We start from the raw sequence: 72,089 nt of genomic DNA, 5'->3' as shown, positions 1-72,089 counted from the left end.
ACATTTATTTTAGTATTAGTTTGTTCTATCTCCAAAACAAAACTTGTGAAGATTTACGTCATACTTTTGTAGATATAGCGTCTGTATTTTGTTCTATGTCCAATGGAAAGCTTTGCTGTTAGCCTTTTTTCGTCGTATCTCCAACACATGTAACACTTTTAGGCTAATCTTTCGTGCCAGCCAATCAAGTTGAAAAATATATGTCATGTGACCTGAAGGGGCCTGACAATAAAATTGTTCTAACTCCAGTGATAACAAACAACAATCGTATCTAAAATCAGCCAGCTAACTAGGAAAGTAACAGTTAAAAAATGATTTCTGAAGCATGTAAGTAATATATTTTAGCTTTTATACGTTTTATAAGTGAATTTATATTTTGTATTAGTATTTGTTTCATAGTATTATCATTAATTTATATATATTTCTCAAAGTTTCACAATCACATAGTTTCGGATAACTATATTCGGATATTCGTATGAACTATTTGGAACTATTTGGAGTATCGAACATTGTTGTTGTTTAATTGTTAATGATAATATTGTGTCCATTTCAGGTCAGACTTACTTACATTATCAGACGTTGTCCTTTCAGAAATGTTGTCTCTTAGAACTTGTGACTGCAGTTAGCAGAACTTCCACAAAACTATGGAATTTTATATCAACAACATCAAGTCTGTGGGGAAGTTTTGACTTGCCATCAGTTTCAGATAAATCATTGTTTTAAGTCTTAAAATATTCACAAAATAAATAGATATTTAACATTCCAATGGGATCGGAATACCACTGTCTTGTCAAAACATAGATTTTAAGTTTGCTTGCGAGTTTCAGTATTCTCCGGGTCATCAATGATTATATTTATTAGATAATAGCAGAATTCTTAAAGCACAATACGACATGATCTAAAATGTTGCCGGCTCGGTTTGATTTAGCCTGTTCATGGAATGTCCAGTATCTACGTTGTGCGACAAAAACCAATATGGGAGATCGCAAAATTCACTGGATGTAAAATCTTGAAAACGACGATTTTGCAATCTTGAAAGATTGTTAAGAACTTGAGCAGATATTTTTTCATACGTTGATATTAAACCACAAACACTACTTGAGACTTTGAATGCATGTGGTATTGACTTTAATTGTGTGAATTAAAAAGAATTATTGGTAACATTTTAACATTGATAGAAACGATGGCAAATGTAAACTATGTATATATAACTCTATTGAATCAGAATACCACTTCCTTTTATGTTGTCCAATTTTACTGTTATAAGATCCAAATATTTAGGAAACATTTCATGGCCTACTATACAAAAATTTTCGACTATATTGTCCACTAATAACAAAAAGCTTATTCTTAAATGTGCTCACTATGTTCATAATGCATTTAAGCTGTGGCAACAGTCTCTTGAAGATGTAACTGCTTCTTAATTAGTTTCATTCTTGTTCTCTTTTGTTATATATTGTATGATGTAAATGTTTGTAACTATTTAACTTTTGGCCATATTTTCATGATACTCTGTTAATGGCCAAAGGTAATGTTTATTTGCCGATTTGCCAATAAAAATGAAATGAAATGAAATGGTAATATAATTTATATCTGTATCATTTAATTACAATATTAGAGATGGTTACAATCATTTCATTTTTCATAATGGTTCAAAATATGTCAGTTTGTTTTAGCAAGTTCATTGATTAAAAATTTTGTAAAATGTTTGTTTTTCTTTTTTTATGGCACAATTTTATATTGTTATTATTGAGAAAGGCCTATGTTGGAGATCACGTGAATGAATTTACACTTTGACATAGTAATTTACGAAGATAAAGTGATTCAGTGTCAGCGGTTCAACCACTCTGGCTGAAAATGTTCTTTAGAATGTAAAAATCTACTAATATTCTATAGTAAAATTATTACTCTTAAAAAATGCTAACTCAAAAAGTATTTACAATTTAAGCCTTACTTTGTCATATCTCCGCAAACTCATTTTTAGAGTAATTTTTTAATCTAAAAATAAACATTTTTGGTCTATCTCCAAATTTTTTTTTTAATTTTTACAATTACTGCAAAATATAAAGGTATATAACAAAGTGCTTTCATCACATGTTGACATCTATAATACCAATCCAGAAGTCCACACTGTTAGGAGTTATTAAATAAAAGTTACAACGTCTTGAACCTTTAACCCCCTTTTCCCAAAAAAGAGGAAATTGTAGATACACCATTTTTAGAATAGGGCGACGACATTTCTACGGTCAAATGTTCAATTTCATGTTTGATAAAGAAATGTTTACGAGCATAAAGAACCCAAAATTATTTGGGTAAAATTCCATTCTTTTTTAAAAAAACTTCATATTTTGTCCAATAATATGTAGGACCATAGTACAATCTGGCAGCGAATTAATATGACATTTATTGAAGGGAGGTAATAAAATTCACAAGTTAATGATTTTATGGCCACAAATTGTATGGTTATTAACAATTTTTACTGAATAAATATTGGTTAATAAACGAACAATTGGACTGAATAAAATCGCAAGCGTTTCTTTCATAATTAAAAATGAAGAAATTGTAATAAATATGATGTACTTATATATAAATACCTTGTTTAACAATTATCACCATTGGGGGCCTCCGTGGCTAAGTGGTTAAGGTCGCTGACTTGAGATCACAGGTCCCTCACCGCTGTACGTTCGATTCTCACTCGGGTCGAAATCTTTCATGTGAGGAAGCCATCCAGCTGGCTTACGGAAGGTCGGTGGTTCTACCCAGGTTCCCGCTCGTGTCTGAAATAATGCCCAGAGGGGCATCTGGGGTCTTCCTCCACCAATAAAGCTGGAAAAAAAATCGACTAAAAATCTCGGCGGGACGCTCTAGGATGGCTCGATTTGAGTGTACGGTCGCCCATATGGGCTTTCCGGCGGCGGCCTTAAATAAACGCATTAAAAAAAATTCCACTGAGCATTTAGCTGTGGTTTTAATAATTTAATTATAAGTTTTTCTTTTTCTTCTCTAAAATTGTCACTTTCGTTTAATATCTTATATAGAGGGAAAATGTTAAATTTACCTCCTGAACATTTATGTAAACATATATATGCTCATTCATCATAAATTAAGCTGGCAATTGTTGTTCGATGTCAGTTAGAAAGAAAATGTTCGGAACCCTTTCCGGGAAATACAGTTTTTGCAGCATAAGATAACACAAAATATATTTCATGTAACTTCTATAGTAAAAGAAAGTGGCATTACATTCAGTGATTAATCTTTATTGAAATATTTCATCATTTTCTAAAGTTGAAATCAGTAATTTACATTTTTTACTTTATTTGTGATAGTTCGATTCAACTATACACATCAAACAAATTGTGCTGTAAGCAAATATTTGTTCAGTATATTTCACTAACATACGCCTTTCGCATTACAGTTAAAAAACAACACAATTCACATAAGCCAGGGAGACATAGTGTCACTTCTTGAGAATAGAAGCAAGGCGTTAACCGAACTTGACGAAAAAACAGCAGAATCATTGCGTAAACTTGACGAGAAAGCATTGGCTGTTCAAAAAGAAGTTAAGAATATCGCTTTAGCTGCAAAGCGAACAGTTTCTATGAAGAAAAGGGTTGCCATATCTAAAATAAACACAGCCGAGAAACAAGCAAAACGGAAGATTGATGATGGTATATCTGAAATTGAAAAATCTGTAAAAAAGGCAAAAAAAAGAATTGTGAGAGAAAAGGTTCGTATTCAATACCTCATATCAACTGTGTTGTCAAGATCTACTAGGCAATGCTACATTACAAATATCTATGATTTTGGCAAAGCATTGCTCTACATGAAGTTTTAAATGTATTTTATTTTCTTTTATAAGTTTATATACACTAAGTACCCGAATTTAGACCAAAGATAATGTTTTATATTATTATTGTCATTGTAGTTACCAAAAAGAAGATTTAAGACTTTATATACAAGTCTATGTAAAGTTAACGACCTCTAAGACGGGGCAATTTAGAAATAAATTCAGTAGAAGTCACACACATTGCTGTTTTACTAAAGATGACACACATCTTATGTTTGTCTATATAAACTAAGTGACTTTAGAGGGACCACAGCCTTGATCAAGTTTGACAAAAGGGACATAATTTATATAACTTTTGTAAAGGACCACAAGGTAGAGCTACAGACTATCTAATCTTTTTAGATTATTGGCATTGTATCTTATGAGAGGATTTTTTTAGATTTCATTGTTATGTTCTTTTAAAAGATTTTGTGACCTTATTCAAAAAAATACATAAACAATTATCCATAATATTACATTTTTATCTCTTTTTATTTTTACAGGGGTTGCAAAGCCGAAGGAGGAAAGTTCAAGGTAAATAAATTTATCTTTTATAATTTTAAATAATAACTTGATGTTTTCTTCTTAAGTTATATCTATTAAGATAATGAGATCTAAAAGTTACTTTAATGGTTATGGCTATCACGTACTATGCTGGTACTAACAGAACTGTAAATGATTTAGCTGAGTTTGAGTATAATGTAAAAAGGAAACATCATTATTTGTATGTTGATCAGAAGCCTGTTTAAATAGTAAAATGTGACGTAACATTGTCAAGCTTGCTGAAACTGAGTGAGGTTTTATATAACAACTAGAGTCTAAAAACTCTTATTTTTATTGAAAGAGAACAATAAATATCTTAACAAATTGATAATTGCCCAAAATCAAATTCATGAATCATAGATTTAGAAAATTGTCAAAATCGATGTACTGCTGAATTAGTTTAAAAGAATACAAACAAAGAATATTAAAAGTTATATTCATTAATTATTGCAAAGTATTTTGTTTAAACATCCGCCAGAGAAAATACAAATATATTATTCATATATAAACTATCCTACTCTTCTATGAAAAATTAAGATTTTAAAGCGGGCGCCGAGATGTCCTTTCCGAAATCAAGAAAATACTTTTCTTTTACACATATGTGCAATCTTTAATAAGGCATTGTTCAGATATACTTGAAGCTTATGGTCTTAAATTCATATAAGTGTGGTTTTAAAGACGGTTATAGGGGCGTTAGGGATGTTGCATTTATTCATTATCTCTCATGTACATACTCATTCAAACCGAGCCTGTAATTTTCATGTACTTTTGTTGTGATTAATGCTTCCGAGGGATCACTTTGCTTCCAGATTTTTATACTTCACAACATCAGGTTTCAAGTGCTGTGTGGCAGCTGTACGTACAAAGTTGCCCCGTTTTTCACTTCAGTATTATAATATTTTTCTGGTCCTTCGGGATCATTGATGCCAGCATTATTAAGTGTTGAGAATTGAGTACCGCTCAAGCCGGTGCTAGAGGGCATGTTGGATGTTGCACTTATTTATTATCTCTCAAGTACAGACTCAATCAAACCGAGTCTGCAATTTCCATGTAAATAATGCTTTCGAGTAATCACTTTGTTTCCAGATTTCAGATAAAAAACTTTGAAACAAAAAATTTAATAGTTCTAGTTAAGTATTTTTTTTTTTTTTTTATTTGATAAAATAGTTATAAAAATTGATCAAGAAATAAAAAAAATAAGTAGGGGCAACGTTTTTTTTTCTGAATTTCGGAGAGTAGTTTTCAGAAGGTAACCTGACTTGGCAACGAAAAATTAAATACGTCTAATTAATTTTCATTTAATGCAACTTTCCGGTGTTAACAGTTTTATGTAAATTGGCTAACTTGTTATCCAATCGCTACACTGAGATAATACATAGTCACTGGTTGACCTGGTTTGCACAAAAGAACACGTGGTTATGTTTGTGAGCAGTTGACCTAGCAATGAATGGAAAAGGTGTGGCTAAAGGTTCACAGAAAGTTTATGAAGTAATCTTTCATGTGATACCAAAATTGATTACAAATAAAAAATGTTAGAAGGGGCGCCGTGAGTTCATTGTTTATTGAAACATAGTGGAGAGTGTCCAGAAGTTCGTAAATATTCAGTGAAAGAAATGCAGGACGTCATGCTTGACTTAAAATAGTTTAAATTTGTGAATCTACATTAATTTTGTCATTTTTTTCACTTTTAGCTCACCTGTCACTGATCTTTTGTGATGGCAATTAAAGTAAGAAAAAAAAACTTCAAAAATCAAAAACCTAATCCAAATAATGAGCTAGAGCTTAGATATGTAACACAAAATAGCTTCAAGTGGCTCTCTACAAAGTTTGTTAACAAAAAGCCCTGGGGTCAAAAGTGGCGCGCCCAAGGCTCATTGATTTTCCTTATATGCATATTATACATGTAGTATAAACAAAACAAGATGTTTTTCTTTCAAACTATAAATAAAGCTTACATGTTTTGGTATGAAAACATAGCAATCATTAACATCAATGACAACCACTAACTTGCCATAAAAATCAGTGACTTTCATAGCAACCAGCGAATTTACATAGCAACCATTAACTTTTCCATTCCAACCATCGACTTCCATAGCATCAATTGACTTTCCATAACAATATAGACGTTCATAGCAACCAGTGACTTTCTAACTGCAACCATTGACTTCTATAGCAACAAGTAACTTTCAATGGCAACAATATACTTTCAAAGAAACTAGTGACAGCCCAAAGCAACCAAAGACTCTTGTAGCAACCATTGACTTTTCATAGCAACAATACACTTCTTGAGCACCTAACGACTTTTCGTAGCATCCAGTACCTTGTCATCGCAACATTGGACTTTCCATACAAACAAGTAACATATTTTGCAACCATTTAATTTCAAAAGTAACCACTGAATTTCCATAGCAACCACTGACTTTCATAACAATCATAGTCTTCCATAGCAACCGGTGACTTTCTGCAACAACCTTGTGTTTTCATAGCAAATAGTGACTTCAAATAGCAATTAGTGATTCTCATGGCACATTAATTGTCCATAGCATCCAATAGGTTTCCATAGCAATCATTGACTTTCAATAGCAAACATTGACTTCATTAGCAACCAGACACTTTCCATAGCATCAATTGACTTTCATTAGAACCAGTGACTTCCATAGCAAACAATGAGTCACATAGCAACCATTAACTTTCAGTGGAAACTGATGACTCACATAGCAACTGTTTACTTTCCATAACAGCAGATGGCTTTCATAACAACCAGTGACTACATAGCAGTAATTATTTTTGCAATAGAAACAAGTGACTTCCATGGCAAACATTGTTTATTTTACATAGCAGCCAGTGGCCAGTGACTTTCAGACTATAACAACAAGTGTCTCTTCTATTGAATTTCATAGCTCAGTCACTTTGGAGATCACTTATTTTGTTTAGAAACCAATGACTTGTTTAGTAACTATTGTTTTCCCTTAGCAATAGCAACCAATAATGTTTTTTCACGTGCACTAATGACTAATTCAGATACAATTATGCACTTTATGTTATCATTGTAAGATTTAGATAATAGATCTATATCTGTTTTTGTTTACAATATTACTTGTGCCTTGTCATTAAAATTATTTAGGTGAGCGATATAAGGGTCATCATGGCCCTCTTGTTCATAATCCCAACTCTAACACTCCACGTTTTGTCACTATAGACAAAGAAGAAAAAAGCGGTGTTAAATTGCCAATAAACACTGGTTAGGGACTACTTGTATATGCGGCTGTAATGTTTTCATCCTCCATTATATAGTTTACATAGCCTTTTAAAGCAATTTATTTATATTTTCTCTTCATAAAATACCGAAATAATATCTCACATACACTAACACCACATATGTGATCCATATCAGTTAATAAATATTTTGACAAAACGGCGCCAATTCGTAAGCAGCGTAACATTTGACGTCATACACCTCATTCATAAACGCTGACGTCATTTCATACATACACGAATGATAAATCGGACACTGATGTAAACACAATACACGGTGGTAGGGCGTTTACAACAACTTTTCCGCGCAACGTCAAAATATCATACTTCTGCCCGTCCTGGACAAAATAGATATTGCGGGCTAATCGAATTGTAGGAAATAGCTTATAAAATATCTTACTGTTAGACAATGCAAACATTCTTCAACGTTTTAATTATTTCATCGAATTTTTGAAACATTTCATCGTTAATCTAGCACAACATAATTCGCAGAACATCACATATTTCGAAGAAATAGTGTTTACAAAAGGTCATGTCGACCTCATCAGGACTTGTACTTATGCTTTAACGACGATGTGTTTTTGCTATGACCTGACGAGCCCGTGTAATGGTTAAGCATAAAATAATGTTCCACACAAAAGAGTGTGTTTCCATTGTAAATTTTTGGGAATATGTGATGCAAAATGTCTAACTGAGATGCCGCACAACACGGAATTCTAACACCGCATTTTTATTCCGTTTGACTGAAAATATCTGGCTTTGTTTTCCTTCAAATTAAATGACACATTCGATGGAATGAATAATTCGATGATTTTACATTGTTTTAGGTAAATTATCATCTGTTTTCTTGTCGTATGCAGTCTTGACATCCGTTTTGTATGACAGAAAGATACGGTGTCTCGGTCAGAAGTATGGTATTTTGACGTTGCGCGGAAAAGTTGTGGTAAACGCCTTATCACCATGCAATACAATTCATTCTAAGACGTAAGATTTTATTGTTGAAAACTTTTTTCTTATTATTTCTTTTGTTTAATAAGTCTATATATTAGCAACAGTAGTATGCGAAAATCGAACAGCGTTATAAAAAAAATCGGCACTGGAAGCTATTTCTGCTTGAAAAAAAACAACAGTGATCTTCCTTATTTTATCGTGTTAGAATCGAAAAAAATATTGGTCTTAGCGCTGTTTAACTGCTATTTAACACCGGTTTTGTCGTTTTGATGCGAAAGAAATAACCCCTCAGGCCTACGGCCTTGGTGGTCAATGCATACGCGTCAAAACTCGAAACCGGTTTTAAATAGCCGATAAACACCGCTAAGACAGGTATTATTTCTTCATAAAACAAAGTCTGCAATTTTCATGTAGTTTTGTATCTGAACACACTGCATCAATCAATAAATAGAGGATATTGAATGGGTGTAAGTTCAATACTGAATTTATTGCACGAGTTGAATAAAATTATATTATGCGAGCCTCTGTCTCTTTGAAATTTTAAAACATCAACATATTTCAACTTTATACAAAGTAGAAATGTTATGTTTTAAACTCTACACACTAAAGGAGGCCACAATATGAATATATATTAATATATATTTAAAAAACTGGCAGGGTTTATTTTTTCTTTAAGAAAATGGAATTAAAGCTTTAAGGAGTACGATATGTATTTTATATATAGATATTTTGGACTCTGAAAATGAAAACGATGCTATATGTGGTTATATGGCAATTTGATATAATTATTTGGACTCTGAAAATGAAAATAAAAATTTGGCAACATGTTGTAAGATATAGAGGATATTTGTTTAGTTCAGTGTAAGATCGGAATATATTTCACCTAGTGAGCACCAAAAGGTGGCGCAGCCACGAGTGAAATATGAACTTTTGGTGTTCACGAGGTGAAATATATTTCGATCTTACATTAAACTAAACAAATTTTCTTTTTATTATATGCAAAGAAACGTTTAAAAAGACATTTTAACCTAGTACTAGTTGAAAATGGCGCCAAATAATAATACAACCTGACGTCATTTACGACGTCACGTCATTAAGTTGGTTTCAAGTACTGTGAACGCTTGTATTTCACTGAAACAACATAACGGGCTCAAATATTCAAAACAGTGAAATTATCAGTTTTTATGAAATTATCAGTTTTTATTTCACTGATATATTTCTATAAACCACCGAAAAGCATGTAATAAATGCATTTTATAAGCATAATTTGGACTCTGGAAACAGACACGAGAATAAATTGATAAAATTCGATCCGATAATGATTGTTTTTGATCATCTCGTGTTTCAGCTAAGTTAACAGCTATATCATATAAGGTGTGAAGTAAGTGAACATATTAATACATAACGCCTAGAAAAGACAGGGGCACTCGTTTTGTCTTTAAGAGAAAAGAACATGTACATTAGAAACAGGAAGTTTAATACATGCACTCAAAAAAGGTTAATACATGCAAGCAAAAAACAAGACTATATATATAGTTAAGAATGGATAAGTTTTGATAAGCAGATTATTCAGATAAGTGACACAATCATAAACCTTCTTATTTCTCAATATATTTCAGAATTATTGTCGTTTTCAATTATGATGAATGAGTACGTATTATAGCTGACTAAATTTAATTATTGTGTTAGACTTTTCGACAGCGATTGTCGTCCGTGATTAATTATGTGTTCAATGGATATGAATAACTGTTTGTAAGCCATTTATTTATAAACTATTTTAAGGTATATTTTGCAGATGTCGTGGTGGGTATCCATGAGATATGTCAGAGTTATTATTTCGAGAGTTTGTTTAAAACGAAAGCATTAAATTTATTTTAGGTTTATACAGAGTAAATTCAGTGTTATATCAAGCCTTCGGTTATATGTTAATAAACATTTATTTCAAGGCTATTGTAGATATAATAAATCTTTAAAAAAATCTTGTTTTAAAATTAAAGAAACAATGTCTCGAATTATATTGATTAACACTAGTGTTACAATTCTTCACCTGTAACCGGCCGTGATCCGCGTGGTAAACAACAAAGCACACCACCAGTCAAACTCCTCACACTGATTACCTCCCTTGGCAGAATTGTAATCACTGCCTTCACAGACGTCACATGATGATGAAAGTCACATGACGTAACGTCGAAATTCAAATGTAGATATCGACCGTTACATAGATAGAGGATATTGAATGAGTGTAAGTTCAGTACTGAATTTAAACGAGTTGAATAAAATTATATTATGCGAGCCTCTGGCGAGCATAATATTATTTTATTCAACGAGTGCAATAAATTCAGAAATGAACTTACACGAATTTAATATTCTATTTATCATATACCCAAAATAAAGACCGTTTTAAGTGAAATAAGAGTCATTTTTCATTGACGCGCCTATAGTATAACGCTAACATTTAGCGCGTCTTTACACTATGTTCGTATAACGCTAATGACGTCACGTCAAAATATATGCACGGCCGCGCAATACCATATTTACGGAGTCGCAAAATCGGCACGGGTGTGTGATAAAAAATCTAACGTCATTTTTCTCTTTCTGTTTTTAACTTTTTGTACCTACGTCCGTTATATTTTATCAAAAAATTATCAAAAGTATACAAATAAATGAAAAATAAATTAAAAAGCTAAAAAATATAAATATCCAAATATTGATATTTCAATGTTTGTGATGGCAGAGATCTCTGTACTGATAAGGGGAGATCACTGCGTAGGAGATTGACCACCAGCGTTACCGTTATATTATTAATATTATTGTTCAAGGTACATCATGCCTCAGAAATCCATATATTTTTAATTCTTAAGAAATGTCAAACATATGTTTAGAGCATGTTAGATGTTTTACAGCTGAACAAGCAATAATGTGTCGTAAAGGCAGAAAAGTGTAAATAAGTAGAATTTGAATTTTATACAAAATATATATTCACTATGATAATAAGCAAATTACCAACAGAGCTTGAGATACAAAAGACATTTCATGCATGTGGCAGATGAGTATGTTTTTTTTAAACTGTAACAATATGCCAAAGTTTTTGAGAAATAAACATGTTAGCACTGCTGACGCATAATGTGCCTTTAAAACAGAGGAACAATAAAAGATCAGATAATCGAAATATACACACGTCTGATCTTTTTTTACCGTGAGACAGAACCTGGACGCAAAAAACCACAGTTTTCATAACCTCAGATCCCCTTTCGAAGGTCCATTTTATTTAGTTGCGCCCATTGTTTTCTCATTTAGGGCACACGCATTCTCTACTTGGGGACCATACGCCGTTTTTCATGGAATGGCACTACTGTTTCACATTTGATGTCCATTATTATCGCCGTAAGAAAACATCTGCGGATGTTTCTATATTCAAAATTTCACCATTTTCGTGTTTAAATGTTCATTTCTGCTTAAGCCTGTGCTAGGGGCGTGGACGGTAACTTGCACTTTCCAGTACCGTCCATGAACAGGCTCAATCAAACCGAGCCTGCAACATTCAATTTTGCCGTGTTGGACTTTCTATATGGATTTTGTTTTTCTCTATTTTATATTGCAAATGTTTTCTTTGAAAAAATTCAATTTAAAAGGGGTTATAATTGGCATGATTAAAAGATGAAAACAATTTTACTTTTTCTACTCTTCGGAGCCTGGTATTATATCATGAGTCCTTGGTGTCGTTTCAAGCTGTAATATTCAATTTAATTATGTATTTCATTTTCAATAGCGAATAGATTAATTTGATAGTTTGTCTGTTTGATTGGTTGCGAAACACCACCAACATTGGTCCGAAAGCTAGCTGGTTAGCTTCCGTACATGAAATAATCCAAAGTCCCTGACGGGATTTAAACCCAGAGCGGTTAGAGGCAAGTGGTTTGACATAAACGAATGCATTAGATGGCGAAAAAGTGACGTCATAGACTTTTCTCAATATTAAAAATTTCAAATCTGAAATCTATATCCTAATATTATGCTAAAAAAGATAGAACAGTAGAATCTACTTTAATGGTTATACTTATATGCACGACATTTCTCGAAACTCGAAACAAACCCCAAGCGCACAACTTTACATGCTGTAATAAAGAAAGTTGACTCTATCTTAAGGACTTTCAGATTTACATATGAACGTAAGCACGTGCGCGTGCACGGACGAACATGCAAGGACACCTCTAAATACCTCCCTTTCAGTCCTAGAATGGAGGCACAGGTGCTTGAAACAAACTTTTTAAAGTTTTATATTGGCTATATACAATAATAATAAGATATATACATATATAGACCGGTTATGTAAAATATTTGATTATGTGACTAGCGCCTGTGGATGGAGGCATAAAATTCTTCCCTTCTAACAATGTAATTAAAATAAACTGTTCCTTTTTACATTTTTAGTTTCAAACTTTGAACAATTTCCTGTGGTTAAACTTGGCAGTGTATCAAAAGATATTTGAGCCGTGTCACGACAAAACCAACATAGTGGGTTTGCGACCAGCATGGATCCAGACCAGCCTGCGCATCCGCGCAGTCTGATCATAATCCATGCTGTTCGCTATCAGTTTCTCTACTTGTTATAGGATCTGTAAGCGAACAGCATGGATCCTGATCAGACTGCGCGGATGCGCAGGCTGGTCTGGATCCATGCTGGTCGCAAACCCATTATGTTGGTTTTGTCATGATGCGGCTCATTTCTTGTTTCTACGTCAGGTGAACTATTTTTAGATTGAGATGTTTATTACAGTTAGTCAGTGCAAGGGTTCCTTCGGTGCATTGATATAGTAAAGACAGCAGCAGGCTGCTCAAAAAATTATTTATGATTTACAAAACTTTAAGATGTAGACTGAATTGATTAAAAAATCAAGTGAGGTGCTCTGCAAATACAGCAAATAGGTATTAAAAACATGTTTTGTTTTGTTTGAGTTTAAGTTCAGTTCTAATTAGAGAATTTTGTGTTCGTCTGCTTCGTTAGTTACTGTACAGTAGCAGACGACCCGTGTGTTCTATTTATCTTACTAAGTCTACATGTTCATATTAGGGAGAACTTTATTTAATTTACAAAATGTAGATCTATCTAGATTAATGATATTTTGTCTTTTTCAGTGCATTTTAAACTGTGACACTACAAATCGCCAGTATAGTAGAGCTACAAAAAATATAAAAGCATTAAAAATTGTGTTCATATACTTTAATGACATTGTATAGTAGATCTATAGTTTATATTTATAAATTAATAATGCGAGAATTATTTCTATTTCAGAACTAAAAGATGAACTTATAACATGGTACAACACCAATCAGAGTACAGTTTATCTTTCACCACTCACAGATGCTTTCCCTACCCCTCTAGCCGGGTTCTACATTATGCCAGAAATTGACATACAGACTTATCTGCCAGGCGGTAGGAAAGAAGCAACTAGAGTCAAGTCATTACAGGACCTGTTTACATCTGGTAGAAAAGTTCCACGGGAAATATATTTATCAGCTGTCGCTGGATTTGGGAAAACAGCATTTTCAAAATATCTCGCTATAACATGGTGTCAAGCTCATAAAAAGGATGAAAATTACAAGCATTTTAAAGAAGAAGAATTAGAGGCTTTATCTGGCTTTGAGTTTTTATTTCTAGTGCTATTGAGAGATTCAGCTAAAGTCTGTGATGTTGACGACATGATTGAACAACAAGTCATACAATATCTTCCGTGCTCATCTTCATTGCCGAAAGGACTATTAAAGGACATTCTACGTGATGAAAAATGTCTTGTTATATTAGATGGACTAGATGAATGGTTACATCCTGAAAACGAGTGTACAAGACTTCCTAAAAGTATTCCACATCGATATGCACGTGAAAAGTCTGTAATTTTAACAACGACCCGGCCATGGAAGCTTGGAGTCTCAAACTTAAAGACAAGTCAAATGGACAAAATAATAGAGCTAGTTGAACTAAATGAAGATAATGCATGGCAGTTTAAGCTTAATGCACTGAAAATGTTGAATGTAAACCTTCAAGATGGTAAACTGAAAAATGAAGTGTGTACATTTGAAGAATCAATCAGTGACCATGACCTTGAAGATATGGAATACACCCCTCTCCTGTTACTCTATCTTATATGCTTATGGGTTGAAAAAATTCCAATAGGAAATTCTGCAGTAGAATTATATACAGGCATTATTCAGCTCCTTCTATCTAGAACAGAAAAATTACATGGAAAGTTTCATTCATCATATGTAACATCCCCTAGTAATGTTCCTGAATGTTTCAGAAGACATCAACATTTCTGTAGTTACTACACGTTTCTGGTGACCATTGGGAAACTAGCTTTTTATACATTGTTCAGTAAGAAAAAAGAGCACACATTAGTTTTTGATAAAAATGTTGCAGAAAAATATCTAAACCAAGAAGATTTGAAATCAAGCTGTCTATCAGGAATATTATCAGAAAGTAAAGTGAAAACATTAATAAATGAAAGTTTTAAAATATCATTTTCACATAAAACAGTGCAGGAATACTTTTCAGCAATATTTATAAGTTTTCAAAATACAAGTGAAGTTCAAAAAATCATCTTTGAAGAGTGCAACTGCTTACAAAATATTCTAGACATGTCAAAAGTGTTTGGATTTATTAGTTACATGAACCCTAAATTAATGTCTACAATATCCAGTGATTTGATGCCTGTGATAAACAATGATGAAAAAACAAGCAAATACAGAACTTTGACAGGTTATGATTACATGTACATTGATCCATTACAAGACATACAAGACATGTACATTTGTTGTTCCAAAGAAAGCCAGGAAAACAAAGACCTCAAATTGTGTTTACAAGATTTCTTCATTAATGAAAAATGTCAACAAGAAAACTACTTCAAACAATTACAACATTTGTGTCACCAAAATAAAGAAAATATAAAATCAATAATGATAGAAAATGAAGGTGTTTGTAGTCTACAAGAAATTATCAGTTTGTTAACACTCTCTGACCTTCCACATATAGAGAAATTATTCTATAGAGGTGAAATTGTAGAAGAGGAAATAATGAGCTTGTTATTGAACCCTTTAAAATGTTTAACTGTGATATCAAGTAAATGGGAAAATCATAACTTTGTAGGAAAACGTTGCCAGCTGTCTGCAGAGATAAATGGAGGACTGGTAAAATTACAACACCTGGAGTGTTTATTTATAAACTGTTTCACTATGACCCATGAGGTAATGGAGGCATTGTTAAATTTCCTCACTAGTAAAAAATCAATGAAAGAAATAACATTGAGCAATTTATACTGTAGTGATCATGATACTTCATGTAGGGGATTCAACCTTGACCTGTCTCAACATTCACAACTAAGATGTTTAGGATTGATGTATATACCTGTGTCACAATTAAACATGGATGTATCATTGTTAGAGGATTGTAAGGTAGGTGAATTATATAAACCTGGTGTTATGTCATCTTATCTCAGTCAACTACCAGCAGCCAGTAAACTACAAAAATTTCAGTGTGGTGATCTAGAATCTTCCAGTGACATAGAAACAATGTTACAAACATTATCATTGTTATATCATGTGAAAGCTGTTAGGTTGGGTAGAATCAATCTAGGTAAAAGATCATTAACACTGTCACCTCAAATGATCAATATTGAACGTGTTCACTTGGGTTATATAACAATGTCTTGTTCAGTGTTACATGATCTTATTACTGTTATAAACAAACTACCACATACAGTGACAGTATATATACAAGGTTGTGATATAAAACCAGAAACAGAATTTGAAAACTTTAAAACATTTATAAAACAATCAAACAAGTTTGTGGTCACCGGTGATGGCCCCATGAAATCTGGTGTGTATGTGTTTGCGTTTAAAACAACAACAAGTACTGAGTAACCTTAAATGAACTTGGGAGAAACAATTTATAAATAGATAATGAGACAAATGACAGGTGAAATAGACATCTTTTTTTATTTTTAATCAGAAATTTACTGCAGGGCATAGATAAGGAAACATTTTAAAATGTGTACATATAAATAGACAACTTGGATTATCTTCTGGAAGTGTTAAGGATGGACTGATGTTTCTTTATATAAAAAGTAAGTTATTTATATTATTTTATATTTTCTGAATTTCTATGGATTTTTATTTTGAACTTGGCACATTTTAATGCAACAACATTAAGTTATTTTTAGCTCACCTGTCACAAAGTGACAGGGTGAGCTTTTGTGATCGCTTTTCGTCCGGCGTCCGTCCGTCCGTCCGTCGTCCGTCCGTCCGTCCGTCCGTAAACTTTTTCTTTAAATGACATCTCCTCATAAACCACTGAGCCAATTTCATCCAAACTTCACAGGAATGTTCCTTTGGAGGTCACCTTTAAAAATTGTTCAAAGAATTTAATTCCATGCAGAACTCTGGTTGCCATGGCAACCAAAAGAAAAAACTTTAAATATCTTCTTTTAAAAAAACATAAGAGCTAGAGCTTAGATATTTGGCATGAAACATCTTCTAGTGAGTGTCTACCAAGTTTGTTCAAATAAAAGCCCTGGGGTCAAAATTGGCCCCGCCCCTGGGGGTCATTGATTTTCCCTATATGCATATAGTAAAAACTTAAAAAATCTTCTTTTAAAGAACCGTAAGAGCTAGAGCTTAGATATTTGGCATGAAACATCTTCTAGTGAATGTCTACCAAGTTTGTTCAAATAAAAGCCCTGGGGTCAAAATTGGCCCCGACCCAGGGGGTCATTGATTTTCCCTATATGCATATTGTAAAAACTTAAAAAATCTTCTTTTAAAGAACCATAAGAGCTAGAGCTTAGATATTTGGCATGAAACATCTTCTAGTGAATGTCTACCAAGTTTGTTCAAATAAAAGCCCTGGGGTTAAAATTGACTCTGCCCCAGGGGGTCATAGTTTTTTCCTATATGCATATAGTTAAAACTTAAAAAATCTTCTTTTAAAGAACCCAAAGAGCTAGAGCTAAGATATTTAGCATGAAACATCTTCTAATGAGTGTCTACCAAGTTTGTTCAAATAAAAGCTCTGGGGTCAAAATTGGCCCCGCCCCAGGGGGTCATTGATTTTCCCTGTATGCATATAGTAAAAACTTAAAAAATCTTCTTTTAAAGAACTCAAAGAGCTATCTGAGCTAAGATATTTAGCATGAAACATGTTCTAATGGGTGTCTACCAAGTATGTTCAAATAAAAGCCCTGGGGTCAAAACTGGCCCCGCCCGGGGGGGGGGGGGGCATTGATTTTCCTTATATGTGTATACATAGCAAAAACTTAAAAATCTTCTTTGGAAAAACCCAAATAGCTAGAGTTTAGATATTAAGCATGAAACATCTTTAAGTAAATATCTACAAAGTTTGTTAAAATAAACGCCCGGGGGTCAAAACTGGCCCTGCCCCAGGGGTGACATTGTTTTTAACTATATGTGTATAGTATAAACTTTAAAAATCTTCTTTTAAAAATGCCAATGAGCTAGAACTTAGATGTTTAGCATGAAACATCTTCTTATGGGTGTCTACCAAGTCTGTTCAAATAAACAAATAAAAGCCCTTGGGTAAAAATTGGCCCGGGGGCGGGGGGCCTATATACAGGTGAGCGACCTCAGGGCCATCATGGCCCTCTTGTTTAAAGTCTACTGTACAGGACTATAATATATTTTCATAATATTAAACTAAGTCATAGCTAGACTATGTATTTATTCTTCAGTTTGTTTGAATCACTGTCAAACTTTATATAAAGGAGTAATATTTTATTTAAGGTTGACCATTGTTAATGCATGCATAATACCTCAACTTTAAAGAGTAATCAAATAGGCTTGGAATTAGTTGTCAACTGCATTGAAATTGATAGATAGATTTTTTTTTTGTTAGCTCACCTTCACAAAGTGACATGGTGAGCTTTTGTGATCGCTTTTCATCAGGCGTCCATCCCTAAAATTAACTTTTATTGTGCCCCCACTTTAGTGGCAGGCATTTAGATCTACCCTTGTCTGTCCGTTCTTCCGTCCATTCACTTGTGTCACACGTAACTCAAAAAGTATTTGACCTAGAGTCATGAAACTTTACAGGAATGTAAATCAGCATGTGTAGTTGCGCACCTGGGTATTTTCGTATGGATATAATAGGGGTAAGGAAATTTAGACATGGGTCGAAAACACAGGTTTAGTGCTTTTAAATTGTGGCTAACCAACTAGGTTTAATAAGGGTTATGTTACATTCTCATGTATAGACATTACCCTGGCCTCCCCCAAAATTTCAGCTTCTTTGACAGTGGGTGTAGTTGATGATAATATGGGATTTGACCACTTCCCTTATAATATTTATTTCGCTTAACGCAAAATAATGGTGACACTTTAATTTATTTATTAAAATAATTAACTGTTACTAAGATCCCAGTAGTAGATATAACATAAAAAGTCATGACAGGTCTTTAAAGTAATATCCTACTCCTCTTCCTCTCTGACATTAATTTGTAGATTTTAATATTTGTACACCTATACCTTCTACTTAAAACATAGGTTTTTAGCTCGACTATTCGATAAGAATAAGTAGAGCTATTGTAGTCACCCGAGCGTCCGCGTTGGCGTCAGCGTAACCACTTATGTTAAAGTTTTTGTAATAGTTCAAATATTTTCAAAGTCCATTGACATATATGGCTTTGAAACTTTGCACACTTGTTCACCATCATGACCCCAACCTGTAAACAGGAGGAGGTAACTGTATCAAGCACTTTTTTTTATTATCAAGCACTAAGAATAGTCGAGCGTTGCTGTCCCACCGACAGCTCTTGTTATGGGACCCAGTTTGTATACTAAAGTCTCTGACGGCACTGGTTTTTTTTCTAGACTTATAAAATATTAATAAGCTCGAACCGTATCAGATAACTTCTTCCAATTTTGCATTTAAATATCAATTGATAACCTAAAAACACAGTATAACAACTCAGTTAATAGCTATTTCATTTTAAACACATGTATAATAATCACATCTGGTATCAAACAAATAGATATTTAAGATTCCTATGAAAATCAGTGAAATATCTATAAATTGACATAATTTGACCCAATAAAACCCTAAATAAAACTAAAATGGAAATGAAACATCTATATTATTATTTAACAACAATTAACAAACATCATTAAGGGTCTAAACAAAAAAATCCCCATCAAGTTCTGTGGTTTACTAAAATAAGTTCTAGTTATTTTCCTATATAGTATACCAACTTTAAGATAAATACATGTAGTCAATTTAACAATAAATAAGGAAAAATTACTCTAATTTAACCTCCCCCACAAGAAAATCTTCGTTATTTACAAATTTCATATAGTAATATTAATTAAGAGCAAGCTTTCACTGAATACATAAATGAAACACTATCAATTTTCATTGGAAATTAAAAAAGATATGGCCATTTCCCTATGATATATAAATCTAATATTACACATAATGGCTATGCATAGTACAAGGGAAGTAACTCAGAAATATGGACCAATACTGATTTTTCAATAGGCAAACTGAATTTACTTAATAAATAGCTCTATAAACATAATATGGTTCCAATAAGATTTATTTTGAGTATAAATTAGCTAGTTTTCATAAGTATAACATAATACCTGTTAATAATATGGAAAATAAGAAGATTTGTAGCTATTAAAGGAAAATTACTTGTAATAGTATGAGTTGTCCTCCCGCCCCCCCCCCCGCTTAAATATTTGTGGTTTGTTTGATACCACTCTGTAAACTTACTGAAACTAGATACTTATGATCATATGGAAAGTATTGCAATTGATTTGTTATGTTAATTAGTGGTAAAATGCCCTAAAATGACTATAATAAAGGAATTTCTATATATAAAACACCAATTATAATATATCAAAGGGGAAACTTACACTGATTTATATGAAAAATACTGAACTCTGCTATAAAATAATTACGAGCCTTGGTTGCCAGACCATAATTCAAACTTTAAATATCTACTAATAACCATAATTTTTCCATAAGACTTAAAAAACTTAATTATTTGTAATGCTTTATTATTCTAAATCAAAACTGTTTGGGTTTAATAATTCTACATACATATTAGAGACATGTTAAGACAGATATAACTTGTATAAAGGTACATATATTAATTTTCCACTACTCTTTTAGTATAAAAACATTAATAAACCCTGTGATAGTGTACACAGGTGTTCAATACGGCCCCTATTAGAGGAGTTTGTTAATTCAAGTTGATTTTAATCCTATATTATTCTAAATTAGAAAATGTTTTGGTCTTATAAATTAACATATTAAAGACATGTCAAGACAGATATAACATGTCACATTATAGTTACACTTACCAAATTTTTGTATGTGGTAACTTAATGCTATATATACACTGATAGCATTATAACAGTCTATGGGAGACAGCTCCATCTGATCAAGCTACATATATATAGTAGCTATATGTATTTTCACAATTAACTGCCAAGGGGTGTTGCTATTATGACTCTGTTGTTTTTTGTATAGCAATTAAGAGTACCTTTAAATATTGTAATAGTGTACAGTTCAGATACTTTTTAATGTAAATTACTCTATTGTTTCTTTAATTTATGTAATTAAATTTTAATAGTGGTCCTAAAAAGTGGCCGTGAAACTCTGAGATAACTATTTATTGTTTATTTATATACATTTTTAGCTCGACTATTTGCAGAATAATCGAGCTAATGCAGTCACCCATTTGTCGGCGTCGATGTCCCTGTGGTTAAGTTTTTGCATGCAAGCTGGTATCTCCATAACTACTGATGGGAATGGATTGAAACTTCACACACTAAGTCTTGTTCTCTGTGATTATCTCATATGATAGGCACAAGTCCCATAACTCTGATTTACTTCTTTGCATAATTATGCCCCTTTTTCGACTTAGAAATTCTTGGTAAAGTTTTTGCGTGCAAGCTGGTATCTCCATAACTACTGAAGGGAATGGATTGAAACTTCACACACTTGTTCTCTGTGATTATCTTACATGATTTGTACAAGTCCCATATCTCTGATGTGCTTTTTTGCATAATTATGCCCCTTTTTCAATTTAAAAATTCTTGGTTAAGTTTTTGCGTGCAAGCTGGTATCTCCAAAAATTACTGAAGGGAATGGATTGAAACTTCACACACTTGTTCTCTGTGATTATCTGACATGATTGGCACAAGTCCCATAACTCTGATTTGCTTTTTTGCATAATTATGCCCCTTTTTCGACTTAGAAATTCTTGGTTTAGTTTTGGCGTGCAAGCTGTCATCTCTATAACTACTGAAGGGAAAGGCTTGAAACTACTCACACTTGTTCTTTGTGATTATCTAACATGATTGGCGCAAGTCCAATAACTCTGATGTGCATTTTTTACATAATTATGCCCCTTTTTCAACTTAGAAATTCTTTGTTAAGTTTTTGCATGCAAGCTGGTATCTCCATAACTACTGAAGGTAATGGATTGAAACTTCACACACTTGTTCTCTGTGATTATCTTACATGATTAGAATAAGTCCCATAACTCTGATTTGCTTTTTGCATAATTATGCCCCTTTTTCTACTTATAAATTTTGGTTAAGCAAATATCTCCATTAAACTACTGAAGGGTTTGTGCCTTTTTTGAACAATTTTATGCATTTTATTATAATAAAGCAGTGATTAACTCGATAAAACATCTTAATAACAAGCCTTTGTACCTTTTTGGACAATTTTATGTATTCATATAGGTAAGTATTATTATACTCAATGAAATACTCTTGTGAGAACTTTTCGAATAGTCGAGCGTTACTGTCCTCCGACAGTTCTTGCTAATGTATTTTAATTTTAATACATATCTTCTTAAATGCTGACTGTCATCAAGTTTTATCATCCCTAGTACATGATCATTAACAATTGGGTTGTGGCTACATGATACCTACAATGTATATTATTAAAAGACTCCATTTTTTAGCTCACCTGTCACAAAGTGACAGGGTGAGCTTTTGTGATCGGTTTTCGTCCGGCGTCCGTCCGGCGTCCGTCAGTAAACTTTTGCTTTAAATGAAATCTCCTCATAAACCACTGAGCCAATTTCATCCAAACTTCAAAGGAATGTTCCTTTGGTGGTCACCTTTAAAAATTGTTCAAAGAATTTAATTCCATGCAGAACTCTGGTTGCCATGGCAACCGAAAGAAAAATCTTTAAATATCTTCTTTTAAACAACCCTAAGAGCTAGAGCTTAGATATTTGGTATGAAACATCTTCTAATGAGTGTCTACCAAGTTTATTCAAATAAAAGCCCTGGGGTAAAAATTGGCCCTGCCCAAGGGGGTCATTGATTTTCCCTATATGCATATAGTAAAAATTTAAAAAATCTTCTTTTAAAGAACCCAAAGAGCTAGAGCTAAGATATTTGGCATGAAACATCTTCTAGTGAGTGTCTACCAATTTTGTTCAAATAAAAGCCCTGGGGTGAAGATTGGCCCGCCCCAGGGGGTCATTTATTTTCCCTATATGCATATAGTAAAAACTTATTATTTAATTACTTAATATTATTTTAAAGAACCCAAAGAGTTAGAGCTAAGATATTTAACATGAAACATGTTCTAATAAGTGTCTATAGTGCATATAGTAAAAACTTAAAAAATCTTCTTTTAAAGAACTGTAAGAGCTAGAGCTTAGATATTTAGCATCAAACATGTTCTAATAGGTGTCTACCAAGTTTGTTCAAATGAAAGCCCTGGGGTCAAAATTGGCCCCGCCCCGGGGGTCATTGATTTCCTTATATGTGTATAGCAAAAACTTTAAAAAATCTTCTTTGAAAAAACCCAAATAGCTAGAGTTAAGATATTAAGCATGAAACATCTTTTAGTGTGTGTCTACAAAGTTTGTTCAAATAAAAGACCTGGGGTCAAAATTGGCCCCAGGGGTGTCATTGTTTTTAACTATATGTGTATAGTAAAAACTTTTTAAAAAATCTTCTTTTAAAAAGCCCAATGAGCTAGAGCTTAGATGTTTAGCATGATCTTCTTATGGGTGTCTACCAAGTTTGTGCAAATAAAAGCCCTTGGGTTAAATTGGCCCTGCAACGTTGGGGGATGGGGGTTGGGGGAGCCTATATTCAGGTGAGCGACCTCAGGGCCATCATGGCCCTCTTGTTACTCTTTCTTATATGGGGTACAATCTATAACATACCATATGTTGATATTGAGACCTTGTTTAACTAAAAATTGGAGCAATGGCTATATGGGGCTCAATCAAATATGAATTCGTCTATTATTTGTTATCAAGAGGACTTCATCACATTAAAGCTGTCTATATTTCTATAATTTAAATTAAGCATTATTATAGCATTATATATTTTTCAAGATTATGTGTAAAACACACATTCAATGATTCAATAAAATGCATTTCTTTTTTTAATGTTAGCAAAGACTCCATATCAGATTGTACCTTTATATACATTTTTAGCTCGACTTTTTTTTTTGAAAAAAAAATAGAGGTATTGCTACAGTCAGGTCGGCGTTGCCGTTGCCGTCCGAAAACTTGTACCTGGATCATAACTTTTTTATTTCTTTGTGTATTGTCTTCATACTTGGCCACAACAACCCTTGGGACAAGACCTTTCAGTAGACCACACTAACCTTGACCTTCATCCATAAATGACCTTGACCTTCAAGGTTAAAAGTCCAATTTTTGCTTGTTCATGCTGTTATTGGCTGTAACTTTGTTATTTTTGAATGGATTGTCTTCAAACTTGAACATAATAATCTTTAAGGATATCCCTTAAAAATAACCAGCCAGACCTTGACCTTCACTCATAAATGACCTTGACTTTGAAGGTCAAATTATTGAAATTTTCATTTTTTTGGCTTTTATTGGCTGTAAGTTTTGTTATTTTTGAATGGATTGTCCTGAAACTTGAACATAATAATCTTCAAAGATTACTGTTAAAGATATACCGGAAGACCTTGACCTTCACACATTAATGACATTGTCTTTGAAGGTCAAATTATTGAAATTTTCATTGTTTTGGCGGTCACTGACTGTAACTTTGCTATTATTGAAGGGATCAACTTCATATTATTAGAGAACATTCTTAAGGACCAGACCTTGTTGTTTATCAAACCCAACTTTGCTTGGGCTCTTAAATGACCTTGACCTTGAAGGTTAAATTACTGAATTTTCTCAGATTTGTGCAGTAAATGACCATATTTAAATATTTATTGGTGTGTGTGTGTCTATATATATATATTTACAACAACAACAACAATAACTAAAATTGTGTCATTGTTTCTATTTATAGAATTGCGTCATTGTTTCTATTTATAGAATTGCGTCATTGTTTCTATTTAGAGAAATTGGGTCATTGTTTTTTTGGGTTTTTTTTATAGAAATGCGTCATTGTTTCTATTTTTAGAGATTGCATCATTTTTTCTATTTTTAGAAATTGCATCATAATTTCTATTTTTAGAAATTGCATCATTTTTTTCTATTTTTAGATATTGCGTCATAATTTCTATTTTTAGTATTTTTAGAGATTGCATCATTTTTTCTATTTTTAGAAATTGGAAATGTCATAATTTCTATTTTTAGAAATTGCATCATTGGTGCTATTTTTAGAAATTGTGTCATAATTTCTATTTTTATAAATTGCGTCGTAATTTCTATTTTTAGAAATTGCGTCATTGGTTCTATTTTTAGATATTGCGTCATTTTTTCTATTTTTAGAAATTGCGTCATAATTTCTATTTTTAGTATTTTTAGAGATTGCATCATTTTTGCTATTTTTAGAAATTGCGTCATAATTTCTGTTTTTAGAAATTGCATCATTGGTGCTATTTTTAGAATTTGCGTCATTGTTGCTATTTTTAGAAAATTGTCATATTTGTCTGACATGTTTAATATTGATAGAGACATTTTTTCTGTCTTTCAGATCTTCCAGACTTCATTGTTTAACAGAAGATAAATATCCAAGATGTTACACACAAGATCTATGAGGTAATTCTGACAAACCTGAAAAAGAAGTATCATACACATTATAACCTCACAGTTTCACAAACCACAATGGGAAGAAATTTCATGTGACATTTCACTTGTCTTATGTAAAAAGTTAGATTTAGCAAAGAACACTAAGTATTGTTAAGACTGGATGGTCATTTACAAGTGTACAGTACATATTTTCAAATACCTCGCTAATTAGGAATTATATATGATTCATACCTGTTATAAATTGTTACCTACCTCAATTTTTGAAACAGTTTATGCTGTATTGTAATTTAGCTGTTAAAATGTTTGTGCAGTTGTATATTTATTATTATAAATGCTCATCACCTGAACCATATGTAAGAAAAAACACAAGCACCACTATTTCAATAATTATCTCCTCTAAAATTTCTTTTTAAAAAGTTACTTTTTACTAAAACTTCTTTTTCTTGCATAGCAGACTGGCGTTTCCGTGAGTTTTACCCATGCCGGAAATTTCATCTGGCATGGGGGTGCCAGATAAGTCGCGTGCCAAACAACGTCATTTTAGCGCACTTTATAAATGAACCGCGTTAAAATGACGTCGTTTTAGAAGGGAAATATGTGCTTAGGATGACGTCATTTCGCCGTTGTTATTTAAGTTGTAAGTTCATACGCTATTGTAAGAAAATAGTTATGGATGAAATGACTTTAATTTCCATGAACATATATCATATTGAGGTAAATCATTTAAGATATGAAATAATATGGCAGAATATGCAAGAAAAAATATCTAACATATGTTTGCGGTTCGGACCGGAATATCCGTCCCTCAGGAACCCGCCCAATGGGCGGGTCCCCTCGGGACGGATATTCCGGTCTGAACCGCAACATATGACAGATATTATTATTCTTGCATAGCAGACTGGCGTTTCCGTGAGTTTTACCCATACCGGAAATTATCTGGCATGGGGGTGCCAGATAAGTCGCATGCCAAACAACAACGTCATTTTAGCGCACTTTATGAATAAACCGCGTTAAAATGACGTTGTTTTAGAAGGGAAATATGTGCTTAGGATGACGTCATTTTGCCGTTGTTATTTAAGTTGTAAGTTCATATGCTATTGTAAGAAAATAGTTATGGATGAAATGACTAATTTCCATGAACATATATCATATTGGTGTAAATATGAAATAATATGTCAGAATATGCAAGAAAAAATATCTGACATATGTTTGCGGTTCGAAACGGAATATCCGTCCCTCAGGAACCCGCCAATGGGCGGTAACTCGGCAAGGCTCGTTACCACCCAATGGGCGGGTCCCCTGGGGACGGATATTCCGGTCCGAACCGCAACATATGACAGATATTATTATTGTGTCACCTCTGAAGAGTAAGTGGCCACATATAGGAATCATCGGCTTTTGAACGGTTCGATGGTTTTCGTCGCAGTTATAGCCCTTTAATGATTTGTATGCTCCTTAAAGGGTGGCCATATAGTCGCCGCTTCGTCCATCCGCTTTTCCTGTCCGGCACATATATCTGATATAACAAGAGGTATCGCCATGAGAATTTGTAGGTCGATAAATCTCTTTGGGTATATGTGCAGTGCACAAGAACCGTAACTTTGCCTTGCCTAATTTTTGAGTTATTGCCCTTTGTTCATTTTTACACTTTGAATTTTGTCCGAAACATAAAAATTTATTAAAAAAATAATAACAGGTATCAACATGAAACTTTGTAGGTAGATAAATATAATATTAATTAGAAGTGTAGTGCAAAAGAGCCGTAATTCTGCCTTGCCTAATGTTGGAGTTATTGCCCTTTTTATTTAAACTTACAATCTTCAAGTTAGGAAAATGTTCTTTAACGCATACATTCTTCCTCATTTAGACTATTGTTGCACTATTTGGGGTAATTGCAGTAAGAAGCTCTTAAATGACATGTATAAATTTCAAAAACGTGCAGCAAGAATAATACTTGATAAAGATTTTGATGCGCCTACTGATGAGTTATTTTCTGAATTAAACTGGATGAAATTCTCTGATAGAGTGAATTATAAAAAGGCCATTTTAGTATACAAGTCCTTCTCCCTGATTATATGCGAAATCTTTTTACAAATACAGAAAATAAATCATTAAGATCATAATTATGAACAAAGACTTCTTTTAGTCCCCAAACCAAGAATTGAATTCTGCAGAAAATTCCATTAGAATTCTATCATATTCAGGCTCAAAATTTTGGAACTCCCTCCCTTTAAACATAAGAAATTCTTCCAACATACAAACATTCAAAACTTAATATCTTAAATGGTGGTTCTCTGGTGGGCACCCAATAATCTAGCTATGTTTTAATGTCACATATATGTCTCATAAAATGTACAATTTCATACATTCAAATGTTTGTATTCATTGTCTTATTGCATTTTTCAATTACTCTACTTTTCTATGTTGTATAACTTGTATACAGTAAACTCCGCTTATAACGAACTCATTGGGACATTCATAATCTGTTCCTCATATCCGGAGTTCCTTGTAAGCATATAGCGAATTAGTTCCTTGTATCAGGAGTTTTTATAGAGAACAGATTTACATATAACGAACTGATTGTTTACCATTGTCCGCCATTTTGAAGAGCATTAATTTGATTAAGAAATATTAGTCATATATTTCTATTTTAGACACAATACCCGAGAGCGTACTTTTTGGAATTTAAATAATTGCTATTCCAGTTTAAGATTTACTCCCTATGTCAATTTCTCATAAAATATAATATTTTGTTTCTAAACTCTTTTCGTTTTCTTTCCATGATTGAGAATAAACAAGATTTTGAATATCTTCTATTATTATTTAAGGGTGACTTTTACTTATGGAAGATAATGATTTCTTTTCATTTAAATTAAGCGTACATTGCAGATTGCAAGCATGCGTAATTATGTTGAAAACCGATTATAAATTATTATAGTTATTTTACTTGAGCAAAACTATTGACGAAAAGAAATAAATAACCGCTAAAAATATCCTAAATAGAAAACTATACAAATTCATTTTAATAGATGTATTGAAGTACATACAACTATAAACGGTACATTCGGCCGAGTTTTAATCCGTGCCAATGAAAATGAAAGTCTATGTACGGATAGCCAATATTTTGGAGTTCGTTATAAAAGTGTAATTTTCTGTACTTTTAACTAGATTGGGACTAAGAAATGAGTTCATTATAAGCGATAATTCCTTATAACCGTGTTCGCTATAACCATATATTTTTATATTAAATAAAGAAGGGCAAAATTCGGGCCAAACTAAATTGTTCCCTATATGAGTTAGGTACCACAAGCCAAAATTTGAAATAAATTGGAGTAATAAGTGTTATATATCATTGGAAAGATAATTTCAATACAAACTTAAAGATATGGTCTGTTTTCAAATTTGATCGAAAAAATCAAGAGTTATCTCCCCTTGAAATTTTCAGATTTTCATATTTTTCTGCCATTTTTTGTCTAAGTTTCATACAGTTATAATTTAACTGAAATTTAAACTTTTTACTTATTTTCCACTACAGCTATACTTACAGAGTTTAATATATTCATATTGTTTGGATGTCCGGATTTTTCAGTTTAAAAACAGAGGCATTATGACCACTTTGCGGTGAATATAAACAATAGATGGTTTTATGATTTTTCAAAATGTAAACTATGTTTTTTTACATGCTCTAGTTATAAGATTACATTGATAAATATCAAATTACCTTGTACTTTTATGTTGTCTTACAAGAAAATGTGATGGCTGAAAGGTTGAATGACAATTATAAATTTGCAAAATTATGCATCCTGTTTAACTTAGTATTTTGCTTTGCTTTACCTTTCTGTTAGTCAAATTTTTCAGAAGTTATCAAAGTTATTCGCTTCAGACTTGTTCACTTTAAAAATATGTCACTATTTCAGAAGGGGTGGCAATCCTAAAATAAATTTATTTTTACAAAGTCCCTTGTTTACTTTTTTGTGTTTAGGATTGTGAAATTTCATGATTTGTTAAATTTTAAATTGGAATGCATTTTTAAGCACAATTATAAATTTTCTAATAATTATTATTAAACAAGTGACAAAATGCTCAAACAAAATTTCCATGTAATGACAGAATTAATAAATAACTTACTTCGTCTAAATTCAGATTTTTTAAAATAATGAAAAAAGAACTACAAGCATACTAAATTAATTATGCAGAATTTATTAAAAGGAAGTAAATGTGATAAGTAGTTGTTATGCAAATACTTCAGTTGTTTCCCTTCTTTTGTCATTAAACGTTTGGTTTATTTTTTTTAATAAATTTAATTATAAAAGAAATTGTGATAATGTTAGGTAAAGCTAAAGAAATTATTGAGCATCATTTATATTCAAATGCTTTAAAAGTAATTCCCTGTCTTTTTAGTCATTCTCAATTTTTGTTTCAGCTACATTTTGTTTATGTGATGATGATATGTCATTTATTTATCATATGTTGTATTTGTACATTTGTTATATGGTGATCAGATCTTTATGCTTTGTTCTGATATTATTTTTGTTTGAAACAAATGAACATGTTAAAATATTTGTTTCTGAAATTAACGCTATATATATGAATATATATATCGCTATATATATATATGAATATATATATTTTTTTTTAATTGTACAATAATTATGATAAGAACCATTTAAAAAAAATAAAATGCTATTGATAAAAGTTAGTGTTTGTTTTACTATAATGTTTGATACACCAACTCAAATACACATGCATGTGCATCCGCACACGTACACACACACACACATCGATTTGAGGTTGTGCCATAGCTCACTTGGTTAGACCAATGACTGTTACTCCTGAGGTTCCGGGTTCGATCCTATGTAACACCCTTGGGATTTTTCAGAGACACTTTCAGTGTTTTCCACCTACCTAGAGGTTAACTGGTAAGAAACCCAGGTAATCCTCACATGTATCAAGACGGACTCCGTGGTCGAGGGGTTAGAATTGATTACTTCTAATCCAGTTACCTCTCTGGCGTGGGTTCGATCACCGGGAGATGCTTTGGTAGTTAAGCATGGAGGAAAGAGGTCTAGTACTGGTGTAACTCTCCAGGAACAATGGTTAGGAAACTACCCATCTATATGACTGAAATACTGTTGGGAAAAGGCATAAAGTGAAACAAAAAAACTCGTTGGGAAAAGGCGTAAATTGAAACAAACAAACTCGCATGTATCAGTGCTATACACTGGGCATGTAAAAGAACCGAGGGATCTATTCAATAAGAGCTAAGGACTGATTCCCGGACTTATCTCATAGCTGTCTCTAGAGTCTGCTGAGTTAAGGACCCTACTGGAAATAAGTGCTTGCACTTTCATAGGTTATCGTTGACCGCCCGGTCTAAAGAAAATCAATCAATCAATTTATTGTTTGATTTTTTTTTTTCACAATTACAGGATATTGGATTTTATAGTATTTCTGAAACATGCTTTTCTGCATAATTTACCTGTAATTTAACCAATTTTGTGACTGGAATATTAAAAGAATCAACTGTTTAGCTCACCTGAGCTGGCAGGGTGAACATTTAGGATAATTGAATTTTGCTGGTCTGTCGTCTGTTGTCCGTCCACTTATAGTTCATTTACAATCTAATGTTTATATTTTTACATCAATTGTTTCTATTAACTTGGTCAAAATGTTTTTCCATGTTTCTCGCATGAAAAGCTAGGTCACTGGAGCATAAAATAGAAATCTCTTATTAACACTCTTGAGGCTACTGTTTTGGACATTCAGACAGTCATAAAAGTTGATCTTTAGTTCTAGTTCAAATATGGGCTATATTGAGTCAAAATATTTAACTACGGAATGAAGCGAATAGCTCTCATATGTAAGCTCAGATGGCGGACTGACTGAGGCCATTCCTATAATCCGCTGAGCATAATGAGTAAATTTAAGTGCAACTGTCAGACTAAATTGGAAGTAAATCTGCCAGGTGGTTTCAGAGAAGAAGATGAATGTTGACGCATGATGACAGGGCATCCCCCTTTGATACTAATAGCTCACCCTGAACCTTCGGTTTTGGTGAGCTAAAAAAAAGGTCAACATAAAAATTGAATATGTTTTCTTTAATAAATACACAAAATTATGTGTACAGCTCTACCATTACTTTTAGTAGTCTGAATCTAGTCTACCTTTCAGACTAAAACCTATTTATGATGAGTATTTTCCTATAGCGTACCTTAATGGTTCTGTACACATTTTTATAGCCAAAGCATTACACAGCAACAATATAGATTGATAAGGAACAATATTTACTCAATGTTTATTCACAAAATTTGATGCAAAACAATATGTTTCATACAATATCTTACACTTAATTCTTCAATTCTTCTTTAATTCAGGTTACTGAAAGTTTATTTGAAAATCCTCTTATATCTATATTATGTCTAAAACTGTGAAGAGGAAATTATGTCAATAAACCACATTAAAAGTTCAAAAGCAATGCATTAAAATAATAAGTGGCTTTGTTTCATAATAATCCTGTACGACATATCTTAGTAACAAGTTATTTCCCTAATTCTCTAGCCTTCACCATCTCCTGACTTCCGTACATGTCTTCCCTTTCTTTAAACTGACCTTGTGTTGGTACATAATACCATCCTGTAAATGAAATAATGAACATTAAATGTATATTAAATATCAGTTAATACACTTGGTTTCTATACAAAATGTATATTAAATATCAATTAATACACTTGGTTTCTATATAACAAAGTTGAAAACAGTTTTAACTTATTACGAGTGTCACATGACCAATATTGAGTTTGTGGCGCGGGGCCTAAAAACTCATAATCATAATCGGCCCCCTTAACAACAGAATGTGCAAAAACTGACAAAATGACGTCACATATATTAATTATTAAGTCTAACATCATTTTTTACATCATTCTCGTACAAAACTCGTAGGACTGATGAGCATGGCATAATAAAGGAATGTATACATGCCATTTGCCATCAAACAAGAGCTGTTGGTCGGTAGGACAGCAACGCTTGACTATTCTTAGTGCTTGATAGTAGAAAAAGCCTTGAATAAGGTTAAATTTTCTCAGTAAAGAAAAAGGCAAAATTTTTATTTAAATCCATATAACAATTATAGGCATTGGAGAGAGTCCTATTATGCTCTCAATGAAGAGTATTAAATTTCAACATGTTTCAAAGCCTTATGTCAATGGACTTTGAAAATATTTGAGGTATTACAAAAACTTTAACGTAAAGTCTAACTCGAAAAAGAGGCATAATTCTGTCAAAATACTTGATAGAGTTACCTCCTCCTGTATATAGGTTGGGATCATAATGGTGAACAAATGTGAAAAGTTTCAAAGCAATATGTAAATGGACTTTGAAAATATTTGAGGTATTACAAAAACTTTTACGTAAATTCTAAGTCGAAAAAGGGGCATTATTCTGTCAAAATGCTTGATAGAGTTACCTCCTTGTGTTTCCAGGTTGGGGTCATGATGGTGAATAAGTGTGCAAAAATTCAAAGCCATATGTCAATGGACTATGAAAATATTTGAGGTATTACAAAAACTTGAACATAAGTGGTTACGCTGACGCCCATGCTCGTTAACGTGACATTGACACAATAGAGGTCATATGGCGACGTTCCAGCTTTACTGGTGGAGGAAGACCTCAAATGCCCTTCCGTGCATTATTTCAGGCACGAACGGGCACCTGAGTAGAACCATCGACGTTTCGTAAGCTAGCTGGATAGCTTCCCCACATAAAACAATCCAAAGTCCCTGCCGGGATTCGAACCCACAGCTGTGATGGGCAAGTGGTTTGACGTCAACATCCTTAACCACTCGGCCACGGAAATAACTAAGCAATAGGTACATTTCTGTGATATTTTTAAGTAAGGGAAGACGCACAATTATGTCAAACTTTCAGAGTCATGATACTTGACACAAACACAGATGCAGTGTAATTTTGCACTGTTATGTCATGTTTGTCCAGATATTAAACACTTCTATATTTTTTTTCTAAAAAGTTAAGGTAAAACTGAAGTGCCTACTCTTTGTTTAATAAAGAGCCATAACAGTAGGCCTCATACTTTATTGTTACAGAATGAATTCTATTGTCCTTTTTGTGTTCTTTTCACAGTGAGATGGCTCCCTATCCCTATTCTGTCATGCGGAATGGCAGACGGTGGGAAAATTTAAAGTTCACTCCAGTAAAATCCGAAGGAACTAACTAAAAACAGTGTTAAATCTTGTAAATAAAATTAAAATCAGACAATTAAGATAGACAATTACCTTTATTTTCAGGTTTCTCTTTTTGGAGACATCTTACCTCCATTTGCAGTATACTGAATTATACAAAATATATGTATATAAACACATTTTCAATACAATTAAATCTATTTGAATATTCAGACAATATGAAAACAACCTGTCAAAAAGAAGAATATAAAGTTGATGGTTTGACTGTCCTTCATGAATGACTTTATCAAACCAAGCATGAAATTTTCATGTAATTTTTTATAAATGCTTCCGAGGGATCACTGCTTTCCCAGACTTTACATATATTGTGGATCTTTAGCTGTAGAAAATTATTGACTCTAGATACACGATTCACTTATCAAAGCCATTATTGACTCTAGACACATGATTCATTTATCAAAGCCAATATTGACTATAGATACATGATTCACTTATCAAAGCCAATATTGACTCTAGACACATGATTCACTTATCAAAGCCAATATTGACTCTAGATACATGATTCACTTATCAAAGCCAATATTGACTCTAGATGCACTATTCACTTATCAAAGCCAATATTGACTCTAGACACATGATTCACTCATCAAAGCCAATATTGACTCTAGACACATGATTCACTTATCAAAGCCAATATTGACTCTAGACACATGATTCACTTATCAAAGCCAATATTGACTCTAGACACATGATTCACTTATCAAAGCCAATATTGACTCTAGACACATGATTCACTCATCAAAGCCAATATTGACTAGATACATGATTCACTTATCAAAGCCAATATTGACTCTAGATGCACTATTCACTTATCAAAGCCAATATTGACTCTAGACACATGATTCACTCATCAAAGCCAATATTGACTCTAGACACGTGATTCACTTATCAAAGTCAATATTGACTCTAGACACATGATTCACTTATCAAAGCCAATATTGTCTCTAGACACATGATTCACTCATCAAAGCCAATATTGACTCTAGATACATGATTCACTTATCAAAGCCAATATTGACTCTAGATGCACTATTCACTTATCAAAGCCAATATTGACTCTAGACATATGATTCACTCATCAAAGCCAATATTGACTCTAGACACATGATTCACTTATCAAAGCCAATATTGACTCGAGACACATGATTCACTTATCAAAGCCAATATTGACTCCAGACACATGATTCACTTATCAAAGCCAATATTGACTCTAGATACATGATTCACTTATCAAAGCCAATATTGACTCTAGACACATGATTCACTTATCAAAGCCAATATTGACTCTAGACACATGATTCACTTATCAAAGCCAATATTGACTCTAGACACATGATTCACTTATCAAAGCCAATATTGACTAGACACATGATTCACTAATCAAAGCCAATATTGACTCTAGACACATGATTCACTTATCAAAGCCAATATTGACTCTAGACACATGATTCACTAATCAAAGACAATATTGACTCTAGACACATGATTCACTTATCAAAGCCAATATTGACTCTAGACACATGATTCACTTATCAAAGCCAATATTGACTCTAGACACATGATTCACTTATCAAAGCCATTATTGACTCGAGACACATGATTCACTTATCAAAGCCATTATTGACTCGAGACACATGATTCACTCATCAAAGCCAATATTGACTCTAGACACATGATTCACTTATCAAAGCCAATATTGACTCTAGACACATAATTCCATTATCAAAGCCAATATTGACTCTATACACATGATTCACTTATCAAAGCCACATGATTCACTTATCAAAGCCATTATTGACTCTATACACATAATTCACTTATCGAAGCCATGATTGACTCTAGACACATAATTCACTTATCAAAGCCAATATTGACTCTAGACACATAATTCACTTATCAAAGCCATTAATGACTCGAGACACATGATTCACTTATCAAAGCCAATATTGACTAGACACATGATTCACTTACCAAAGCCAATATTGACTCTAGACACATGATTCACTTATCAAAGCCAATATTGACTCTAGACACATGATTCACTCATCAAAGCCATTATTGACTTGAGACACATGATTCACTTATCAAAGCCATTAATGACTCGAGACACATGATTCACTTATCAAAGCCATTAATGACTCTAGACACATAATTCACTTATCAAAGCCATTAATGACTCGAGACACATGATTCACTTATCAAAGCCAATATTGACTCTAGACACATGATTCACTCATCAAAGCCAATATTGACTCTAGACACATGATTCACTCATCAAAGCCAATATTGATTCTATGCACATGATTCACACATCAAAGCCAATATTGATTCTATACTCAATCACTCAATCACTATATTCAATATTGGCTTTGATGTGTGAATCATGTGTCTAGAGTCAATATTGGCTTTGATAAGTGAATCATGTCTAGACACATGATTCACATTGACATCACTTATCAATTCACTTGTCAAAGCCATTATTGACTCTAGACACATGATTCACTTATCAAAGCCAATATTGACTCTAGATGCATGATTCACGTTTGTGATTTGATTTTCTATCACATCTAGACAGTAAAGGTCATATGGCGATCTCAGGGGACTTTCATGCATTGTTTCAGGCACACACAGTCACCTGAGTAGAACCAATATGTTTTAATAGCTAGCTGGAAAGCTTCCTCACATTAAAATGACATCATATTAAATTCTTATTACACTAGTGTATTATCGTGTTATTAAATGACTTTATTACCCTCCTGTGCTTTGGTTAAATGTGATGAGTATATGTACACAACTTACGTAGATTTTCTTTTTTCATCTGCTTTATGAAGATAGTATAAAGTTCTTTCATGTTTCTTCTCAATAGGTTCAACTCCATATTTAGCCAGTAACCTTGTCAGTGGCAACTGGAAAAATAAATATATATCTTTACCTTTAACCTGTTCAACTGAAATGAACTTACCCTGCTTTGAACTTTTCATTTATACTTGAAGGGATTTTAATATAAAAATACAACAGTCCATAGGAGGAATATACCACTTACTTCATTTACCTGTAACAGTGGCATATTTACATTAATTTTAATATAAATATTTTATTTTAGTTTATAAAAAAAAACATACTATATATTATTCTAGATCTGCACATGCCAGTATAAAAAAATCATTAAAGAAATATAATGTAATAACTCCTGTGTATGTGTCAAAAGAAATCCATTTGTATACTTGTGATTACTATTTCAAACAGAGGATATGGTCTGTTACAGGGTACATTTTGTGTCCAGTCATCAAACAATGTATGTGGTTAATTCACCAATGACCTTTATTTGCATTGGCCTAACTTGGCATTATACCCTGTAACAGTCTATTTTAGGCCTTGACCTCCAAGTGTGACCTTGACCTTTGAGGTAAGGGTTTAGGTGTTGCGCATCACATGTCATCTTATAATTGTTAACAATTGTGCAAAATGAACCACTCACAAAATATACCCAAGAACAGACAATGTTAAGCTTTGGCACTCAAGTGTGACCTTGACATTGAAGGTAGAAGTCTGGATGTTGCTAATGACACATGGTCCCATTATTGTGAACATATTTGCTAAGTTATTTCAAATCCATTGAACAATAAAATAATTATAGACTGCACACAAAATATACCATTTAAAAGACCATGTTAAGATTTACAACTGTAACCTTTACCTTGGAGGTAGACTACTGGTTTTGCTCATGACACCTTGTCTTATTATTGTGAACATTTGTGCAACACAATTTCAAAATTCCTTGATCTTTGAAGAAGTTATGGACCTGACACAAAATATACCCTGTAACAGACTTTGTTAATATACGACCTCTTACTGTGACCTTGACATTGGAGGTAGGCGACTGGTTTTTGCTCAAGACACATTGTCTCAATATTGTAATTATTAGTGACAAAAATGATCAAAATCCCTTCATGGAAAAGAATGTTATGGACCAGACACCACATATACCCTCAAATAGACAATGTTGATTTTGAATGAGCAAGTGCGACCTTGACTCTGGAGATATGGATCCGGTTGTTGCACGTGACACGTTGTCTTATTAAAACAAGTTATTTCAAACGAAAAACATAAGTCTCCCAAAACTATGTATGGTCACTCATGTGAAATTTCATTAAAATCACACCAGTAGCTTGACCTGTGAAAGCCAGACAAGATTTTTCTATTTATAGCTCTGACCGTAATTTTGTGCAACAAAGCAGAACATGCCGGTGATGTGCACAACTAGGGATGGTACTGGTCACTACTGTTAAGTTTGGTTGAAATCCCACCAGTAGTTTGACCTGTGAAGGGCGGACAAGAATTTTCTATTTTTAGCTCTGGCGGCCATTTTGTGCAGCAAAGAATAACAGGCCAGTGATGTGCACAACTATGGATGGTACTGATCACTCCTGTAAAGTTTGGTTGAAATCCCACCAGTAGATTGACCTGTGAAGGGCGGACAAGATTTTTCTATTTTTTAGCTCTGGTGGCCATTTTGTGCAGCGAAGCAGAACGTGCTCTCGGGTAACTGTCTAGCGGAAACTCATCAGAGCCTCATTACCGCCGTAAACAGTCACCCTCGAGCTAGATATTCTGATCTGTACGGTAGCCGGTGTAAGATTCTTATACACTGTAATATTATTTTTGAGACTAAAAACAGTCTGTCTAATCTCAAATAAATAGATCTGTTTAATTGTAAGTAATTCACTTTTTTCCTGACACTGTCTATTTCAGTAAAATAAGGAACAAGTAATATGCAGAGCCTCAGGCCTTTCTAATGTAAGCAAAACACCATTTTCTGAGTCAGGTTTTTATAAAAATACAGGTTGGAGGTATTTAAACATGAAACATTAATTTTATTAAGACCTAAAATGACATCAGTTCCACAAAAAGCTTTTAAGCTTTTTTGCGATCTTAAACAGTTTTCAAAATGGTACAAAATTGGTATATAGATAAACCATCTTTTGCTTTTTGGTTCATGATTTAGATTTTATATGGAAGACAAAATACCAATTTCTTTGTGCTTTACTACTAAAAATCTAGAAACCATTTTAAAAACAATTGGCCAATGGGACTTATTGATGAGCGACATTTTTCCTCTTCTTCTATCCTGATAAGGTGTCTTTTCACCATTAACTTACTCTGTGGTACTAATTAACTTACTCTGTGGTACTAATTAACTTACTCTGTGGTACTAATTAACTTACTCTGTGGTACTAATTAACTAACTCTGTGGTACTAATTAACTTACTCTGTGGTACTAATCAACTTATTCTATGGTAATAATTAACTTACTTAATGGTACTAATCAACTTACTCTGTGGTGCTAATTAACTTACTCTGTGGTACTAATTAACTTACTCTGTGGTACTAATTTAATTTACTTTGTGGTACTAATCAACTTACTCTGTGGTAGTAATCAATATACTTTGTGGTACTAATTAACTAACTCTATGGTACTTATTTACTTACTCTGTGGTACTAATTAACTTACTCTGTGGTACTAATTAACTTACTCTGTGGTACTAATTAACTTACTCTGTGGTACTAATTAACTTACTCTGTGGTACTAATTAACTTACTCTGTGGTACTAATTAACTTACTCTGTGGTACTAATTAACTTACTCTGTGGTACTAATTAACTTACTCTGTGGTACTAATTAACTTACTCTGTGGTACTAATTAACTTACTCTGTGGTACTAATTAACTTACTCTGTGGTACTAATTAACTTACTCTGTGGTACTAATTAACTTACTCTGTGGTACTAATTAACTTACTCTGTGGTACTAATTTACTTACTCTGTGGTACTAATTAACTTACTCTGTGGTACTAATTAACTTACTCTGTGGTACTAATTAACTTACTCTGTGGTACTAATTAACTTACTCTGTGGTAATAATCAACTTACTCTGTGGTACTAATCAACTTACTCTGTGGTACTTATCAATATACTCTGTGGTACTAATTAATTAACTAATTAACATACTCTGTGGTACTAATTAACTTACTCTGTGGTACTAATTAATTTACTCTGTGGTACTAATTAACTTACTCTGTGTTACTAATTAACTAACTCTGTGATACTAATTAATTGTTGAAAATCCACAAACAGCTGCTATCACATTACAGTCGGATATAGACAGAATTTCATTATGGGCAGATACATGGCTTGTTTCATTTAATCCTTCTAAATCTGAGTCTTTATTAGTCTCTAGAAAGAGAAATCCAAATCAACACCCTGAACTACAAATGAATAATCAGACTATTACTGAAGTTTCCGACCACAAACATCTTGGAGTTTTAATTTCGAATAACTGCACATGGCACTCACATATAGATTATATATCAAATAAAGCATGGAGTAGGGTAACTATTATTAGAAAACTTAAATTCCGCCTAGATAGAAAATCACTAGAGACAATTTACGCTTCTAAGATACGTCCATTTCTTGTTAAATGGGGAAATGATACAAGTTGTGAATTAAACGAACTAAACAAAATCCAAAACGAAAGTGCTCGTATTGCTTCCGGATGTACACGACTTGTTTCACTCGAACATCTTTCAAATGAAATAAACTGGGAATCTCTCGAAGAAAGACGATATATTCATAGAATGATGCTGCTTTTTAAAATTCAAAACGGACTAGCTCCAGATTATCTTTCCTCAATAATCCCAACAACAACTAATGACAGGTACAACCTAAGAAATATTGACAACATTCCGGGTATATATGCCAGAACAACACTTTATTTTAACTCTTTTTTTCCGACTGCAATAAGGGAATGGAATAATCTTCCACACGACGTCCGTAACCTTCCAACTATCACATCATTTAAACAAAATTTGAAGACAAACATACGGCACACGCCTAAGTATTACTTGTCTGGTGAAAGAAAACTTCAAATTCTTCATACAAGACTTCGAACAAAGTGTAGTTCTCTAAACTACCATTTATTTTTGAAAAACATAACTGCATCACCTTTATGTCTTTGCGGCCAAATAGAAAATAACTTTCATTTCTTCTTCGAATGTACACAATTTGAAACAGCTCGACAAAAGTTACTTCGAAATTTAAATAACTTTGACATTGATTTAAATGTTCTACTTTTAGGCAACCCAGACCTTTCTGACCAAACTAATGACATAATTTTTTCACACGTACACACTTACATCCAAGAGACAAAAAGATTCATTTAACACCCAAACACTTAAACATTATATTCCTTATCTTTATACCTCATTATTAATCTTTCTCCTTTTTCACTACCTTTTCACCTTTCTGTGTTATTGTCAAATACTATTCTACTTTGTATGATAATATTTATTTGAATGTTAATTAAATCTATTGATATATTCATTCTAAATATGTATTCATCCTAAATTTATTCAATGGAACATACATGACATATACAATGTTTCTTAAAGCATTTGAATACATATCAATTTCTGTGTTTTCTTTTTCTCTAATATATTTTGTTTTCAAGATTTTTTTTCTATATTATATTCGTCTCAGATTATAAAATATGTAATTATTTAAGCGCCTATTACATGTCAATTACTCACTTAGGAGAAGAATTTCATAAGACATGTTGTCTTTCATTCTAATCCTGTTTTTTAAGAATATTTGAATTGCATCTGTATATTGTGAATTATAACATGTATATATATTCTGAGAAATAAAATATGTTTAAACTAACATACTCTGTGGTAATAATCAACTTACTCTGTGTTACTAATTAACTTACTCTGTGGTACATATTAACTTACTCTATGGTAATAATGAACTTACTCTGTGGTACTCGTGTGGTTCTGGAACATAACCCTCAGGTGTGTCTACCAACTGAGCAGGACCTGAAATTAAATAAGCCGTGTCACGACAAAACCAACATAGTGCGTTTGCGACCCGCAAGGAACCAGACCAGCCTGTACATCTGTGCAGAATCCACGCCAGAATGGTGACTTGATTAGAAGTCATCGACTCTAACCCCCCGACCACAGAGGCTGGTTCTTTTACTTTGTTATTTTTCTATTTTATACAAAGGAGAGTAACCACAGTAATAGTGTCAGAGGGACTAAAAAACCCACACAATAAACTTACATCTTACAGGGATTTTTTCCAGGATTTTGGGAACATGACCCATACCCATTGAATTGGAAATTTCAGCGGTTTTTTGTTAACAAGAGGGCCATGATGGCCCTGAGGTCGCTCACCTGTATATAGCCCTCCCCCCCCCCGGCCAATTTTTACCCAAGGGCTTTCATTTGTTTATTTGAACAGACTTGGTAGACACCCATAAGATGTTTCATGCTTAATACCTAAGTTCTAGCTCATTGGGTTTTTTAAAAGAAGATTTTTTAAGTTTTTACTATACACATATAGTTAAAAACAATGACACCCCTGGGGCAGGGCCAGTTTTGACCCCCGGGCTTTTATTTGAACAAACTTTGTAGATATTTCCTTAATGATGTTTCATGCTTAATATCTAAACTCTAGCTCTTTGGGTTTTTTCAAAGAAGATTTTTAAGTTTTTGCTATACACATATAAGGAAAATCAATGACCCCCGGGGCGGGGCCAATTTTGACCCCAGGGCTTTTATTTGAACATACTTGGTAGACACCCATTAGAACATGTTTCATGCTAAATATCTTAGCTCTAGCTCTTTGGGTTCTTTAAAAGAAGATTTTTTAAGTTTTTACTATATGCATATAGGGAAAATCAATGACCCCCCAGGCGTGGCCAATTTTGACCCCAGGGCTTTTATTTGAACAAACATGGTAGACTTTCATTAGAAGACGTTTCATGCCTAATATCTAAGCTCTAGCTCTTAGGGTTGTTTAAAAGAAGTATTTAAAGATTTTTCTTTCGGTTGCCATGGCAACCAGAGTTCTGCATGGAATTAAATTCTTTGAACAATTTTTAAAGGTGACCACCAAAGGGACATTCCTGTGAAGTTTGGATGAAATTGGCTCAGTGGTTTATGAGGAGATGTCATTTAAAGCAAAAGTTTACGGACGGACGACGGACGGACAGACGCCGGACGAAAAGCGATCACAAAAGCTCACCCTGTCACTTTGTGACAGGTGAGCTAAAAATTGGGAAAAAATGCATGAGTGAATTTTAAATGGATAAATAATTTCTATCTACATGTAGGATTGGCATCTTCAAACATTTAAGCACAATTACAGTGAAGAAGCCTTTTTTTTCAAAGATTTTAGAATTTTTATTAAATATTTTTATTTGTAAAAAACTTTCAATTGGGAATTTTTTCCTGTGGATTGGAAAAATAATATACTATTTTCAATTGGGAATATGACCCAATAACGGCTATAAAAAAGCAAAACAAAATCTCTGTCTTACTATGAATAATGATTGATTTCAACTTACCTTGTGTAACATTAAGATATGTGATAAACAAGCCAGCTGGAATTATTCCTAGCCCTAGGAAATAATACTGAAATAAAACATAAATATCAATTTTAGTATCAAAATGTGGCTGAATGACAAATAGGGTTAACATTGTGCTTTGTATTTACCCACTTGAAGGAAAATGATATAACAAAAAGAGGTAAAAGTACATTTTCGTCCTTGGTGTCCTTGACCAGTGAGTTATAATATGAAAAAGGCAAAGCCTCAAAGCGAGCTCGATGTACTTTTTACGTGAAATAGTATGAAATAATCGCTCATTTTTATTTCAAATGCAGTGACGAGTGCGTGTGACGTCACACGTACTGTGTTAAATATGGCTCCGCCCCTGTCGTGAAATGAATAACGAGTTTTGAAAACGTTTATAAAACTATTTTATTTTATTTCACTCTATAATTTTTTTCAAGCGAAATAAAGATTATTTAAAGTGAAATGAATGTAAAAACTTAAAACGTTTGCTACATTAAAATAGCGTACTTGATTTGTTTGTTTGCACGCGTTGTTTGGCGCTACATTGTGACGTCACGTAAACAATACTTTAAACGTCTGTACATTTCGTTAACAACTGAATAAAAGAATATTGGTGTTCGAATTCATTTTCTTAGTTAGACCATTTTCTTTCATTCTAGATAGTTTCACAAAAAAATTCGACAAAAAAAATGTTTTTATTTATTCAGATTTCCAAACAAAATGGCGCCTCCGATTTTCATTTTTTATACACAGCTTCCCGTTATTCTGGTTCCCTGTCCAATATGGTTCCCATAGACGTGCGGCGGGTGACCAGTCTACATGCACATCCGTTTTCAGCCAGAATTCCTCAGTTTTTATCGTTATCTTTAAATTCGAAAGGTTGCGATGTGTCCAAATTCGGTACTTTGGACGAAATTTTCAAAAAAACCATCACTTAGCAGGTACTCGCGTTACCGTAAAGCTCGCTTTGCGAGCAGGCCCTTCGGGCCAGCTCGTCGAGCTCGCTAATAAAACCAAATTAATAGCTTTTGACTAATCTATTCTACATCAAATATCTCAACTTAAATAGCTGTCACAGAGTGGACAAATATTCAAATATCTCTTAAAGATGGACAAAAAATGATTTTAACATAGTGTAAAGTAATAATTAAATTTTTGTTTTTGAAAAAAAAATGAGCTAAATGGTTTTTACTGGCCTTCAAAAATAGTACATGTAATATTATTTAATGTGCAACATTGAACCTTTGTCGAAATTTTTGACCCTTCAAGGGTGAAAGGTGATTTAACATTGAAGTCTGCACAGTGGCGGAATAAGGTTCTTTAATCCCCTTGTTCGGGAACTTCACAGAGTACATTTTGAAACTTCAGGTGGTAGAATTATGATTTATAGAAAGGACAACAAATTGTTATGACATTTGACCTCCAAGATGAGCTTGACCCTGCACAGTAGAGAATATAGGTTCTGGGCATTGCCTTGTTATTAGCATGAATATTTGTGTAAATTTTGAACTAAAAGGGAGTGTACGATCTATAGTGTAGGCACATTAGATATCCACAACAAAGTAATATTATTATTACATGTGGAAGGGGTGTTAAAAACCCTGTGTCTAAACCTCAACCCCAGGATCATGGGTTCAAGCCCCTAATCGGGTCACGATCATATTTGTTCATATGACATCTTGTACTGGTTGGTTATCCAGGAAGTGGACTCAGATGTGATTAAAATCAAGTTTCAAACAATTGTTTGCAAATCGGCTTAAAAAATATGTTTAAAAAAAAAACCTTAAATTGATCCATTTGACCTAAAATCCTACCAAATGATTTACAGGCCTTCACTGGTACAAAAGAAAACACATTAAATATTTTGCTGATCATATCTGGCCCTCACAACAATGAGCTTTTATTAAAAAATTTAAACCTTTTCCTTCCCAGGTTGAAAAAAATCCCCTGAATTTGCTCTTTGCTCCTCCATAATTTGTGAAATAAGAGCCCTAGTAATTATTTTTGTTAGTATGGTATACATAACATAAATTATACCGAATTACATGTAAACTTGCTTACATAATAGTATTTTACAAAAAAATAAAAACTGTTTGTTGGAAACAGACAAATTTTCCCCCCAAGCAGCCCCAAGTTAGTGGTTACCATAAAAAAGAGTTACTTGGAATACAAAACACTTTACAAATACTTTCTCATAATTCCTAAGTAAGTAAGTAACTGTTTCTCATTATCTAAAGTAAGTAAGTATGCCTTCTCATATTCTAAGTAAGGGAAGTTTTATTTACTAAGCAGGGCCCCCCGCCTATATGACCTGAAATCTACTCGTTTGGGAAAACGGTTTAAAAATGAAACAAACCCAACAAACTAAAATTAAGTTGCCTAATTAATTTAAAAAGCATTCATTAAATCATCCGAATATGATTTTTGTCTGATGAGTTTAAGACACTGTAGCAATCACTTCTCCTTAAACAAGAGCCGGTTGAACCGGGTTTGATGCTCCCCGAATAGGTTTTTGGACACATGAAGGTATACCCTCTTGTAGTGTCAAAAGTTATGTCACAGAACAAAGTTCAAAGTGTAAAACAACCCAAATGTTGTGCATTGACACATTGTCTCAATATGGTGATCATTTCTGTGAAAAAGTTTTAAAATCCGACTTCAAATAAACGAAGTTATGGGACGGACCACGATTTTACTGCAAGGTCATGCTGTTGACTTTGACCTTCAAGGTAGTGACAACAAATGTTGCATGCCACACGTCAATTCAAATAAGGGTGATCATCTCTGTGAAATAGTTGTTAAATCTGACTTAAAAGTAACAAAGTTATGGGCCCGGACACAATTTTGCTGCAAGGTCATGCTGTGTGATGCCTTGACCTTCAAGGTAGCTACCCCAAATGTTTGCCGCGCGAACACGTCGTTTAAATTTTATGGTGATCATTTCTGTGAAAAAGTTTTAGAATCCGCACTTCAAATAAACAAAGTTATGAAGCCGGACACGAAATTGGGACGTGCGTACGGACGGACGGAACGGACAACCCGACAAAAACTATATCTCCCCCGAATTTTTTCGGGGAGCATAATAACAGACCTTCTGCCTCTTTTTCTCCTTTATTTTCAATCAAAATAATCCCTACAATGATGACATCATTATGTGTTTAATTCCCATGGACAGGTTAAAATAGAAATAACAATAGTTACTTACAAGGTCATCTTTAATTGATATTTTTGAAACTTGGATGGCCCCTTTCACCATCTTATGACCCCCATATTCCTCACTGAAATATAGAATGGTAATGTTAAAGTTACTGGTCTGGTCATAACAATATGTGGTATATAAATATACCATTATCTACTAGTAAGTAAATAGTATAAATACCAAAACTTAAAGTGATTAAAAGACCCTAGATTTGCCACTACTTGCCAGCTATTTCCACCAAAAAGGGTGGCATTCAGTGTAAAAAAGTTGGCATTAACTGGAAAAATGACCACCTTCCACTCTTTTTCCACTGTAGTGGCAAAATTACCACCAAAATGCCACAATCCTTTGGTGGCATTTAAGTGGCATTGAGAGCTGGAAATTTGAACATAAGACTTTTTTCATGGTAGCAAAAGGGTGGAAATTGGTGAAAAAATGAAACTTAGTTTATTTTGAAGGTGGAAAATAAGTGGCATTTAGTAAAAAGGTGAAAATCTATTTTCTGGGTGGCAAATTAGTGGAAAATAACTTAGAAAATGTTGTGGGTAAGTTTTATACTACGAAAACTGGTCAACTCTCGAGGCCTTTATACGAAAAATGGAGCAAAAAGGTAACCTTTTTCAAAACACACAGAACTAGAAATGTGTCCATAGGACACTGATGCCCCCACACGCCACTGTTCTGTCAATCTTATGACTCTAGGTCAAATATTTTTTGGACTACATGTGCCACAAGTTGAAAAACTAAAAATCAACAAAACGGCCATAATTCTGTTAAATTTGGTCGCAGCAAAATATCCTTCCTTTACTACGATCTACACATTAAGGTTGTTAATCCCTGGAAGTTTAAGCAAAAATCTGCCATCCGGTTTAAGAGGAGTTGCGTTCACAAAATTTCTACATATAGTATAAAGTGAAAAAATCAACTAAGGGCCATAATTCTGTAAAATTTGGTTGCAGCGAAAATTCTTCCTTTACTACCATCTACACCTTAAGGTTGTTCATCCCTGTAAGTTTAAGCAAAATCTGCCATCCGGTTTAAGAGGAGTTGCGTTCACAAAATTTCTACATAGTATATAGTGAAAAAAATCAACAAAGGGCCATAATTCTGTAAAATTTGGTCGCAGCAAAAATTCCTTCCTTTACTGCCATCTACACATTAAGGTTGTTCATCCCTGTAAGTTTAAGCAAAATCTGCCATCCGGTTTAAGAGGAGTTGCGTTCACAAAATTTCAACATATTATCTAGTGAAAAAATTAACAAAGGGCCATAATTCTGTAAAATTTAGTCGCAGCGAAAATTCCTTCCTTTACTACCATCTACACATTAAGGTTGTTCATCCCTGTAAGTTTAAGCAAAATCTGCCATCCGGTTTAAGAGGAGTTGCGTTCACAAAATTTCTACATAGTATCTAGTGAAAAAATCAACAAAGGGCCATAATTCTGTTAAATTTGGTCGCAGCGAAAATTCCTTCCTTTACTGCCATCTACACATTAAGGTTGTTCATCCTTGTAAGTTTAAGCAAAATCTGCCATCCGGTTTAAGAGGAGTTGCGTTCACAAGATTTCGGGACGTACGGACGGACTGACTGACGGACGGACTGACGGACGGACGGACAAGTGCAACGCTATATGCTCCCACATTGTGGGGGCATAAAAATGGTTATGGTTATAATTATGATCCGGAGACATTGAAAACTCGAAAATGTGCTTTCAGAAACAATGGCACTGGTGACATTTTTAATTGAAACTTGGATGTCGCGAACATCATTTTGTTTTATCATTTGCGTGGGCCGGATCCCGTACCTCTTGTAATTTGTAATTTTCACAGAATTGTTATTTGTGTTGATTTTTTTACTGTATGTTAAGGACATTTTACACATCTTGAAAAGTGATGTAGGCAATGAGTTGTTATACTACAAGGCATTTCTAGTTTTAAATTATGTCCCCTTGTTGGTGCTGAATAACTAAAAAAATTTAAAAAATACAGTAATCTTTGCCATTAACGATTTTGAAAGTCTGAATCATGTCCGCTCTTAATCTGCGATGTATTAGACTTGGCAGTTTAAGCTTTCTAAGACAGTCAATATATGTCAGATCTTTTAATGATGAAACTGGTTTTGTTGCTCTTTGTTGAAGTTTTTCTAGACTTGATATGTCTTTTATTAAAAATGGATTCCACACAACATTTGCAAATTCAACATGAGGACGAATCAAAGCTGTATACAATTTCACAAACTAAGGTGTTTTCATCTAAAAACTTAAAGGACCTGTTAATAAGACCTAAAATACTATTTGCCTTATTAATCTTTGTAGAAATATGTTTGTTTAAATTTAAGATCTTTTTCAAAAATAACTCCTAGATCACGTTTTTCTTGAGTATCCGATAAAGTCTTGTTATTAAATACATACTGTGTTTGAGGATTTGCATCACCTTACATTATTAACATTAAAGTTCATTTCCCATTTTTCAGTTCATAATTGAGTCATTATCATATCCGACTTGCTAGTTGGTGTATACAATTTTGTATCATCAGCAAATATTTTAATGTTTGATTTGACATTATCTGTGATGTCATTCACATACATAACAAGAGGGCCATGATGGGTCGCTCACCTGTATATAGCCCCCCCCCCCCACCTCCAGGGCCAATTTTTACCCAAGGGCTTATATTTGTTTATTTGAACAGACTTGGTAGACACCCATAAGAAGATGTTTCATGCTAAACATCTAAGTTCTAGCTCATTGGGTTTTTTAAAAGAAGATTTTTTAAGTTTTTACTATACACATATAGTTAAAAACAATGACACCCCTGGGGCAGGGCCAGTTTTGACCCCCGGGCTTTTATTTGAACAAACTTTGTAGAAATTTACTAAAAGATGTTTCATGCTTAATATCTAAACTCTAGCTATATGGGTTTTTTCAAAGAAGATTTTTAAGTTTTTGCTATACACAAAAAAGGAAAATCAATGACCCCCGGGGCAGGGCCAATTTTGACCCCGGGCTTTTATTTGAACAAACTTTGTAGACACTGATTAGAAGATGTTTCATGCTTTATATCTAAACTCTAGCTATATGGGTTTTTTCAAAGAAGATTTTTAAGTTTTTGCCATACAGATATAAGGAAAATCAATGACCCCCTGGGGCGGGGCCAATTTTGACCCCAGTGCTTTTATTTGGACAAACTTGGTAGACACTCATTAGAAGATGTTTCATGCTAAATATCCTAGCTCTAGCTCTTTGGGTTCTTTAAAAGAAGATTTTTTAAGTTTTTACTATATGCATATAGGGAAAATCAATGACACCCTGGGACGGGGGCAATTTTGACCCCAGGGCTTTTATTTGAACAATCTTGGTAGACACTCACTAGAAGATGTTTCATGCCAAATATCTAAGCTCTAGCTCTATGAGTTCTTTAATAGAAGATTTTTTAAGTTTTTACAATATGCATATAGGGAAAATCAATGACCCCCTGGGGCGGGGCCAATTTTGACCCCAGGGCTTTTATTTGAACAAACTTGGTAGACACTCATTAGAAGATGTTTCATGCCAAATATCTAAGCAACCAGAGTTCTGCATGGAATTAAATTCTTTGAACCATTTTTAAAGATGACCACTAAAGGAACATTCCTGTGAAGTTTGGATGAAATTGGCTTAGTGGTTTATGAGGAGATGTCATTTAAAGTAAAAGTTTACGGACGAAGGACGACGGACGGATGGACGCCGGACGAAAAGCGATCACAAAAGCTCACCCTGTCACTTTGTGACAGGTGAGCTAAAAATCCACATTCAAAGTCCCAGGTGCATAGCTTCACAGTGATGTGAATCATTATTCCTGTAATTTAGTGATGTTGATCATTATTCCTGTAAAGTTGGTTGATTCTAACTCAAGCACTCAAGAAAAAATAATATTATAATGAAACGGTTTTTACTAAGTCAAGGGAAATAACTATACAAATACTGGATAATTCCACTAGCAAAACCCGAGGTGCAAAACTAAATATGCTGAGCAACCTTTCCGTAAGGTTTAATGACTTTTTGTCAAATCCCTTTTGAGTTACATGTTTGTAAACATAAACACGTGTATAAAATATTGGCAGCTCCAGTGTACAAATACAGTGTTTTATTAATATGTTTACCAGGAAACTATTGACATTTTGTGATTTCTGTACTATATCGACAGAAAATGTGCGAAAACAGTTCTAGACAAACTTTCGAAATTGGCGCTTTATTTACACGTGTTTATGTTTACAAAGTACTGGTACCGAATCGTACGCCGTCGTATAAGCGAGGACGAGAACCATACAGAGTTGTGCATTACCGTTTCCGGGTCAAGTTTGTGTAATGGAGGCATGAGAAAAGACGGGAATATCGGATTATACTTTGATCGTTACGCCACGATAGGAAATATATTCGGAGTGTATTTTTGTGGTAATGTTTATTGAATATTTTGTTTTAACAGATGCAATTAAATTTCTACGCATCTTAGCGTTTCTGATGCAATTCAGTCGTGAACATTTCAATGTTTACGTGAATCAGATCTTGTCAGATTTCAAGTCACCGGCAATTTCGGGAGTTGTATCAAAATAAGTTGCCAACATTTCCAAAATTGACTGTTGTTATTACATACATTTATCAATGCTGCGTTGATCGAGACCATGTTTTTAAAATTATATTGAGTTTTGGCTGAGTTTCGACGATAGATATGAACTTGGGCAGTATCAAAGCGCTGGAAGCGCACAGAAGACGGTACCCTTGTTATAATATATAGTATAGGGGTATAATGAAAATCGTCGAAACGTGTCAGAATATTGTTTTTATGAATTTTTATTGTGCAAATCAACTTGCATTGATATTTTTTATGGGTTGTAGCAGGGCCTTCGGGGGGAGGGGGCCCGGGATAATGTCAGATCACAGCGTCTTCCCCCTGTGCTTTCGTCACTATACCACAAGTGGGTGGGGTAACGCCCGCAGAATCATCATCATTGCTGTCGTACTAATTTTAGCAGAATTCCTTTATCTGATGTTGTCTGAACGACCTCTTATTCTTTCGAACTGACCTCCTCCTGAACATTTAAAACTATTTATTCAGTATTATTTACTCATTTTTTGCTTATAGCCGAAATTTAAACAGTTATCCGAGTACTATTCAACTTGACCTTCTTTTTTAAGAGTAATTATCCGTAATTATCTTTCTTGGAAGCGCATAACGATGCGCATAAAAAACTACCGAAAACGTCTTTAAAATGACATATAATGAACAAAATTAAGTTCAGGAGGCAAAAGGTCCAATTCATATTTGAATGTCCAAAGTCTGACATGATATGGTAATGCATTGACAGTCATGTCCAGTCAATATATTTGTCATTCATTGACATATTTTACATGTTTTGGTTTATATTTGTTATGAGTATGACCATGTTTGAAGGTTAAAGGTTTAACTTAGACTTATGTGACATACTAATATCAGGAAAACTTATCACACACAAACACCAAGTAAACAGCTAGAAATATGAAAGTTATATATATTTGGATTTCAAAACAGTACTTTGTGTCTAGGCATACTTTGTCATTAATTCATGGCACATTGAGAATATGAGAAATTATTTGTTAATATTTCTCTATTCTTGTAACACTCTTTTATAGCAATCATGTCTTTGTTGAAAGTCAAAAGATATGGTTCTTCTTCTAGGCCCTACTTATTTTATATTTCAAGCAAACAGTAGGAGTAGCTGTAGGCAGTTTTGGAAGAACAAGAGCGATCAGTAATCACATGTGTCGGCAGTTTTGGAAGAACAAGAGCGATCAGTAATCACATGTGTCGCCTCATGATGGCCAATTTTATGTTAGGACAAGTTTTGTGACAGACAGACAGACGGACAGTGCACAACTAGACTTGGTACTGATCATTCCTGTAAAGTTTGGATAAAATTGCACCAGAAGTTTATGAGGAGTAGTCCTGACAAGCTTTTGTGTATCTGGCAACACAGAAAAAAATACCTTTTGATCAAAGGGCCATAACTCGGCCAAAAATCATTCAACCGGAAAACCCGTGCAATATGCGCAAGGACTTGAGCTACAGATCAATCCTGTAAAGTTTCATTGAAATTGCGTTAGTGGTATAAGAGAAGTAGTCCGGACAAACTTTTAAAAATCAAAATTATTAAAGGGCCATAACTCTGACAAAAATCATTGAACCGGAAAATACTGACAATATGCACAACTTGATTTGGTATTGATCATTCCTGTAAAGTTTGGATGAAATTGCACCAGTAGTTTTTGAGGAGTAGTCCGGACAAGCTTTTGTGACGGACAGACGGACAGACAGACAGACAGACAGACAGACGGACAGACAGACAACGGAAAAGTGATCCCTATATGTCGCCACTACTCCGTAGAGGCGACACAAAAAATAGAAACAAGAAATGTGTCGTCACGCCACGGATGCCCACACATGCAGCCAAAATTTCAGATGTTATAGTATTTAGTTCCAAATTTGTTTGCACAAATTATTTTTTCATTTTAAGTTCAAAGCCCTTAAAACTAGTCAATGTTAACACAAACCATTTTTATACAAAGTTCAAGGCACTGAAACTATTCATTGTTAACCTTTTGTAATTTGCATATCGCATATTTGTAGCCATAATAACGGCTACATTCATTCCACAAAAGTACGAGTGCTGAAACCGAAAATTCAAAATGTTTCCAACATTCAAGAAAGATAACTTTGTCTAAAATCATTGAACCACGACCAAATTCAAACTTAACTGTTTAAGATGTATCTATATGTCAAATTTGGGTTGAATGTGTACAACCATTGGGGAGATAATGAACGGAAACTTAAATTTCTTCATTTTTTTCAAAGTTCAAGAGGATTAATAGCCTAGAGGAGATAATGAACCAAATTGAAACTTGACCTTTGCATTCCTTCAACAGATCCATTTGTGAAATTTGAGTTGAATGTGTATTACCATTTGGGATATAATGAACGGAAACTGAAAATTTCATATTATTTTCTAAGTAAAAGGGGCATAACTCTGTCAAAAATCATTTAACCATGACCAAATTCGAACTTGACCTGTATCTTTTCATGACATATTCATATATCAAGTTTAAGTTGAATGTGTAATACCGTTGGGGAGATAATGAATGAAAACCTAAAATTTCACATTATTTTCAAAGTAAAAGGGGCATAACTCCGGCATAATAAAAAGTTAGAAGGTAATAAAAAAGTAGAAATGGTTTCAGACGGACAAATGAAAAGACAAAAACAAAGGGTAAACCTGTTGGGAACTGAAAACTTAAAATTCTGGCATCACACCTATCCTGCCACCCCTACTATCATAATTGTATGTTTTTTTTATAAACTAACCTGTTATTCCTCATGATTAATGGTATCTTCCTGACAAGCACCCTGAACTGGATTTTCAACTGTCCTAAATAATTAGTCTGTCAAACTCTGTCTATATGAAAATAAAACAAAAACATTGAAGTGATAATATTTGCCACCTAAATTCTCATAAATTTTAAACTTTAACAAGAGGGCCATGATGGCCCTGAAGTCGCTCACCTGTATATAGGCCCCACAGAGCGGGGCCAGTTTAAACCCCAGGGCTTTTATTTGAACAAACTTGGTAGACAACCATTAGAAGATGTTTCATGCTAAACATCTAAGGGTTTTTTTCAAAGAAGATTTTTTAAGTTTTTTTCTTTACACATATATTTAAAAACAATGACACCCCTGGGGCAGGGCCAGTTTTGACCACATGGCTTTTATTTGAACAATCTTTGTAGACACTTACTACAAGATGTTTCATGCTTAATATCTAAACTCTAGCTATTCTGGTTTTTTCGAAGAAGATTTTAAAGTTTTTGCTATACACATATAAGGAAAATCAATGTCCGCCGGGGCGGGGCCAATTTTGACCCCAGGGCTTTTATTTGAACAAACTTGATAGACATCCATTAGAACATGTTTCATGCTAAATATATAAGCTTTAGCTCTTTGGGTTCTTGAAAAAAAGATTTTTAAGTTTTTACTACATGTATATTCATAATTTCATATGGGGAAAATCAATGACCCCCTGGGGCGGGGCCAATTTTGACCCCAGTGCTCTTATTTGAACAAAGTTGGTAGACATCCATTAGAACATGTTTCATGTTAAATATCTTAGCTCTAGCTCTTAGGTTCTTTAAAAGAAGATTTTTAAGTTTTTACTATATTCATATAGGGAAAATCAATGACCCCCTGGGGCGGGGCCAATTTTGACCCTATGGCTCTTATTTGAACAAACTTGGTAGACATCCATTAGAACATGTTTCATGCTAAATATCTTAGCTCTAGCTTTCTGGGTTCTTTAAAAGAAGATTTTTAAGTCTTTACTATATGCATATAGGAAAAATCAATGACCCCCTGGGGCAGGGCCAATTTTGACCCAAGGGCTTTTATTTGAACAAACTTGGTAGACACCCATTAGAAGATGTTTCATGCTAAATATCTTAGCTCTAGCTCTTTGGGTTCTTTAAAAGAAGATTTTTAAAGTTTTTACTATATACATATAAGGAAAATCAATGACCCCCTGGGGCGGAGCCAATTTTGACCCCAGGGCTTTAATTTGAACAAACTTGGTAGACACTCACTAGAAGATGTTTCATGCCAAATATCTTTGCTCTAGCTCTTTTGTTTTTTTTTTAGAAGATGATATTTAAAGTTTTTTCTTTTGGTTGCCATGGCAACCAGAGTTCTGCATGGAATTAAATTCTTTGAACAATTTTCAAAAGTGACCACCAAAGGAACATTCCTGTGAAGTTTGGATGAAATTGGCTCAGTGGTTTATGAGGATATTTCATTTAAAGTAAAAGTTTACGGACGCCGGACGGACGCCGGACAAAAAGCGATCACAAAAGCTCACCCTGTCACAAAGTGAGGTGAGCTAAAAATAATTTGAATAAATAAAAAAATAAAAATAAGTAACAAGAGGGCCATGATGGCCCTATATCACTCAATCACCTTAAGGAATAGATCTTCTAAGTATTTTTCTTTTTTATAAAATTCTTTAATTAGTGTCAAATGTAATGTATTTTTAAGGGTTATCCTTGAAGATTAATATGTTCAAGTTTGAAGACAATCCATTAAAAAATAACAAAGTTACAGCCAATAATAGCCAAAAACATGAAAATTTCAATAATTTGACCTTCAAAGTCAAGGTCATTTATAAGTGAAGGTCAAGGACTGTCAGGTTATTTTTAAGGGATATCCTTGAAGATTATTAATGTTCAAGTTTGAAGAACAATCCATTCAAAAAATAACAAAAGTTACAGCCAGTAACAGCATGAAAAAGCAAAATTTGGACTTTTTTACCTTGAAGGTCAAGGTCATTTATGGATGAAGGTCAAGGTTTTGTGTGGTCTACTGAAAAGGTATTGTCCAAGAAGTTGTTGTGGCCCAATGAAGATAATACACCAATGAAATAAAAAAGTTATGAATCCAGGTACAATTTGAGGAACGGCAACGCCGCCGCGACTATAAACAAATACCTCCCCTAAAACTTTTTTTTTCAAAAAAAAAAAAAAAAAATCGAGCTAAAAATCATTCGAAACCCGGAAAAACCCGTGCAAATATGCGCATGGGGACTTGAGGCTTACAGATTTTGGGGTACTGAATTCTTCTGTAAAATTTTGGGATGAAATTGCAACCCAATAGTTATGGGAGTAGTTTCCGGGACAAGTTTTGTGGGATGGACGAAACGAGAAGGCGGAGAAGTGGATCCCCAAAAATGGGGTCAAAGACCAAAAATTGGCCCGGGGTTGCATTTGTATACCAAATAACATGACTCATTAGGCTGTAATGTTACAAAAATTTCCTACCATTGACCATTAATATTGATCATTTAACTAAGTCGGTAAACAGGAAGTGGATAAGCGATAGACCTGAACTTTGCAGTTACAATACAAAATATCAAGAGGCTGTGATATGTAGTTGCTAAGAAAACTGTTACGGAAATTTCCTTCCATTTACAATTAATGGCGAAAATTCAACTAGGTCAGCAAACGGAAAGTGGATGAGCGACGTACCTGAAATCATAGGAATGCTGTATACCAAATATCAAGAGGCTGTAATAAGTAGTTGCTGAGAAAATTGTTACGAAAAATTCGTACCATTGACCATTATTATGAATTTAACTAAGTCAGTAAACACGAATCCCATGGTATGGGACAATAAGTTAATGCTGTATACTAAATATCATGAGGCTCTGATAAGTAGTTGCTGAAAAAACTGTTACGAAAAAGGCCCAACCAATTTGCCTGCCTGCCCCGAATCAAGTCTCAATACATGATGTTAAACAGTATTTTTTTTCATATATGTAATTTTTTTTTCAAAAACCAGTATTATAGTTGTAACGGATATAACATTAGTGTTTAAATATTAAAATATTTTTTGATAGTGTTTACTCAGTGGTATTATGTTGGCCCAAGCATCTGTGGATTATCATATAAGAACACCCTTTCTAAAAAAAACAACAACAACAAACAGCAGGGATCTCAGGAAGGTCAGAATTTCATGTGGCAGACATTTGTCAATTCAGTTTTTCCTTCTCTTATTTTTCTACATGAACCATTTTCATGTTTCAAAAATGAATTCAAAAATTTCTGTTTGGGAAGTCGTTTTGAGAAGATTTTCAAGTTTAGATTAATTATATTAAATTAATTAAGTATTACCACAGTATATAAACGATTTGAACCCCAACCGGATCTTGTGAGAAGATGTCAGTGTCAGCCATTTTCTGACGCTTGACTTATTTAATATATTGGTATTTATATTGATGCTTATGGACGTTAGGTTAGTAAATCTTTATTTATATCGTAGAAGAGAAACTTTATTAAACGTTTAAGTTATGCAAAATATAAATGTTAGCATTAAAGCTAAAAAATAATCGAAACTCACAAACTGCTTTCAAGTGATCAACACTGAACACGAACAAAAATCCGTCTTATTTCAAGGTTTATTTAGTTAAACATTGATTTGAAATATCGAACTACTAAAATATTCAATAACAAACGATAATTTAGTCATCTGCAAACAATATTGCTGTATTTTGAATATTAAAATATTAGTTTATCCAAGGAGGTCAATCCCGTAAACTGAACGCTACTTCCTGGTGATTGTGAACCCTACTTGTGAGTTTACAAATTTTATCTGTACCCTGACTTGTTAGTATCTTTAAAGATTTAAAGGAGAAAACGTTTATCATTTAACGTATTTATTTGTTTATTGACAGGCAAAATGGAAGAATTCAATTGTCTTCATTGCCACCTTTCTCTTCAAAAAAAATTCGGAAACACTTTTGTTTTAAATTTTGACATAAGAACAAAAGCTTCAAATAACAATTTCTCAGGTTGACAACAATAACAGAAACATTAAAATCATAATCCAAAGACTTTAGAATAATTCCAAAGAAACTTAAAAAAGGACTTTAAAGCAAATGATTTTACAAAAACAGTAAAAGTTTCAAGACAAGAAGGACTTGAAGAATAATCTCCAATCAAGAAATGTCAAAAAATCAAAATGCCTGTTAAAGATGTTCACACATCGACAAAAGATACGTTAATAGTACAGATGACGAAGAGTTTAAGTTTAAACTTGGTGTCAACTTATTCCACAGATCCCACATTTAAGTTGTGTTTTCAGGGGAATGTTTGTTACACGAAAGCTACTGTCAAGACCCTCAACTACAAATGATTATCCAAATCCACCTGAAATACATGTATATGGCAATTTATAGATAGGAACTGGATTTATATATATCTCTTGACTTACCATCACTTATGATAGCCAATGATAAACTTTTCAAGTTGTGTGAAAAGAAAACTAACAGGTTGTCTTAAGACACTGGCAAGGCTGTAAACTATTTAAAATAAGTTGAAATAAACTTGCAAGAGTGAAAAACTACCTTTTAGACATTTAACAATATGCAGGAAATTCCTTAAAATTATTTATTAAGAGTGATCCTAGTCGAGCATGTGAAAAAAATAGAAATTCAAGGCATTTATGAGAATATAACACCGTGTTTCAAACAGCATAATGAAAATCAACATGATGAAATAAGTAATCTGCCAAAAAATCCTGTGATGATCTTTCGAGGTGTGACGTTATATAACGTTCACGTCAAAACGAACAACAATGCCGTTGAACTTAATAGTAGAAACGTTTAACTTTATATTTTAATTATGTTATATCTTAGCGTTATATCTTTTCAAAGAAAAATGAATGGTAAATGAATATAAGATTTGTTGATTGATAATTCCTGTCAAGAAATAATTTTCTTTCTAATTCGTATTACCAGCTTCTTCATGCTGGTATTTCCATTGAAAGTGAAAACATGAGGAAGGTCCATTTATGTGCAGTATTAGTTACTTATATAGAACTAAAAGATGTGTCATGGTCTTGTGACACAATAACTTAATATTCTGCAAGATATAATTTGGAACATAAGACAAAAACAACAAAAATTTGTAACAGAGCTACCAAACGTCCCCCGCCTCGTGAAGTTTTTTATGAAGCATAAAATTGTGCTATTTCAAAAGATTGAGGTATGGATCTCAGGACATTCTGTCCAAAATTATGATCAATGCTAGATCTGCAAATGTAACAATAAATTTGTGAAAAAAATAAAATGAAACGAGGAATTTAAAAATCTATCATGTAGAAATGAAACGAGGAATTTAAAAATCTATCATGTAAGGCTTTGACTTCTAAGTTTGACCTTGACCTTGGAGGTAGGGGAGCAGGTGTTGTGCATGACATAACGTCTTATTATTGAGACTATTTGTGCCAAGTATTTTCAAAATCCCTTGAACTATGAAGAAGTTATAGATTGGACACAAAATATACCCTATAACAGACTATGTAAATCTTTGACCTCTAAGTGTGACCTTGACCTTGGAGGTAGGGACACAGATGTTACGCATGACATATCACCTAATCAGTGTGACTATTTGTGCCAAGTATTTCTAAAATCCCTTAATCTATGAAGAAGTAGTAGTAATGGTATACTGGTTGGCGATATAACTTCGACACATAGATAACTTAGACACTTAGTTAATTCGATCGATTAAACATTTTTTACCAATAATCAAGCACACCGTCGCTTAGTTACATTAGAACAGGTTAGCCACTGACGATCTGGTTCAAGTCGGTAAGCTTTTTCACATCTATTTATTGACCTCTACTTTCACTTTATAAATTTCCCCTCAAAACATCCGGGGGACTCCGTAAAGGGTTCTATCGATATTGCGCTACCAAATGGGCTAGCAGACGACAAGAAGAAATTAGTAAAAATGAGTTACAGTCTTAAACAGATTTACATATACGGATGCTTAAATTTGCTAACATGAATATTTATAATCATTTAAAGGTAAAACATCCACGGTAATACCGGAATGCCTAAGACTGGACTTCTATCACCCTAGACGCTGTACCTTTCAGTAATACCCACAAGTAAAATAAATCAAAACAAGTATAATAATAAAATATAATATGAAAAAGTATAATCTAGATCTAATTTTCTGACTTTCATTGTTAAATATCACCCAATTTCTTACTTTGTGTGGGGAAAATTTCCCCAAGTCCGTGTTTTTCAGTCCCTCTTACTTCTGTTTAAATGTTTACGTCCCCACGAGGGGTTTGGCATTATTACTGGAAGAGAGATATTGTAGGTCTAATAAATATGTATATTTCTGTACCAGTTATGGGAAAGCAATATACTGAGGAAGATCTTAGACAGGCTGTTTCTGCAGTGAAGCAGAAACGAATGAACATCTCACAGGCCGCTAAGGAATACAGAGTTCCGAGAACCACAGTTATGGACCATCTTAGAGGCAGGGTTAATAGCTCAAAGTGTGGCAGAAAGTTAGACCTTCATGAGGTGGATGAAAAAGCACTGTTGGCTTTCATTAAATATATGTCCAATCATGGCTTTCCGATGTCGAGGAATACGATACGTTGTTACATTAGAGAGATACTGCGGAGATCTGGTAATTAATTGTCAATTACTTTAACAAAATCTCGGACTAAATAGCTAGTTTTTGTCCCAGACAAAATGTATACAGGTACTAAAGGTAATTATTATAAAAGTAAAATGAAACAAGTCTTTGATTACATGTATTTTTATGTTGTTCTTGATTTTGTAAACATTGTTCTAAAATTTTAATTACAAAACTAAGTAAATGTCTGTTTAATGGGGTTTTTTTATTATTATTTTATCAAAATGAAGCATAGAAGAGGTGTTCAGCAAGGTATGATCTTTGATTGAATTCCGAGTTTATCTATATAAATCGGTTAGAAGTAATCATTTCCAGGAACAAATGATGTGAGCTTTTCCCTGGAATAAAGATATAAAGCAGTCCATGTTGGGCAAAGCAAATATTCCGAAACATTTCAATTCCTACCTTCTAAACTTAAACACCTACTCCAAAAATTATCTAATCCTATTATATTTTGTGAGCTTTATTTTACATGCTTTTATTCATACACGATTACAGGACGTGTGGCAGGGATAAATGTAGAGAATGGGCCCAGCGATCAGTGGTTCAGAAATTTTTATCTGCATCACCCAGACCTATCTGAACGCAAACCGGAAAATATGCCAGCCAGCAGGACACGAATGTCGAATGAATAGTGTATAAATAAATGGTTCAGTTTTCTGAATGAGACACTGGAAAAGTACGGCCTTAAGGACAATCTGGAAAGGGTAAGATAATATACTGCACTTAATTAAATTCAAAAGTAATATACAGTTTTTTCTCAAATGTTTAACTTGCGCGATGATTATTTTTTTTTTAAATTGCATCTCCTTTTGCAGATATTTAACTGTGATGAAACCGGATGGACTGGAAAGGAATCTACAAGAACAAAGGTGACCGGTCGGAAAGGGGGGCATTTATTCAGGCAAAATGCTACTGTAAATAGCCACGTTACTGCACACCTTTGCATTTGTGCAGACGGAAGATTCATTCCAACTATGCTAATTTTCCAGGCAAGTTATTATAATATAACTACATAATTCAATTAATTATTGTGCATTATTTTATACACATTTTCTTTACATACATAAATATACGTGTGATTAAACTTTTCATTTTTCAGGGTTGTTTACTTCATTTTTTCAGGGTTGTTTACCACACAGAAATTACAAAGACGGAATTCCATCTTCTTGGTTTTACTCTTCCTCTGATTCCGGCTACATGGACGGCGACTTGTTTTCTGAGTGGTTTAAGTCTTGTTTTCTTCCAAATTGTGGACGTGACCGTCTGTCTTATAATGGACAATCATGATAGCCATCTGACTCTACCACTCGTGGAAATGGCTATAGAACACGAAGTCGTGCTTGTTGGATTACCAGCCCACACCATCCACATACTTCAGCCGTTAGATGTTAAGGTAAGTCAATGGATATGTCATTAGTAAATTCCAAGAAATAAATCCATATCTCAAGAACTGCAAATTGCTACATATCCCATTTTTAAGTGAAAAGGTATTTTCATAACTGTTAACAGCAAACATTTGATATTGATTGAAAACTCGTGATTTTCAGGTTATCGGACCTCTTAAAGGCAGGGTCACAACTCTTGCTGAGAGATGTGGGTTTCTTAATAATAATTTCTCAATCAGCAAAGCCAGATTCCCTGTGCTTTTAAATTACGCCATTGACCAAACCACACCATCATCGGTTAAGGAGGTATTTTCAAGCAACAGGGATCTTCCCACTAATCAACATGCCATTGACAAGAGAGCCAACTTTTGCCAGCCTCTTTCAAGCCACCGTCCTCAGAGGAAACTAAGGAAGGTAATTACTTATTTTCTTGTATTATTTAAAACTGATTTGTAGCTCGTGATATACGTTTGTACTTATCCAAAATAACAAAGAAGTATATCTAGAAGTTTTTTTCTTGAATGAAGATCGCGTGTGGCTTATCATTCTAGCAAATATAGTTCACGCATACGTTACTTTGCATTTTTTTTTTAATTCAACGATCTTAATATTTCTATAAAAAACAAAATATGCGCATTTTAAAGATACAGTCGGTCTCTTAAAAATAAAACCAATCTTATCTACTTTCATTATTGTAGATTTGGGAACCTATTAAAATGTATGTAAGATTTTTGGTAATAGCAGAAAATTGTAGTCAGCATAAATCTGAATTTTACATGAATAAATATTATATAAATAAATCGGTATAATATCATTTCTTCAGGAGAAAGAAAGGCATTAAAAGAGAAAAGGGAGAGATCAAGAAGCCAAGAAAAAGGAAACGTGAGACAAAGGCGCTGAGGAAAAGTTAAGTAAAGAGAAGGCGAAACTGAGAAGAAAAGAGGAGAAAGTAAAGAAGATTTTCAGAGTCTAAACAAAAAAAAAAACAATTGTTAGGAGGAAGCGCAGTCTCAACTGACGAGGAACGACCACAAAATGAAAGGCAAAGCAGACTTGCCAGTCCGATTTACACGTGTGTGTGTAATGCAGTGTGCGAGGGAGGGTTGATGACGAGGCACTTGGCATAGAGTGGAGTGGGTGTGATGAAGAAATGTGTTTGACTTTGGTACCATTTTTGAATGTTTAAGTAATGAGAGAAAGAGTAACGTTCGTGAGAGCCTGTCTGAAGAAGCGATTGGTTTTGCAAAGAATGCAAGCCATGGCTTTATACGCGAGGAATAAAAGCAATATCTTTAATATTGTCAAATGTATATACAAATATGTGCACGTGTAGATGCCTGTGTTAATCGAGATCTAACATGTATATTCAAAATGATTATCAAATAGGTTTTGGATTAAATCAAATATTGAATATATAGTTTGTTTTTATTAACAGATTTAAAGAAGCAACTCTTTTATGTTAAACTTTACACTTGTGGCCGTTTCACAGTCGTTAAATCTTTTATTAATAAATTTATTCTTGGAACGTTTAAACATTAGTTTGTTTGATTTTCAAGTACAGGTGAATCAATGATTTTTTCATCTTGTTGTTATCAGCTATGACCATTTATTGTCATAGATAGCTTCTGATTTTAATAATTCAAGTGAAATACTTCAAGTTTATTTTATGCAATGCAATAGCTTTGGATAATTGGTGTTTGTTTCTGTCGGCAAAAATTAACTAGACAGCATTGAGCCACGGTAATTAAGCATGGTTATGAACGTGGCCATAAATTGATAATAATTTCAAAGTACATTTGTATATATGGTAAAGAATATCAGTATAGGTATGAAAAAATATATAAAGTATCAATAGTAAATGATTATGTTTGATTTCAGCTGTTTTCTCGGCCTAAAATCCTAAGGTGTCTGACGTTATCTACTGTCGCGGTGCAAAATAATCACGTTTTGGGTACCTCATTCAGGGCCTCATAGAAGTACCTGTTCTGTTTCTAAAAATATTTTTTTTTTTCGGTGTCGCGTGAAAATTGAGCTGACTGAATTTGTGTAAGTATGTACGGGGGTAATTTATTACAGTTATCTATCAGATATTGAAGAAAAATTGTGCTTTAGTGTCGAAATTATCTCGCCAACCAGTACTATTTCAATTTTTTTTTTCTTAATAAATATATAATAGTTATTTTGATGTTTTTTGGTGGTTTTTTCAATTTTTTTTTAAAACTTCATTTTCTTTATATATGGGCACCAAGACTGGACGAGCACCTGTGATATAGACCGGTTATGTAAAATATTTGATTATGTGACTAGCGCCTGTGCAAGCCGTCTTAAAAAGGGTAAACGGAAAAAGGGATCGATTGAGCGTACACTTTGCATATTTAGCCCCGCCTATAAATTAAGCACGAATTTCTGATAAAGCGTTATCATCCTGATTAGAATAGACTTAATCTATGGAAATCATCAGCGTCACTGTGAAATAATGCATATGTTTAATCCTCCTAATAAATTTATGCATAATGTCTTAGAAAAGTGGAAACAAGGCTTTAAACTTCAGGACATACAATTGTACGATAATGGTTTTTCATTCATATGCCTAATAATTTAATCAGCAGATGAACCTATGTTAGGATATCAATGTAAGATGATTATAGGATCATCTGAATGCACTTATACACAATGCATACTTATATTCATTAAAGATATATGAAGGAATCACATTATAAGAGGACCAAGAGATCATCTGCATGAACATATACTAGTTTTTGATAGAAGATGCATGAGGGTTAATGTAAGATGAGCAGGGAATCATCTAGATGTAAATATACATTAGTAGTGATGGAATATATATGAAGAAGGGTCATCTGGTCTTAAAGGTGTATAAACACTGTAGTTCTTAAAGAACATATGTGAGGGAAATACATATAAACATTTTTATTATGGAAATAAGGGTATCTCGTAAGATGCCCGGGGGATTATCTAGATGTACGATATACTATAAGTTATCATGGAACAGAAATAAGGGGATCACGTTAAGATTACAAGATCATCTGGATGTACATAAACTTTTTTTCATTACATATCAGATGTAAGGGGATCAAATAAAAATGACCAATGGGATCATCTAGATGTACATATACTATAGTTTTCATTGAACAGACATAAGGGGATCACGTTAGATGACCAGGTGACATCTAGATGTATATACTCTTTTTCATTCTGGAACATATATAAGGGGATCAAATAAATGACAAGGGGATAATCTAATCTACATAAACTCTTTTTATTATGGAACAGATGTAAGGAGATCATGTAAGAATACAAGGGGAATATCTAGATGTACATATACTATAAGGAAATCATGTAAGAATACAAGGGGAATATCTAGATGTACATATACTATAGATGACCATTATAGTATTCATTGAAAAGAATTAAAGGGATCACGTAAGATGATAAGGGGATCACGTAGATGACAAGGGGATCATGAAGATGTACATTTAATATAGTTTTAATTGAACAGAAAGAAATAAGGGGACCACGTACGATGACCAGGGGATCATCTAGATGTACATACTCTTTATTATTATGAAACAGATATGAGGGTATCGCGTAAAATGACAAGGGGATCACCTAGATGTTCATATAGTATAGTTTTCATTGAACAGATATAAGGGGGTCACGTAATATAACCAGGTGATCATCTATATAATATTTCTTATTTTGGAACAAATACATCGTTTGACGGGATCACGTAAGATAACAAGGGTATCATCTAAATGTACATATACTATAGTATTCATTGAAAAGAAATAAAGGGATCACGTAAGATGACAAGGGTATCATCTAGATGTACATATACTATAGTATTCATTAAACAGAAATAAGGGGATCACGTAAGATGACAAGGGGATCATCTAGATGTACATATACTATAGTATTCATTGTACAGAAATAAGGGGATCGCGTAAGATGACAATAGTATCATCTAGATGTACATATACTATAGTATTCATTGATAAGAAATAAGGGGATCACGTAAAATGACCAGCGGATCATCTAGATGTACATATACTATTGTATTCATTGAAAAGAAATAAGGGGATCACATAAGATGACAATGGTGGCATCTAGATGTAAATATACTACAAATGTATATTTTTTTCATTGAAAAAAAAATATAAAGGGATCACGTAAGATGACCAGCGGATCATCTAGATGAACACATACTTTAGTTTTCATTAAACAGAAAGAAATAAGGAGATCAGATAAGACGACCAAGAGATCATCTATGTGTACATACTCTTTTTCATTATGGAACATATATGAGGGGATCGCGTAAAATGACAAGGGAATAATCTAGATGTACATTTACTATAGACTTCATTGAACAGAAATAAAGGGATCACGGTAAGATGACAATGGTATCATATTCTAGATGAACATATACTATACGCTATCATTGAAAAGAAAATAAGGTGATCACGTAAGATGACCAAGGGTATCATCTAGATGTTAAATATTACTATAGTATTTATTGAACAGAAATTCTAGGGGGATCACGTAAGATGACAAGGGGATCATCTAGATGTACATATACTCAAAGTATTCATTGAACGGAAATAAGGGGATCAAGAAAGATGACAAAGGGGATCATCTAGATGTACATATACTATAGTATTGCATTTGAATCAGAAATAAGGGGATCAGCGTAAGATGACCAATGGTATACATCTAGATGTACATATACTATAGTTTTCAGTTGAAAGAAGAATAAGGGGGGACGTAAGATGATAGGGTATCATCTACAAGATCGTACATATACTTATAGTATTCATTGAACAGAAATAAGGGTATCACGTAAAATGACCAGGGGATCATCTAGATGTACACTAAATAATCTTATAGTTTGCATTGAAACAGAAAAAAGGGATCACGTTTAAGAATGGCCAGGAACATCTATAGATGTACAATAATACTATATATATATATCCATAATCAATTAAGAAACCACTCACCATACATGATGAACTGAGGATGCCAATGCTGGAAGGACAGCGGATCATTAGATAGGAGGGACGCACTAATATCAGTTCTTCACATGAAACTAGTAAGAAAGTAAGAGATCAATCAGATCAGAAGAACCAGAAGGAGTATAAACTACTATGTGTAGCATATTCCTGATTTATTATGGAATTATGGCATATATGTAAAGGGGATGACGTAAAATGACAAGTGAATCATGTTAGAGTAGCATATTCTAGTTTTTTAAATGTATTGAGAACAAATACATTTATAAGGGATCAACGTAAATGAAGCATAAGGTAATCCATTTAGATGTACATATTACTATAGTATTCATTAAACAGGAAAAAGGGATCACGTAAGATGACCAGCGGTACATCTAAATAAACACATACTTTAGTTTTCATTAAAGAGAAAGAAATAAGGGGACCAGGTAAGACGACCAGGAGATCATATAATGTACATACTCTTTTTCATTATGGAACATATATGAGGGGATCGCGTAAAATGACAAGGGGATAATTTAGATGTACATATTCTATAATTTTCATTGAAAAGAATTAAAGGGATCACGTAAGATGATAAGGGGATCACGTAGATGACAAGGGGATTATGTAGATGTTCATATACTCTTTTATATTAAGGAACATATATGAGGGGATCACGTTAAATGACCGGGGGATCATCTAGATGTACATATATACTATAGTTATCATTGAACAGAAATAAGGGGATCACGTTAGATTACAAGGATATCATGTAGATGCACATACTCGTTTTTCAACATGGAACAGATTTGATGGGGATCACGTAAAATGACGATAGGATCATCTAGATGTACATATACTATAGTTTTCATTGAGCAGAAATAAGTGGATCACGTAAGATTATCGCGACGTTCCAGCTTAACTGGTGGAGGGCGACCTCAGGTACCCTTCCGTGCATTATTTCAGGCACGAACGGGCACCTGATAAGAACCACTGACGTTCCGTAAGCAAGCTGGATAGCTTCATCACATGAAAGAATCTAAAGTCCCTGTCGGGATTCGAACCCAAAGCGGTGAGGGGCAAGTGGTTTGAAGTCAACGACCCTTAACCACTTGGCCACGGACGCAAATATTATTTATACATCTAGATGATCACCTGGTTATCTTACGTGATCCCCTTACTTCTGTTCAATGAAAGCTATAGTATAATTATGTACATCAAGATGATCACCTGATCCTTTTACGCGATCCCCTCATATCTGTTCCATAATGAAAAAGAGTATGTACACATAGATGACCGACTTACCTGATCTTATTTCTTTCTGTTCAATTGAAAACTATACTATGTGTTCATCTAGATGATCTGCAGGTCATCTTACGTGATCCCCTTATTTATTTTCAATGAATACTATAGTATATGTACATCTAGATGATACCCTTGCCATCTTGCATGGTCCCCTGATTTCTTTTCAATGAATACTATAGTATATGTACATCTAGATGATCCCCTTCTCATCTTACGTGATCCCCTTATTTCTGTTCAATGAATACTATAGTATGCGCGTACATCAAGATGATCCCCTGGTCATCTTACGTGATTCCCTTATTTCTGTTCAATGAATACTACTGGTTTGAGGGTTGTTCAAAAAAGTAATAGGACTGTAGCTCTACTGTTCACACTTGTTTATTTACGTACATAACATTACATTACAAGACACAAATATCGGAACATGATCTCTATATAAAGTGAAAAAATCAATACAAAATGTTTACAAATAACAATTTTTTGAATTTTTCAAATGACAAGGGGTACGAAACTCGGCGCACGCTGACAATACAGAAAATGACTTTCATGACGTCGTTAACTAAATGCAAATATAACAAGTGTCATCCATCTTGAAAGTATTCTTCCTAGTGCTCTTGGTGATTGAATCATGTTCATATGATCATGTCTCATATGTGGAGATTTATCGAGAAAGAAACCGATCACAATTTCGTTCAACTCTCCAAGAAAAATGCCCGATAGCTGGCCATTCTCCACTTTTCTCGAATATTTTGAGTAAACTGGGGAATCAACAAGCATGGACTTTTAATGCTAAATTATGCAAAATTGATTTATGTTATTATTTTTCACATCATACGTTTTTAAATCAATATGATTATATAAAGTAAAATAACAATATGTATAATTGAAAAGTATCATCTATTAAAATAAAATTGGGGGAAAATACTTACTAATCATTACCGTTAATCATTATTATATCAATTTATTTAAACCAAGTATATTCAATGAGAGACAATGAAATAGTGTTTGATAGAATGGTTTTATATACAATCCTTTGGTGAAAACTTAAGTAGACGCGAAGCAGACAAAACGAGAGCCGGACAGTCCGCGTACCGTTTACCGTCGATCCATTTACAGCGTTTTTGCAATTAACGCCACTAACGTCCCGTCAATTTTCCGCTTTCATTCTCACAATTTCCTATTAGAGATTTTGTATTCGCCGTTTTTAAATTGATTGTACCAGCTGAAAACGAGTGTCCTGATGGCAGGATAATTTTCCTTTCTTAATTTTATCATTTTGTATGTATCTGTAAGAATATTGCCAATTCCATGTTGAATTCGTTGGCACAATTTAACGATCACACGAATTTCTGTTTGTTACTGAGTGCCATATTTCTACATTTAACGCCATTTACATTTACATTCTGCATGGATAAATTATGTCTATCTTTATACTTAACATGTTCATGTCTTTATGCTGAATAAATATTGAATTTGAAATGAAATGAAATGTTGCTAATGATTGGTAAAACTAATCTCAGTATTGGTAAAACTAATCTCAGTATATTCCTTGTCAAGCCATTTGATTCCCTGTTACATGCTTGATCCTATAATACATGTATATGTTTGGTAGAATATTATCTGTTGTACATCTCTATTATCCCCTAGTCAATCCATTTGTTCCTCTATCATATGTCTGAAGGTATATTCTCTGTTGTACGTCTGTACAATACCCTAGTCCATCCATTTGATCCCCTCTGATTTGTTTGCCCTTAGTCATTCAATTTTATCCCCTCTGATATGTTGGAAAAGGCATTCTCTGTGTACATCTATACCATACCGTAGTACATCAAGTGGACACCCTTTACACGTTGACTAGTATGTTCTCTTTTATATATCCATTTGATTCCCTTTTAAATGTTTGAAGGTAAATTCTCTGTTGTACATCTGTATGATCCCCTCGTCCATCCTTTTGATCCCCTCTTATATTTTATAGTATATTCTCCTTTGTACATCTGTCTGATCCCCTCGTCCATCCATTCGATCCCCTTTTATATTTTTGATAGTATATTCTCAGTTGTATATCTATTTGATCCCTTAGTCCTTCCATTTGATCCCCTATCATTTGCTTGAAGGTATATTATCCTCATCTATATCACACCTGGTCTTACGTGATCCGCTGATATCTGTTCAATGAAAACTAAAGAATATGTACATCTAAATGGCCCGTTGGTCATCGTACGTGATCCCCTTATATCTTTTCAATGAATAGTATAGTTTATGTACATCAAGATGTTTCCCTGGTCAACTTACGTGATCATCCGATATCTGTCCAATGAAAACTATAGTATATGTAAATCTAGATGATACACTTGTCATATACGTGATCACCTTATATTTGTTCAATGAATACTATAGAATGTGTACATCTAGATCATCCCCTGGTCAGCTTCCATTATCCCCATATATTTGTTCCAACATATGAAAGAATATATGTACAGGTAAATGACCCCCTTGTCATCTTCCGTGATCCCTTTATTTCTATTCAATGGATACTATAGTACATGTACATGTAAATATAGTTGATCCCCTTGTCATCTTTCGTGATCTCCATGTATCCGTTTCATAATTAGAAAGAGTATATGTACATCTAGATGACCCACTTGCCATATTACGTGATCTCCTTTTATCTGTTCAATGAATAATATAGAATGTGTACATCTAAATGATCCCCTGGTCTGATTACATGGTACTCACATATCTGTTCCATAATAAGAAAGAATAAATGTACATGTAGATGACCCCCTGCTCATCTCACGTGATCCCTTTATTTCTGTTCAATGAAAACTATAGTATATGTACATATAGACGATCCCTTTGTCATCTTACGTGATCTCCTTAGATCTGTTCAATGAATACTATAGTATATGTAAATCTGAATGATCCCCTGGTCAGCTTACAATATCCCCATTTATCTGCTCCAAAATATGAAAGCATATAAGTACATCTAAATGGCCCCCTGGTCATCTAACGTGATCCCTTTATTTCTGTTCAATGGATACTATAGTAAATGTAAATATAGTTGATCCCCTTGTCATCTTTCGTGATCTTCATATATCCGTTCCATAATTAGAAAGAGTATATGTACATTTAGATGATCCCCTGGTCTTCTTAAGTAGTATATGCGCCTCTTTATACCCAAGACTGCGCATGCGCGGCGGCCATTTTGTTTTCTATTGATAGTAACTCATTTGCATAAAAGAAATGACCTCACTACACATACGGCCGTGTTGAATAACCGACGCGCGGCTTCATTTTGGATTCTTTTTTTAAGAATGACATTATCACGTTATAAATAGAAATAAAAAATATCTCCCGGAAGTATACGGAGCTGACTCGTATACACGATCTTAGGGCTTGAATCGCGGACATTGAGGGTCAGGTCCTCGGCCCTAGACGGAGAGATAATTACCATTATGACAGATAAAAGAAATGTTTGTAAATAGATACGTACTTAACATTTTAATTTATAAAAAATAGTTTAGGTTCAAAATAATATTGATACAAATATAACTCGTTTACTTACCTACATTTAGTAAGGAAATGACTGTCATAGCGTAACGTTCTTGTAGACTGCGCATGATCTATTTTTAGTCGCGGTATTTCACAACCACCAGGAGCTATTTCATCAGCCCCACGCGGGTGTCAATGAAAGAAAAAGGCATTAAGTACAGTCGCCGCTCAGTCTAGATTCACAATACCTAGCGGCACTATGTTGAACAAAAACCCTTTTATCCTTCGTTACTAAATATAACTTTTTATTAATCACAAAAGAATCTATTATCCTTTCAAACGCAGCGACCGTCAAGTACAGTCGCCACTTAGTCTAGATTTACAATACCTAGCGGAACTATGTT

At 33.6% G+C, this 72,089-nt stretch overlaps 1 protein-coding gene and 1 long non-coding RNA gene across 2 annotated transcripts; one reads left to right on the top strand and one right to left on the bottom strand.

The window, feature by feature from the left end:
- The first annotated feature begins 16,461 nt into the window (after window positions 1-16,461).
- Window positions 16,462-27,308, top strand: LOC132757032 (uncharacterized). The gene is made up of 2 exons (XR_009629396.1): window positions 16,462-16,692; window positions 25,526-27,308. It is a non-coding gene; the product is annotated as an uncharacterized LOC132757032 (long non-coding RNA).
- A 4,551-nt stretch (window positions 27,309-31,859) lies between these two features.
- On the bottom strand, window positions 31,860-53,837 carry LOC132757025 (NADH dehydrogenase [ubiquinone] 1 beta subcomplex subunit 5, mitochondrial-like). The gene is made up of 7 exons (XM_060748208.1): window positions 53,824-53,837; window positions 46,459-46,531; window positions 43,245-43,311; window positions 41,648-41,709; window positions 36,636-36,742; window positions 33,870-33,922; window positions 31,860-32,214 (listed from the first exon to the last, which is right to left on the bottom strand). Exons 1-7 carry the CDS (start codon window positions 53,835-53,837, stop codon window positions 32,120-32,122), a joined length of 471 nt encoding a protein of 156 aa, XP_060604191.1. The 3' UTR covers window positions 31,860-32,119.
- Window positions 53,838-72,089: the final 18,252 nt, after the last annotated feature.

Source organism: Ruditapes philippinarum, unplaced genomic scaffold, assembly GCF_026571515.1.
Source record: "Ruditapes philippinarum isolate M1 unplaced genomic scaffold, ASM2657151v2 ctg2422_1_1_1_1, whole genome shotgun sequence".
In the NCBI taxonomy this organism is placed as follows: Eukaryota; Metazoa; Mollusca; class Bivalvia; order Venerida; family Veneridae; genus Ruditapes; species Ruditapes philippinarum.
Note: the sequence above shows the minus strand (reverse complement) of the source record. Positions and strands in the feature narration are given on the sequence as shown.

Bases quoted from the DNA above. Each gene is read 5' to 3' on its own strand.
- LOC132757025 (XM_060748208.1), bottom strand. The intron at 43,312-46,458 runs GTAAGTAACTAT...GTTTTATTTCAG, and splicing joins TATCAATTAAAGATGACCTT to TATTATTTCCTAGGGCTAGG. The intron at 32,215-33,869 runs GTAATTGTCTAT...TTTCATTTACAG, and splicing joins AGAGAAACCTGAAAATAAAG to GATGGTATTATGTACCAACA.